The sequence below is a fragment of the Vigna angularis genome, chromosome 2 (genome assembly GCF_016808095.1).
Source record: "Vigna angularis cultivar LongXiaoDou No.4 chromosome 2, ASM1680809v1, whole genome shotgun sequence".
Classification (NCBI taxonomy): domain Eukaryota; kingdom Viridiplantae; phylum Streptophyta; class Magnoliopsida; order Fabales; family Fabaceae; genus Vigna; species Vigna angularis.
Window position 1 is genome coordinate 2467527 of NC_068971.1, and position 70507 is coordinate 2538033.

Here is a 70507-nt window from a genome sequence, read left to right on the forward strand (position 1 = left end):
CTTAGAATTTAATAATAATAATAACAACATCAACTCTAGCCATTACATGGATGCAAAGGTCTGATTATTAAGAAAGCTAAATCCAGTAACAAGAATCCACATGGTCTGCTATGATTCATTCATATATGTTAAATATAGTTGTGAATCCAGTTGAGTTTAATTCTGACATTAAGTAGAAATGATAATTTAGACTTCTCCTACAGTATCGTTACCACATTAGAGTTTAACAGCCAAATTCGGAATGGATTGGTGTGATTCCTTTACGCTTAATACACCAGAATATCGAACCGTGAACGAAGAAAGACATGAGATAAAAGCAAACATATTGGTTATTTATTGTGAGACCTTAATTCTCGACTGGAGAGGACACCAAAACCTATGTCCTTCCATCCCTCGGATAGTTAGAGAGGAGGACCAGTTTTGGATTTTTTTCATGTTGACAAAGAAATAACAAGGAAAATGAATGACTAGTGCCTGATCGAATTAATTGGATCATGTATGAACAAGGTATTGTTTTAAGGTTTTTAGTTGAAAATGGTGTCAATATGATGTTATTATCTTGGTGACCCTCTTCAAAAAATCCATCAAATATGTGATTAGTTCTTCCATATCTTGAAGCTCTTGTTTGTGGAGAGAAATCAACCTCTTAAAATAGATTTGTTCTTGAAAAGACCTTTGAGTCAAAAGGAAAATCAAATAGAGAAATACGTCTGAAGCATGTTGCATAATCTTTCACTAAGTTTTCTCCAAACATTGAATGACACACCTTACTTAATGGCATCATAGAACAGAATTATTAGTGTGTGATATGCTGCGATATGCACCCTCTTCTTGAGGCTCTTTTCTTTTTCTATTTGTTTGAGACTAGCACTCTCTTTTATGCATCTGATTTTGTTTTTATCTGTCCTCCCTTCCAACATTATTTTGGATGATTCTGCAATCAGCTTGCCAAATTGTTCAAAAATCCAGTGCCTCATTGACCAGAATTTCTTGTCCTGATATAACACTCTAAAGAGCAGAAAGGTGTCAGAATGGCATTGGCTGAGAGAATAAAGCCCTTTGCCTAATGTCTAATAGTGGATAAACTTACATAAATCAACATAGTTTTTTATTCATTATGATTTTAGCACCAAAATTGATCATTGGTGGAGTCCATTATTAATATGCAAATTGGTTATTGGTGGGCTATACCAAAGACCTTCTTTTCTTGCATAAAATAAAGATTCCTGACAAATAGGTTGGACATTTATGTTGATGCTACTAGATTGTGTTGGCTTAAGCCTGCTTTGTGGAGTTTCACACATTGAGACTGATCCATGTAGAGACCAGAGTTAACAGGTGTTGTCAATGTTATGTTGGGTGTGCTATAAAATGGTCAAGTGGTAGTGGGGGCTAATGTACCTGTAAGGTAAGACAAAAGGGGTCATCAGAAACACCAACTGAACTGCAACTAAAGTAACCAAAAAAGGAGTCCAGATTCTTTACTAGAATGTTTTTTTTTTAAACTTGTTTTATGCTAAACATTAAAAATACACTGATGTTATTATATTAAATTTCCTTTTAATAAAAGATCAAAATTTATCAGTGTATTTTGAAAAACACAGACAGTGTAGAAAAACTATGTAAGAAATCCAAATTGCAAAGGAAAGTAAACAAAAGGGGCACTATTGAGAGACCATCCTTGGCCATCATTTTCAAAGCTAAAATGATTGAAGTAATAATGATTCTTAGTCCCCACTTTAACTTTAAAAATTAAAATGATTTGGAAGGAAAAGGGGCAATGGTACTTGGTAGAAATGTTGAACCAAAGCCACTCTAAAGGGTCACACAAAGTAAGGTTTCTCTAGAGGGAATGAGTGCTCTCTTTGATTGCTGTATGAACACTGTAGAATCAAAGAATTAATGAAATTATGAAAGTGACAACCCCACAAGTGCTCTCTTTATATTTTTATATATTTTTTTAAAAATAAGAAAAAGTAAAAAACAAATAATATCAAATGAATTTAAAAAATTTTAATATATAAAAAAAATAATACTTTAAGATACATAGATTTTTACATTCATTTGATTTTTTTTTCCTTAAAAAAATATAAAAATTTAATTTTTAATAACTATTTTATCTCGTATATTGAACATAAAAACGTGTCATTTTTTCCATCCTCCTTTATAGTGTGCTCCAATTTTCTTTGTGAGAAAAGCTTTTAAAAATCTGAAAAGTGGATAGATGGGTGAAGTAAATCCAGCAGAAGATCTCACTACTCACAACTTTCACTTTTGCTGTATATGAATTGTAGAACGGTATATACAACTATCATGGTTCTAGGATTCTCTGCTGAAAAAAGTGACAGCCATTTTAATCTCAACCTCACGAACTATTTTCCAAGTTTATGCAACAAGTCAAGACCTTCACATTCATTTCCACCAATCACAGACACCATAAAGAAAATTAACTTTCCAGGTAAAACTACAGAGATATTCTTACCAGACAATACATTCTTTTTGCATCCTGCCACTTGTAAAATGAAAAACTACATTTACTAAATAGAAGAAGTATAACGATACTTTGATAATATTTTTTTGACAATATTTTAATATCATTTATGTGTTATTTTGTGATTGGTCCATGTTGATGTTTATGATTATTATTATTGATTGTGTGACATGTAGATAATGTTAAAATGTTGTCAAAAAAATGTTGTTTAAGTATCATTATCCATATAAGAATAATTAGTGAAAACATTGTTAGAGAACTCTTTATATCATTTCCTTTTGGGTGCATAGGAAACAAAGAAACAATATTAAGAACAATCCCAAAAGCAAGAACTCTAGAACCATGGAATCAGAAAAAACAGGAAAATTTATTTATTGAGATGAATGCTAGTTTCATGTCTCCAGTTTTTTGTTAATCAAAATGTAGGAGAATTCTTGCAAGATGTATCTATTTTGATAATTTTTAATCAGTAATAAAAAAATATGTTAGTATTGCTAGTAACTTTTTATGAATAATGATATATTAATACATATTTTTTTTATAATATTTTCACATAACACATATTATTTTTTCATGAAATTTAAATTTAGATTACACCAGTATAATAACAAAAAAAATAATGAATTAATAAAGAAATAATAGGTATATGTATGTTATGTCAAAAATGTTTTCAAGATGTAAAATTTAATTTCTCCTTTTATATGTCAAAGTTCTCATAAAACATATTCCAATGTCTTACTTTTTTTAATTAGATTTAAAGATAACATTATTTATTGAAATTTATATAAAATATCAAATAACTACAAGTTGACTAAGTCATATCGGAAAAAACAAAGTTGTCACAAAAATAACATAAAAAAATACTCCAATTGGGTGAGAGTCTCTAAGGAAACATTTAGTAAAGAAAAAGAAAATAGAAAGGGAAAGAAAGTAGGTAAGTGAGAAAAGAAGAAAAATAAATTTAAAATAAAAGTTGTTTGATTGAAAATAAATAAAAAGAGAAATAGTGTAAAAATTGACTTTTTGAATTAAAAACAAACAATAATAGAGGAATTGCCTAATCAATCAATTTTTTTCTTGGACCCACTAATTATTTTAGAAAAATCTCTACAAGTCTACTATATTAAACTAGTAACATTCTTTTATTTCTTTTATTTTCTCCCAGGCTTGACTTTTTCTTTTTAGAGAAAAAAAAAAGTTTTTCTAGTAAATAAACTAGAAGTTTTTGTAAAATTTAAAAACCTTCTAAACAACTAACTAAACTAGTCCAAAAAATAAAGGATATATAATTTATTATGTATACATATACATAAATATTTAAACTATATCTTTCCAAGAAAAAAACTATATAGCATTTATATACTAAGCCAAAATACTGGCAGAATAAGTAATAATCTTCCTCTATCTACTTGTGTCAAATTTAATCATAGCAATTCAATAATACAATTGATAAAAGCATCATACAATATTTACTATTTAAATATTATAGTTGAATACATTAATACAGATAGATTACATATGTGTTTACTTTTATTATTTGAAATACTTTTTTGTGTTACTCTGTGTATTTTAACTTTATTATAAATATTTTATGTCGAGGTAAAAATTCGTTGTTCTTACTTTATTTTCAAATTGAATGCAAATGATTTAATATATAAAATTAATAATTAATACACAATGTAAGAGATCGATGACAGTTGAACGTAATATATATTAAGTAAAATAATTTGTCTATAAATAAATTATGACAGAAGGTTAAAATTAATTAAAATATCCTCAAAATATATTTTATATTAAAATTTATTTAAAATATCATAGACACATGTTTGGTTGAGTCATCTTCAATAATAAACTATTTTAACTAATATTTTTCTAGACATCTATAATTTAATAAGGCTAATTTAACATTTTTCATCACGAACTTTAATTACTAACCAAATTTCTTTTCAACTAATTTTGACAAAAAAAAATCTAAGGCATATAAAAAAATGTGACATATAATTATATTTATTATGGTATGATATTTGTAACAAATTATATATATATATATATATATTGTAACAAATCATTGGTTTGTTTTGAAGTGTGAAAATCCCGCGAACTGATGGATTGTACTATTACACTAGTGAGTAGATGTTACAGCATACTGTGTTTTGTGGCCTTGCAATGCTCAAAGCTTCTCCATCAAACTCACTCATCTAAACCCTGCCACCATATGCATTTTGTACTCTTTCCTCAACCCAAATGAACCCCATCAAGAAATTAACATTTTCCCATATTTTCCAGAAATGTTCCAATCTTAAAGCTCTAAATCCTGGCAAGCAAGCCCATGCCCAGATGATTGTAACTGGTTTTGTGTCCAACATCTATGTTGCCAACTGCTTAATTCAATTCTATTGTAAAGGTTCCAACATGGGATATGCATTCAATGTGTTTGACAGAATGCTTGAAAGGGACGTAATCTCTTGGAATACTATGATATTTGGATATGCTGGAGTAAGGAACATGGGGTTTGCACAGTCTTTGTTTGACACAATGCCTGAAAGAGATGTGGTTTCGTGGAATTCTTTGCTCTCTTGTTATTTACATAATAGTGCTAATCGAAAGTCAATTGAAATATTTGTCCAGATGAGATCACTGAAAATCACACATGACTATACTTCATTTGCTGTTGTTTTAAAAGCTTGTTTAGGTATTGAAGACTATGGTTTAGGGCTTCAGGTGCACTGCCTTGCAATTCATATGGGTTTTGTGAAAGATGTGGTGACAGGTAGTGCTCTAGTAGATATGTACTCAAAATTTAAGAAACTGGATGATGCTTTTAAGGTTTTCCGTGAAATGCCAGTGAGAAATTTGGTGTGCTGGAATGCTGTAATTGCGGGCCATGTTCAGAACGAGCGGTTTATTAAGGGACTAAAACTGTTTAAGGATTTGCTGAAAGTAGGTATGGGGGTGAGTCAATCAACCTATGCCAGTGTATTCAGATCATGTGCGGGATTATCTGCATTGAAATTGGGTACACAGATGCATGGTCACGCTCTAAAGACTGATTTTGGATATGACTGTATAGTTGAAACTGCCACATTGGACATGTACGCAAAATGTGGCAGAATGTCTGATGCCTGGAAGGTATTTAACATGTTGCCTAATCGGCAATCTTATAATGCCATTATTGTTGGATATGCTCGGAAAGAACAAGGTTTTAAGGCTTTAGAGATTTTTCAGTTTTTACAGAGGACTTACCTTGGCTTTGACGACATTAGTTTGTCTGGTGCTTTGACTGCTTGTTCAGTGATCAAAGGCCATTTGGAGGGAATCCAGCTACATGGATTAGCGGTCAAATGTGGTTTAGAGTTTAATATTTGTGTTGCGAATACAATTTTAGACATGTATGGCAAGTGTGGAGCTCTGATGGAAGCTTGTTTAATATTTGACGAGATGGAGAGAAGGGATGTTGTGTCTTGGAATGCAATCATTGCAGCTCATGAGCAAAATAAAGAAATAGGGAAAACACTTTCCCTCTTTGTTTCAATGCAGTGATCAGCAATGGAACCTGATGATTTTACTTACGGTAGTGTTGTAAAAGCATGTGCTGGTCAGCAAGCTTTAAACAATGGTATGGAGATCCATGGAAGAATTATTAAGTCTGGTATGGGGTTAGATTGTTTTGTTGGCAGTGCTCTTGTTGATATGTATAGCAAGTGTGGAATGCTAACGGAGGCAGAAAAGATCCACGACAGACTGGAAGAGCAGACAACTGTTTCCTGGAATTCGATCATCTCAGGATTCTCATCACAAAAGCAAAGTGAAAATGCTCAGATATATGTTTCTCAGATGCTGGAAAAGGGTGTAATACCCGACAACTTTACATATGCTACAGTTCTTGATATCTGTGCTAATATGGCCACCGTAGAACTTGGAAAACAGATTCATGCTCAAATTTTAAAGTTACAGTTGCATTCAGATGTGTATATTGCCAGCACACTTGTAGATATGTATTCAAAGTGTGGAAATATGCGGGATTCCAGGCTAATGTTTGAGAAAGCACCAAAGCGGGATTTTGTCACTTGGAGTGCCATGATCTGTGCATATGCATACCATGGTCTTGGAGAAGAAGCCATTAAATTATTCGAGGAGATGCAGCTTTTGAATGTGAAACCAAATCATACAGTTTTTATTTCAGTCCTCAGAACTTGTGCACATATGGGTTATGTGGACAGAGGGTTACACTACTTTCAGGAAATGCTAAGTCACTATGGTTTAGATCCCCATATGGAGCACTATTCGTGTATGGTAGATCTATTAGGGAGGTCAGGCCAAGTAAATGAAGCTTTAAAACTTATTGAAAGCATGCCTTTTGAGGCTGATGATGTAATATGGAGAACTTTGCTCAGTAATTGCAAGATGCAAGGGAATATAGAAGTTGCAGAAAAAGCAGCAAATTATTTATTGTAGTTAAACCCTCAAGATTCTTCAGCATATGTTCTTTTATCTAATGTATATGCTAACGCGGGCATGTGGAGTGAAGTTGCAAAAATAAGAAGTGTAATGAAGAACTGCAAGTTAAAGAAGGAGCCGGGCTGTAGCTGGATTGAAATAAGAGATGAGGTACACACATTTCTTGTTGGAGACAAAGCACATCCAAGATCTCAAGTGATATATGAGCAAATTCATTTGCTTGTGGACGAGATGAAGTGGGCTGGTTATGTTCCAGATATTGATTTCTTACTTGATGAGGAGGTGGAAGAACAGGATCCTTATGAGGGGCCCAAAGCTACCATTTGTAGTATGAGATAATGATGTAGGAAACATTTCAAATGATGCTTACAGTGGCTTACGGGGGCCTCTTAAAGAGCATCAAGAGTTTGGTGGGTTTATCCGGCAATCTGACCACCTCAAACATATATTCGTCATTCATTCATAGTTCTGAGCTTGTGGTACTCTATATCTAAAGAAATAACATGTAGTTAGAGTCCTCAGATGTTCTTCACTTGATTAATAAACCAGATATACATTCTCATACCATTGGATCATTATGAACAGATTCATGCAACCATCGAATGAGTACGAGACTAGTGGGAAGATGTAACACGGTACTCTCTTAAGTGGAGGAAACTTTTTGTATTGATACTCTGGCTATATAAATTTGTATAATCAAAGTGAAACTTCGCTCGGGTGGGTAAAACTTTTGCCATTTACGTCGAGAATTATTGACATGCAGCAAGTCCAAAACTAGAGCGTGGATCATAAGCGCATAAACAAAAAACAAATTAAAAGATCGTTCTTTTAACTATAAGTACCTATCCAGATGAAGCACCAGAGTTGGTGATAGCAAATCACAATTTATCGTCGCCAGACCACAAATTAGAACCACTTATTTTACTTTTAACATTTTTTACGCGTTGAGACAATAAAGTGATTACCTTTTCTAACAATAATTCAAATACTGATGAGTCACATTATAGATACTAATATCTTCTTCTGCTAGACTCAACTTAATTAACAACTCTTAACATATCCCACTAGCCGAAAATGATAAGATCGCACCAGAAGTTGTTTAAGAAAAATGGTCCATCATATGCTTATTACCAAGTATAATCTCAAAACTAGTTATAAGAGACCAGATCATATCTACCACAATCATTTTCTCCCTTAGTACAAAACTCGATTCCTACACAACAACTTGCACTAAAACCTACAGTGTCAATGGCCTTGTAAGCTGTAACCTATACTGACCTTTGCGAGATATTTAAGGTTAGGGTTCCATAACTCCACACCTCATTATTCCCCTCCTATATCCCAAAAGCAAGGGGAAAAAATGTGACTATTCATTCAAAAATTGACATCAACATTCAGATAAGTCACGGCGGAAAACAGTAAGACAAGTACTGATAGCATGAATAAGTGCTTAAAATTAAGAACTCCTGCATCTATTCTCCTCACAGAATCATCATCTGGCATAGAATCTGCAATTTTTTCTTCATTATCATCATTTGTGGATGAGTTTTTCCATGTCCTGTCCTCCTGAATAAGGAAAATAGGAGCAACGATTACAACTTTGACCTGTTGACATTATTCTTCTATATGCTTTAATTTATTTTAAATGTTTATATCCTCTTTCATCCAAGTCCTCATATCTGTGAACTTGTTGTAAACTTCAGAAAGTGGCTTGACAACAATGATAAAATGCTAAATTTACTTTTTTAATGTATATAACATGATATCAAATAAGATAAGATAATATAGTTCCTTACAAAATAAATTAAATACGGTAAGTAGAAAAAATGGAAAGTAGAAGTGAACTAATCAGCAGGTCTAATAACATTTCAGTGTCAAGTCTTTCTCTTTGGATCAGAATGCAACCAAGAACCAGGTGCAAACTAGGTGCCGATAAAAGAAAAGAAGATAATATCATAATGTCTATTATATTTATTTTCTATCCGAACTGTATTGCAGAGTAATAGAAGTCTAAACAATAGAAAGAAATAACATCTTTTATCTTAGAAAAAGAAGATTCCCTATAAAAAAAGTCACTAGTAATGGTACCAACTACAATTTGACATATCCATCCTCCTACTGGCACATCTTAAAATCAAATGTAAGTCAACATTAAAAGGATGTGTTTAATATATATAGGAGCCTGGATGCAAGCCTATTAGTACTTTCTAACAAGTACAGTCACAGGCAGAAATGCTCCCGTGATCTTCCAACCCCATCCACAAATAGAGCAACAAGTTCACACACACACCCATTATCAGTGTATATTTCTTAGCAATAGCGAGATAAATCACTGTAGCGTGTTTTAAAAATTTCACATCCCTTTTACATTGGATGAAAAAAAAAATTGCCAATCACCCCGCCAACAACAACCAAAGAAGGGTTATAAACTGCTAGCTCCTACATACCAAAAAATAAACAAAAATAATACTTTGACACCCAACTCACTTTAATAATATAATAATATTATATATATATATTAGAATTTTAAATTGAAAAATAAAATAAATATGATTAAAATTAATTTAATTTTTTGTCAAGTTGGTGCTTTTTGTTTGGTGGGTGTCAAACTATCATCACCCAAAAATAAAAAAATAAAAACAGTCCAACACACACCAGATTAATATTGCTAAATGTAGAAGTGATAGTATGACTCAAAAACCACCAAATCCACCTACTGGCGACTTCAAGTTATAAAAATAATCACTACTTCAGCAAAAATCGTTTTTTTTCCTATCAAAATTATGCTTTTGAAAATAGTTTTTTTGACATTTGTTGCCCTGAGAAAGCAGGTAAATTTGTCCTATTGTAGTTTTTTCAAGTAGCCAACTGTTATCCAGAAAATCCTTTTAGGAAATGCTTTGTTGATATAAGCTAATTTTATAAGTTGACTTGCTCAGGAGATTCTTGAACATCAACCATATGCAAAAGGTAAAAACACAAGTTAATAAAGTCAGAAATACCAACCTGTTGATCGGTTGTCAAAGCCACACTAACTTCTTGAGGGTACTTATTTGTCTGCTTTAGCTTCACAACCAATATTTTGTTCTCACTTGCTAAGGAAGACAGCTGCAGACAAAGTACAATGATTTCAACTAACCATAAACGGGCGTAGTAAAGGTCAAAAGAAATCCAGTATACATTTTGCTAACATTGAGTTCTCAATACCAAAAGAATTTCCATTTCGAATACCTCACATTTCAACGCATGATTCAACATTTTCAATCAGATTTGTTTTGAAGTCCTTCTACCTTGTTTTTTTTCTTTTTATCTACCCCTTCAATCAAGGTGACTTAAATGATTTTGAAAGAAAATACATCCCAATAGTCAAATAAAGTACTTTTCAATTACGTTTCTCTATGTATAAATTAAAAAAAAATGGTAACAGGTCTATTCATGAATAAGGTTTAAGTGGAAAACTAAAGGAAGGGAGAAACGGTCATGCTTGCTCAGTTGTTCAATTGTTATTCACAAACTGCCCCAAAAACGAAAGCATCACATAATGCAAACCCAGTTATTATACAATGTAAATCAATTGAATCCAGTTGAAATACTAACTGTTTCTGTTGATTAATGGCAAAAAACACTTAAACTAAATATCAATCAGTCTACAGACCAAGAAGCCTATAAACAATATCTTCCATCTAAGATCCGGATGGTTTTATTATTTTGTAGCCTTTCAAAAACCTGATCTTTACCTGCTTATTTAGACGCTCTCTCTCAACAGCCAGCTGCATGACCAAACTTTTGAAAACCTTCGTCTGCTTTCCAATATCCTTTGCAGATGCCACTTTTGTTTCTTCCACTTGGTGTAGTGATCCTTCCAAGCAGTGCAATCTGCTCCTCAAGAATCTTAGTTCCTCGTTTAAATCAGTATTGGATTCAGATAATATGATGAATTTCTCCTCTGCATTGTCAGCCCGGCTCTCCGCTTTAGAGACCTTTGACTTAAGATCCTTTATCACTTGCTCCATATCTTTAATTGTAGAATTCAACATATTTTGTTTCTCTAGACTAGCTTCGGCAGATGCTACAGCATGCTGCAGCAGTAAATCAGATTTGCCACCACTATCTTTCAAAAGAGCTATCTGCCTGTTGAGTTCACTATTAGTCTCAGACAATAACTTACAATTTGCTTCCGCGGTATTAGCCTGACTTTCTGCATTAGATATATTTTCTTTCAATTCAAGGATAATACCTTCCGTCTCTCTCACTTCAGAACACAAAACAGTATACTGTTTCTGATATGCATCAGCAGATGCCTTCACATTGATTAGCTGGCTTTCAGATTCTTTTAGCTGCTTCTCAAGTGAACACACCTTGTCCCTTAAAGTGGCAACCTCAGAATTGGCAAGAACTAGTTTACCATCCAATTGCTCAATCTTGTCTGACGGAACATCCCTCTCTGTCAATTGTTCTAGAGGAGTTTCAAGCTTAGCTCTGAGCACAGATTCACGCTGACTTAAGCCATTCAAATTGAACTGAGAAATCTGGAGTCTACCCAACAGCTCTTTCGAAATTCCTATCAGTATCTCACGTGTATTATCTGCCTCAAGCCATTTTTCCCAAACATCAGTTGCTTCTTCCTCCACGAGACTTAGCTTTTGTTCTAAAGAAGCCATCCTTTGTTTTAGATTTTCTTCAATTTTCCTTGAGTCAAAGAAATTCTTCTCAAGATCCATTTCGTTTGCTAAAGATTTCTCTAGCATCCTCAGAACAAGTCTCTGTTGCTCAGTTGTGTGCATGGTTATTACCGAGCTTACATTTAAAGATTCATCATCCTCTAGGGTGATTTCAACATCTTCAATATTGTCTGTTGTCATTAAAAAATGGGGTAAAAGAACATTTATCAGAAATGGAGAATTATTTATTCAAAGATATTCTTATTGATCACAGTTCTTATTGATCAAGATTCATCATGAGTCAGCCATTTTAAGCCAGTAACTCCAAGATTTTCTTCGCAAATTTTTCTTCTAATGAAAGAGGAAATCCATTAATACAGGAGGAGTTCCCATCCACTACACAAACAATTTCATGTGAAAATGGAAGTGGACCCCCCTCCCCCGCCAGAATATGATGGGACAGACATAAAAGATTTCTTAGAAATATCCTTTTCTAACAACTTAAAGAAAACGACAAAATCATGAAATAAATGACGCCAGGCAATCAATGTGCCACCAAAAAATAAAACCTACATAAATGAATCAATCAATGAGATTCTTCGCATACCATTTCCTCCCCACTTATAAGAAGACAAAGTTCTCTCAAAACTAGCAGATAGTTTCTTAATCTCTGAAAACTGCTCCTCGGCCTGCTTCAAACATTGTTCAGAATCAAGCAAATTGTCTTGCCAGGGCTTGCAAGAGGCTGCCCTATCTCCAGCATCAGCAATCTCAGCATGAAGGGCGTCCAAGAACCTATCCAATTCCACAACCTCAGAACCCAACACCCCACATAACAGGCCAAACTCAAGAAACTTCCCAACACAACCCACATCCACATCATTGTCTTCTCTGTCCAAAACAAAGCCCTCCAATTCAACCCCGAGAGCTTCCAAGTGCATCACAAAATTGTTTAAGTTTGCGACTTTCTCAGAAAAACACGCCCGATTCAGTTCCAGCCCATCGAGCATTGTTACCATGTCATCACCCAGATCCCCAGCTGCTTCTCCACTGGAAGAAACCCCTCCAAGATCAATATCAACTGTGTCTTTAGCACTTTGAGTGTCCATTGTTCTAATTAACACTCCAGCACTTGTTCCTCTGGAACCCGGTACAGAAACCAAGTATTAAAATTCAAAAGATCATAAAGCCAAGAAATTGAATATAATCCATCAAAACCACCGGAGGGATACAATTTACAAATTAAAAGGGATAAGAGAAATGAATGGAAGATGGTAGGTTTGAAGGAACTATTAAAATTTTCGCCATAATTGAAAAAGGGAATGAAACCATACCAGTTGAGAAGTGGGAATTTGAAGAAGAGTATCGGGTCGGTTTGGATAACTGAATTGTTGATTATAGAGACAGTTGCGCCATAACCACGCAACCATACCCTTACCCGAAACTAATAGCTTCGATTTTTAATTTTTATTTTTTTTCACACACTTAATCCTGTGCATAAACAAAAGTGCCAAGTCACCTTTTTCACCGACCAAACCAGAAAACCTATAAGCAAGATGTTCTTTTTTTTCTTTTGGTTGAAAGCTAATTTAGACAAACTTATGTCATACTCATCACTAGTATACTTATATGCAATTTAGTGGGCAAAAGCACACAAAAATGATGTAATTATCTCTTTAAAATTATAAAAGTATTGTAATTTTATTATATTGGAGTTGTATAAATCTAACATGATTTTAATTTATATTACAATATAAAATATATTGTTAATGACACAATTTTAATTAAAATTTTGAAAAAAATTGTAATAATCTGAAGTTACGCCAAACTAACCTGATTTTGAATTATATGACAAATTCATCTAATTAAAATTATTTTATTATATTTTTTGTTGTGATTTATTCACATGTGATGATAAAAAAATTATAATTTATAATTAAGATTAACATAAAAGTGTAAATATATATTTTATGATGTCAGATCTCATTAAAAACACACTCAAAACTACTATGAGCGGACGCCAGGTGTCAAACGAAGGAAATCTGGTAATCAGAAAGTGGGAGACAGGTGTGGGTAGCGAAGTGGCCGTTCGTCCTTGACGGTGGTAGCAAAGCTTAGTTTTTCAAAACTCACGCCACTCTCTGCATGCAACCTCTCTTCCAAACTCTGAAACTTCATTTTTCTCCTCCTTCTCTCTAAAAGCTTTTCCTTCTCTCTACAAAACACTCACTTTCCCTTCTCCTATCACCACTCAGGCACCGCTGGAGCACTCCCGGCATCAAGAGCTTCCAGTTGAACCAATCAATTTTTGGTTCTGAAACTGGTAAGTCACTTTCTCTTTAGAACGTTCGTTCTTCTTACACATGCGAACCCAGATTCTTGGTTGCATGAATAGGTCACTTTGTTTTGAGTATTTCTGTTTTTCCTGTTTGGTTTAGTTTGTAAGGGGTGATCGTCGAACTCTAAGATTTCAGTAGTGGAGATATATTTCTGCATTGTTGAACGTTCGGTCACGCTTATAGGTAAGAGAAGCTTATATAATTTAATTGTATGTTCATTTTTACGTTCGTTGCTAATTAATGCATGTTTGTTGAGTGGCTGAATGTATATGAAGTATGATTGTTTATATATTTTGACTATATGAAGTATGATTATTTACTATGATATGGATGTTTGAGTTTATGAAAATAGATGTTGAGAGATGAATTGATATAAAGAATTCTAGTATGAAATTTCCCTATGAAAGTGTATGTTCGTCACTGAACGGTCCTTGACCGTTCGGTTTTTCTAGTGAACTTGGTTGGAATTGGATTCTTTCATTTGGGAAGAATCCTAGTTGAGGACGAGCGTCTTCGTTTTGTAATATATATATATATATATATATATATATATATATATATATATATATATATATATATATATATATATATATATATATATATAAGAACGTTCGTTCAAACTCAATAGGTTTCGCCTTTTTCGGTGCTCGGTCTTCGACTGACATTTTGATTGTTCTTGATGTTTAACTCATTCAAAAGCTAAGTATATTTATTGATGTTCGATTTATTCACCTTATTCAATTATTTACCCTTATTTGAGGTTTTCACGGTGTCTGTCTTAAATTGGTTTCAGCCTAGAGTCTTGGTATTCGGCCTAGGCCTATTAGCGTTCGGTCTAACTCGGGAGTCAGTTCATTCAATTGGCTCACCCAGTAAATAAATGTTTGATTCCTAATCGTTCTTGAGAACTATTATGTTAATCACTCCCTTTCTTAAAACCAATGATTCCATCTCTCGGTTTTGATCCATTTGGAACTTGAGACCTTTGGTCTCACTCCAAGCATTCGGTCTGGTTCAAGGTTGATGTTTAACGTTTGGTATTTGGTATCCTTAGGGATCTTTGTACGAAGGGTTCAATTGAGATTATTAATAATGAAAGATGAATTGAATATGATATGGATGAAATGTTTTGGATAATCGACGAGCGTTCCGGGGAGGAATAGCTCATGAATGTATATTGGAAAATGGTAAAGTATGAATGTGGGCATGCTAAGCTGGCGGTTCATCCTGATATTCCGTGATTACTCGTTTCTCACGTAGAAAAGGGTAAGTCATGTGTGGGAATGGCAGGAGGTCCTAGTCCTTATGGTTAATTTGGACAGATAGGACTAACCTCGGTGGCAGCTGTTGAGGGTATCCCAGTTACTACATCACCCGGGTGCACGAACGTCGTAGCTACACAGAATTCATACAGTCCGGACAGTCAGTCTAGTATTAGGCTTTGCATGAACGACTGATGAATTATCTTGTTTGGTTGATTGTGTGAAATATATTTTTATACATGAATTGAATTACATAAGCTTACCCTATGTTTCCTGTCTTGTCTGTTTTGTATGTTCGGTTGTCTTTCCGTTGCAATGATCATCCATGTGGATGTGAGTAGAAGGAGACAAGCTGTTGGAAGAAGCGTTGAAAGAAGAAAATTTAGTTGAGATAGAAATTAAGACCGAACAGTAGAACCGTTTGGTCAGTATTATTGGTTTAGTCTTAAGATTATTGTTCGATCATCTTTTCTCTCTTATTTTGTAGGACCATTCGGTATAGCCTTTTTGTAAACCGTTCGGTCGGGTTTGCTTATGTTGTTCGGTTTTAGTTTTCTTGTTTCTCTATAAGGTCGTTCGGCCACAAGCGTACGTTCTTTATTTTGTAAGACTGATTTGTAATATTAATCGATGTGATTATTCTATTATATAGTTTTTACACTGTATTTTGGGATGTTACACATGTTTCATACAATAATTTATTGTTTAATAGTTGATTTATAATAATTTAATTAGTAATATAAATCTACTTAATTATAATGTTACTTAGTATCTCATATGTACGTAGAAAATAGTAATAAATAAGATAAATTCAAGATAAAAAGATCATATTAACAAATATAATAAATGTACTTAGTTTATAAAAAACACGAGTTCTATTTATATTATAATAAATATTATTTTTTCCTCATTTGAGAGATGTTTAATATATATACGGATCTCACAATATTATAATAAAGGGTGAGAATACAAATTAGGTTATTTCTCCATGCAACTTCATATTTTCTAAATGCACTCCCATAGCACAAAATAGATTACCCAAATACTCTTAATTTAAAAATCATTTAAAATGTAAATATCAAAGTTACCTTACCCTCTTTATTTGACCTAGTTGTACACCTCTTAAATAGATCTAGTTGACATACCTTCATAAGGTTATACATCTCCATGTATAACTTGTGCATCTCTATTTTCAGAAGCCACACTTCCATTGTCGGAAGGTTGCAATAACTTGCATCTCCATTAGTGGAAATCTTCATTGCAATTTTACACATACCAGACACAAAGAAATATGGAGGTGCAGGAAGAAATAGCCTAAAAAGTGAGAAGTTATAAGAAAATTTTGCCCTGGTTTTTCGGGTAAGAAATGGAAGGGGTGAACTTATTATGTTGTGGGTGTCAATAAAAGGAGAACAATTGTTCCTTCTATAAATCATTAGAATTTATCTGTGTTTTTTTTTTCATTTTTCATATAATTTTCCTTCTGGTTTCAAGAAAACCAGAATTTGTACTACCTTCTTGCTCCAGAGAATTGGTCCACATCCACAAATCTTAAGAAAACTTATAAAAGAAAAGGAACTTAACCAGAATATGAAGATCAAAATAAATTTCTCAAAGTCTTTTCCTCTTCATTTATCCTTAAATTTTTCTTAAAATAGAGTTAATTCCTGTTACGTACTCCCAAATCAGATAAAATAGAGTTAATTCCTGTTAGGTACTTCTAAATCAGATAAAATAAGAGATGAACATGAATTTATATACATATAAAATATATCAAAAACAAATATGAGAATTTATCTTAAAACGAACAATATCTTATCAGTTAAAATATTATAACAAATTAACGAAGATAAATAAGCTAAAAGAATAATGAAAATAAGCTAAGAAGAAGACAAGAAAAAAAAACTCTTAAAATTAACGAGTTAACGAACAAATAAAAAAATCACTTAAAATGCTATAACAAATTGAAGTAATTATTAATTTGTCTTTCTTTACCAGATAATTAGAATCTGACACTGTGAATTATAATTTATAATTTATAATTTATAATCTGTATCTTTCTAAGACGTCAATCCTAAAAATTAATTTTATAATAAAAATATCTTCATTTTAATGTTAAGTAATTATTGAGTTCTTTATCAGCGTGCACATAAATCTGACATTATAGGACATCCAATAAAAAAGAAAAGTGGTGAAATTAGCTTTAACTAAACAATCATACAAAATTATTTTATCATAAACTTGTGGTTGTAATTGCAAGGACTTCAAATTCAAACACACGCTCATTAATAAATTTACATTACAAAGCACTTCGCTATCTTATTTGTTTCTTTCTTCCCTTTAAACAAACCAAGATTCCATTCCTTCAAGTTAAAAGACAATATAAATATACTTGAGAATGTGATCAATTAAACTAACACAATAACAAAGTGATACTCGTATAAATCAATTATAAAATTATAATTATTATTTGTACGAATTATAATCATATCTTATTTTCAAATATACCCTTACACTTTACAAAAATCAATCCCAATAATGAAATAATGACATATAAGAAATGGCGCTTATATTATTTAATGATTTGCCGTAATACATTAGTTTCTATTAATATATTATTTTGAGAGTAATTTACGAAATAAAATAAAAATAAGGGTTAAATATGTTCTTAGTTTTTAATCTATTAAACAAATTTGTTTTTAGTTCATCTTTCAAAGTAAAATACATTTTAGTCTTCTTTTTTCAAAAAACCTTAAATTTTGTCTTTCAAAACTAACGGTGTTAAAAAGAAGCTGAGACTAACAGTGAAGTGTCACGTCATTTTTTTTCTAACACTGAGTTAGTCAGTCCCTTACCGTCTGGTCACCATCATCATTCAGTCGTCATAACCGTTCGGCTATTACCAATACCGTTTGGTCACTACTAATACTTTTCGGTCATTACCGTATGGTAAGGGACATATTGGCTCAGTGTTAGAAAAAAAAAATGATATGACACTCCACCGTTAGTCAGCTTAGCTTTTTTTAACCCGTTGGTTTTTGAGGACGACAAATTATGATTTTCTAAAGGAGAATGACTAAAAAGTACCTTGGTTTGAAAGAGAGACTAAAAGCAAAATCGCTTGATAATTTAGGAACTAAAAACATATTTAACCCTAATGTGATTAAGAAAAGAAAAAAAGAATAAGGATTAAGATGACAAAAATAATCAAATTTAAGAGTTTTAGTATGACTAAAAAAATATAGGAAGAGTCAACATTTTTAATCTCAAAGTTGGATTAGCCTGATAATCCAATTTCATTAAAAAATAATTGAACTTACATTACAACATTTCATATTAATACAATTTGACCAAAATATAATACAGTTCGACCAAAATCTAATATAACTCAATTAATATTTGAAATAACTCAAATAACAACTCATTTAAACCCTTTTCAGTCTCACAATACTAAGAAATACAAAAATTCCATCTATGATATTAAATTCTTGATAACAAAACAAAAAACAGACAAACAAATCTAACAATATGATAACAAACTAAATCAAATTAGATTATAAAATTCAATTCATTTTTAATTGATAGATGAATCCAACCTACCTATTTTTAACTAATCAATATTAAAATATTAAACGAACTTAAATAAGTCGAGTTAATCCATTTTAATAACGAGATAACTCATTTTAACATCATACTAATCGAGTTAACTCATTTTAACATCATACTAATCGAGTTAACCATTTTAATATCCATACTAATCAGTAGAATACAAATGTGGTAGGGGAGTTGAAAGGTTAGAAAGATTGAAACGTCTCAATGGAAATGGTCTGGTCGGTGTCGTGGGCCCATATGTTTTTGACGACGACAGATGTGGGCCCGTAGCCCAACGTGAAACGAAAAGTCATTTGAAGAGGTCTTTTAAGAAATGGCCATATTCACTGTTCTGTTCCCTTTCCTTCCAAAATGCACTATTTTCCGCGGCTCACACTTTTCACTTTCTTTAAATGTTTTCCTTCAAACATGAAACTGCTCTTCGTCAACAACAAACAAATGAAATAAAGGTTTAATATATTTCTTCTTATTCTTTTTCTTTCTCAACATTGATTTCATCTTTAATTTTATGGTACTATTTTCAACTTATTAATCTACTTTTAATAATTAATATAATTATTTATAGTAAATATAAAAACAATGACGATGAAGTATTATCACTTTACCTAAAAACTAGTTTCCATGAAACAGTTAGTTTTAATTGATATTGTATTATTTATCTGTAAATCTTTATGGGTCAAATTTGTAATAAATATTAAAAAAATATATTTTGATAAATATTTATAGATAATATGAAATGGATACAAGTGTTATACTAGTTGTTATTTTAATTATTCTAATAATTATTAGTGGATTTTATTTAAATATATTAATAAAAAAGTAGTTATAATGTTAATATATATATATATATATATATATATATATATATATATATATATATAATATGTTATGTTTTAAAAGATTTAATAATTTTGCAATTTCAAAAAATCTCCCTGTTGTTATTTAAATTTTTATCACTAAATTTTTTAACATTTTTAATTTCAGCTTATATATCTATAAAAAAATACCAATTTTCGTAATTGATTGCTTTTAGAATAGTATACAAGAATCAAACGAATCTACTTAGGAAACGTAGCATAACCAATTTCAATTATCATTCCATACAAGTTATTTAATTTTGCAATATTTTATTAAGTATTTTTCGTACATAAGATTATTTGCTGATCTGCGACTTAGACCTATGACCAGAAAATATCTATTTTTTTTTTCTCTTTTTTTATAGACAAGTTTCTCAACTTGCCTTTATCTTTTGAGCACAAGTTAGATCGAATTTTCTATTTTTGAAATGTTAAATCTTTTTTAATTTTTATTTCATTGGACTACTCAACTCAATCTAAAAAGTTGAATAAAAAAGTAATCATAGAGCCTTCCTTTTTATTTGCTTCGAAATATTAGCATCAAATCCAGCTTGCATAAAACGTGTAAATATCTAAAATCCAAACTTTCACCGTCTTTCATAATGTATGTCAAAACAAATAACGTTGTGAAAAAGGAAAAATAATGTTTTTATTTATAAAATTATAATAAATATAATATTTCAAACACAAACTAATGATTCTATTTTAAGTTAATATTAACTTTATATGTATATATCCAGTAAAATTTAAGATGTCATTCATTAATGTTTTGTTGATGATACTTTTGTTTTATACTTAACTTTTAACTAAATTAGGAATGCGAAATAGGAGTGAAAAGGATGAATTAAAAAGCTTAATTACTATTTTATTAATAAGCTTTATTAGAACATAGAGTATTATATTTTTTCTTAATGTCAGTTTTTTTTTATTCCTGAAACTAACATAAGTCCCAGCTGTGAAATTTGTCTGCATCAAACGTGTCAGCAACTTTAACCACAACATCATTTCATGATTCCAATTTGCATACATAATTCAGTCAATCGGTATGCATTACCAATATTATTATATGTTTTTTTAAAATCAATACTAATGTTAATTAGTGTACCATGAACTTATAGTAGTATTATTTTAATCATGACACGATTACGTGTATTTTTTTCTTTCTGATTTTGTCTATAAATTAAACCCCATTGGTCACCAACCACAAATTGGTTTTCCATTTCCTTTGGGGTCTTCTGGGTGCAGATTTCCAACCTTAAATTTCTTTATCGAATCTCTCTGGTCGTAGGTTGCTTTGTTTCTTTCAAGCACAAACCCAAAATCTCTCGGGAATTGCTGGATTTTCTGCTTCTCCCAGCAGCAGATTTTGGGTTCTGACCCGTTTCTTGATTTTCTCCACCTGGGTCTTGTTGAATTCTTCTTGGGTCGTGAATTCCGTGTTGCTGGAATTGAAAGTTATTTTCTTTTCTCTCCTTCTGGGTTCAACTACCTCGCAGGTTTTCAACAAGATTTCCTTGACTTCGGATATATTTTGTCAGATATTGGATTGAACTAACAAATTCTTGCTAAAAAAATTTGTATCTTTATTTCCATTTAATAACTGGGTATGGTATTTTGTTGTTGATCATGGGTTTTGTTTTTCTGACATTTTAGGTTGCTTTGAGATTTTCCAAGGTTTGAAACCTGAAAATGACGATTGGTAGTTTAGCACCCAAGACAGAGAAAAAGAGATCAAGTAAAAACAAGGCAGTGGTTAATGAAAATGCACCCTTGTTGCCAAAAAGTCAGGTTCAGGGGAGTGATGCTGGGTTTGATGATTTCAATGGAGCTTCATTTTCTGGGGCTGTTTTTAACCTATCTACCACAATTATTGGTGCTGGAATCATGGCGTTGCCTGCAACCTTGAAACAGTTGGGGATGGTGCCTGGCCTTATTGCTATCATCATCATGGCCTTGTTGACAGAGAAGTCAATTGAGCTTTTGATTAGGTTTACCCGAGCAGGGAAGTCTGTTTCTTATGCTGGTCTCATGGGGGATTCCTTTGGGAAGTATGGAAAAGCTCTGGTGCAGATATGTGTCATAATCAATAACATTGGCGTGCTGATTGTTTACATGATTATAATTGGTATGACCCATTCTTGAGTCTATGTTTATTGTCATTATTGGCTTAGACTTTAACCATCAAGCCTAGAAGCAAGATCTGTATGGTTGTCTAATTTAGTTTAGTATCGCTTATCGTGCAGGTGATGTGCTCTCTGGAACATCTTCAGGTGGAGATCATCACTTCGGTATCCTTGAAGGATGGTTTGGTGTGCGCTGGTGGACAGGACGGACATTTGTTGTTCTTATTACAACACTCGCCATATTTGCACCCCTTGCGAGTTTTAAACGAATTGGTAAGTGTTGTTCATTTATTTAAACCATGGTGCATTAGTTCTAGTTTTGACAAAGGTTGAACAATTGATAACAGGGGATTGCTAGAAGGTTGTTGTCATAGAACTACTCATCAGATTAGTTGTTAGAAGTATTACGGCCAATTTGAAATACCATTAAAGTTTACGATTAGTAGGACATCCCAATAATTGCTTATTAATAGTGGTAGCTTTCTGTTACAGTTTAGTCATGTTTTGAAAATATCTATTTTATGGTAGGAATTAAGAGAATTTTGGGAGCATTTATGTTGTTTGTTGCCTTATATTCTATTAGAATTATTGCATTTTGGACGGAACAGATTGAATTCCTTGAGCAGTAACTTTTTAATGTTCAATTCATGTGAAGAGTTTGGTCTTATGTTGATCTATTTGCTTCATCTTTTAAAATGAATACTGGAGGATTTACTGCCTACTCTGTGGTTGCAGATTCATTGAGATTCACATCTGCCCTTTCAGTTGCACTAGCAGTTGTTTTTCTAGTCATTGCTGTGGGAATTGCAGTTGTCAAGATAATAAGTGGAGGCGTTGCGATGCCCAGACTCTTCCCAGTCACTACAGATGTGGCATCATTCTTTAAACTATTCACTGTAGTTCCTGTGTTTGTGACTGCCTATATCTGCCACTACAATGGTATGCTAGTTTCCAAACCTTTGTGCTAAGTTTAATTTTTCCCTCGCTGTACTTGTTTAGTTCCTTTTGATGCTTTTATATGCTAGTTTTTTATTTGTTTGAAAGTCAGATGGCTGCATTAGTTCTGATATTTGTGCACCTTTTCTTCTGCAGTTCACAGCATAGACAATGAGCTTGAGGACTCATCACAGATGCGAGGGGTTGTGCAAACTGCCCTCGTTCTATGCTCTTCTGTGTATGTAATGATAAGTTTCTTTGGTTTCCTCCTATTTGGAGAAGGAACTCTTGATGATGTGTTGGCCAATTTCGATACCAATCTTGGAATCCCTTTTGGTTCTGTGCTCAACGATGCTGTTCGATTAAGCTACGCAGCACACCTGATGCTTGTATTCCCAGTTGTTTTCTATCCATTGCGGCTCAATATAGATGGTCTCCTCTTTCCTTCATCAAGGCCTCTGGTTCTTGATAACATCAGATTTGCATCTCTGACTATTTCCCTTATTGGTGTCATCTTTCTGGGAGCAAATTTCATACCCAGCATTTGGGATGCTTTCCAATTTACCGGAGCAACTGCCGCAGTCTGTATAGGATTCATTTTTCCAGCTGCCATCACTCTTAAGTAAGTTGGTTACTTTTTAATACTTCCAGGATTTTGATTATTGTTGAATCCCTGACATAGCAAACTCAAAATGCACTTAAGCCTTGTTTTTATGAGAAGGTAAAGTGACTTATACTTCTCTCGTAAGTTAAAATCAACTTTTGGAGAAGTCATATGAGAGGACTTCAAAAAAGGTTAAATGTGTAAGTTGATTTTAACTAATGGGAAAAACTCAATTCATTTTACCTTCCTATTTTCTGGTCTGAAAAATACTTACAGAGAAATTTATTCAAACAAGGCCTTAGTTGTGGAATGTACAGTACCATACAAGGAAATAATGTGGATTTGTTAAAACATGACAAAATAATTGGGAAAAAATGATGGAAATTTGGGAGGATTATGTATTTATGCTTTTGGTGATGCCTATTTAATGTATTTCCAACCATCATTTTAACCGTGCAGGGACCGCTACAACATTGCAACTAGATCAGACAAGATTTTATCTATTGTTATGATAGTTTTGGCTGTCTTCTCTAACGTGGTGGCTATATATAGTGATGCCTATGCCTTGATCAAGCAGAACCAAACTTCACGCGAATGATGGCCATCATTCTGGATGAGAGGAACTGAATTGACAGGGTTATTTGTCAATTAGAAAATCTGGGTTTTCTGAGAGGATCCGATGGGTTGATTTGAATAAACAGAGAAGCTACCCCGTGTACAAAAGTGCTTCAGAAATGTTGCAGTCTGCAACATGCGTCCAACCTCCTCTGTAATTTGCCATTTGTTGTAGTAGTTGAAAGATTTTTCGAACAATACTCTCTATCCCTTTCCCTGATTTGTTCTTCCTCAAATGTAATAATAGAAAACCTTCTTTGGCATTTGTATGTATTATATTGGGTGAAAAGGAATGAATTAGTTAAAGAAATGGTATACATTTCAAGAATTGGACGAGAGAAAACTACAGCTTCCATTATATTCCTGTCCCTCTTCTCTTTTTCTATTGTTCAAGAAATTTAGTTGTAGATTTGAGAATTACTTAGTATACTCATTGTCCCTGAAAGCAGTTTTTTCAAATTAAATATTGTGATAACTTGCTTGATGGAGACTATCTCTGGGAAATGTTGCTAGAAACTCATTTGCTCAACATTTGTATTTTTATTTGAATATGTTTATAAATATTTCAAATTCTATTTGCAAAAAGCCAGAAGAGAAGACCAGAGTGGAAAAACATTTCAAGATTCCTCAGTATATTTTTATATTATATGGTAATAATGTTATCAAAGACTAATTGGATGGTTCTGCCTTAATTAAAGGTTAAGGTTGTACTTGACAATTGTAGAGGTTGTAAGAAAATTGGATAGACTGGGGGGAATTCATACATAAAAGGGTATATTTGTGCTAACTTTTAACCAAAAAGGACTCCAGCAAGGAATTTATCTATATACTTCTCATTCAATTAAGTATAAACCACTGATATGACTTAATTTGACAATGCTAAAAATTTTCCTGCTGTTTCTGTAAAAGGTAGAAGACATTAAAATATTGAGCAAGGAAAATATAATTTCCTTAAGCGATTCATTTAGTCTCAGTGACACGGTTTCTGCGATTGCATTTATAGAAAGAGCAGAATACTTGCAAGGACATCAAGAGTAAGAGAAAGATGGCAGCAAGGAATATTAGAAATTGCCATGAAGCAAATACATAAAGCTTCATGAATTTCAAAACTTTGATACATATTCTACCATTATAATGCTGGTTAACATCTTCAATGACTTTATCCAGGAATGGCACCCTTGTCAATTTAATGGACTTGGTCATCCCATTCCACAGGGTAGCCACCTCTTCATCACTCTTCAAATGGTTCAAAATAACCCCTTTTTCTCTAAGAATCTTCGCATCTTCCTCATAGTCTATAATCCCATTCATCAATTCTGTGTAACGGGTGAAAACCAGTGACCCTGATGCAGTTGATGCTTCATAAGCAACTAAGTTTCTCAATATCACTTCACTGTTTAAGTCTAAACCAATTGTTGGAAGGTACAGTGTTACTGTTTCAACATCAAATCCAATGGTTGATATGTCTCCATTGGTGGCCATGAAACAAACCCCAGCCTTTGAGAGTTCCGTGACAGAAGGAATAGCAATTTCCTCCATCAAGGGTGGTTTGTTGGTGCCATTATCTGAGCTTAAATTCCCATTTTCTGCAGTTCTTGCTTCTTTTTCTTCGGAGAAAAATAAGTATTCAACAGGTTGCTTTATAAGTCCTACTCCAGGAAGGTTAGAAATTATAGTCCAAGGCAACCAAGTGATAACTTTCATGGTTCTACAGTTTGGGAATTTCTTAATTAAGTTTACTAAAGTTGTGGCCAATTTGGAAAGAAAGCTCGAAATCTTACATAGAAATTTCTTGGCATAGTTCAAGAATGATTCTTCGTTGTCTTCATTATCTTTGTGTTGATGATCCTCTAACTGGACAACATCTGATTGTTCATCCAATTTAGGCACAGCCATAGAATACAAAAAATCTAGCAAATGTGCACACTCGGAGACATTGATCTCTGAACAATCCTTCTGTATCACCTTAAAAGGAGAAAGCTGTTTAAACAATCCTATCAACATGGAAACCAACATGTCATCTGCTAATTCTGTCGATGAGAATTTGAACTCCAACATCTTTCTCAACACAAATAGTGGAATTTGGTTTTCAAGCATTACTATGTCCTTCAAGATTGCATTATGAGCAATTCTCCTCCCAGCATAATCCATCAAATGAGACATTCTCGATGAAACTCCTGGAATCATCATTGTTTCATCTTGAATGGTATACACTTGAAGAAACTCAAGCAAAAAGGAGGCATCAATAGCCACCATCCACATCAATGTTTCGCCATTAAAATTTAAGTACCTGTGGTAGCATGCTCTTATCCTCTCTTCCAACTTCATCAATTGGTGAACTATGTGCTCTAACTTGAGGTTTTGTAGTTGTTCTTGGAATCTTTTTGCTGAAGAAATTTTATATCTCTCCATCTCATACAGTTCTTGACGCCAACAATGATAGGGCCCTATGGAAACTTGCTGAGGGATATAAGAATCAGGATCAGTAGCCATAAGGGTCTTAGGCACATTGAAGATGGACACAGGAAATTGATCATCATCTTCAAGCACTTCATTGAGAGTATCACGTATTTGAATCACCCAGCGAACCTCATCAAAGTTGGATTTGAACTCATTTGGTGTGGTGCATCTAACACGAGACATGTTTTGGAGAAATTAAGAATGAGTTGTTTTGGTTCTATATTTGGTGAAAATTGGAATTTAAACTGCGAAGAATTATGCTTTGAATATCACTAATTAATGTCCATTATGTGACAGATTTCGGTTCAATAGTAAAAATACCGTTCATATGCTTAAATGTAAATGAATTTCGTAAGTTATTGCTTGTCAGCAAAATTAAGTATTCGTTTTGTTTCAGTTTTTTCTTTTTCATGAAAAATCACTTTTGCTTTACATAAAAAGAATATTTTATTAATTGTAATAAAAAATAACTTTTACCTTTTATATGTTCTCTAAAATATATTACTCTATTGTTTATATATCCTTAAAATTACTTTTTTAAAGTTCTAAGTTTCTAAGTAACATTTAGAGTTATGCAGTTGAAGAAACTTCTAAACATTTTCTTACATAAACAAGAAACTTACAATTTCTTTTTTATGTTTCATTGTTACTTATAATGAAACCACTGTGATTGAAATTTAATTATGAATAACATTTTGAAAATGTCGAGAACATCCTTCTAAACGCATTTTTTTTTTGTAATAGTTAAAATTTATTTAAACTTACAAACTTAAGAGAGAAAATAATTAAATAAAATTCGAGTTTCATATTTTTTTTATAACTTTTAATATTTTATCAATTGTGGGTAAAAATGTGGAAGAACATATCTCTTAAAATTTTATTGGTTAGTAATAATAATAATAATAAAAACATCTCAGTATTATCTTCATCCAACGTCACATTATCAAGGCTAGTTGCGTGAGTTCTTGCCGTTCATCTAATCTCTCACACATCAACGGCTCACATGAAAAGGGTTCATCTTAAACCAAGCCTCTATCCAAAGCTTCTTCTTGATTCTGCGAGAGACATAGCTGCTGGTGCTTTTTTCTTTCTCAATTTCTGGAAGTTTCCATTTTTTTTCTAGATTCTTAGCGTTTCATGCAGTGGGTCATGCTTTGTTGTTTTATTCTCGGTGGTTCCTCCATAGCGGTATATGGATATGCCCCTTTTGTTGAGTTTCCCGTTTCAGTTTCACACTTATCTTCTCAAGCTTTCTTATTCTCCCTTTCTCAGTGCTCCTATTCGTACCAAAGCTTATGTGAAAACGCGTGATAGATACCTTGGCATTGTTTTCTTGTCACAACCCAAATACTCAAATGGGTCAGCAGGGTTTCATGAATCCCCTCCAAAGCCTAGGGACTTGGTTCATGCTGTTGTTGACTCTGGTTTGTGGGAGCAAGAAGAAGAACGTGTTGCTGATATTGTTTATGAGAGGAGAGAAATAGTTGATGCCAATTCTTTTTTGTCCAAGAAGGAATTGCCACCTTGGGGAGAAGTAGAGCTGGAAGATGGTGATGATGATATTGAAGGAAGAGGACAATTTGATACAACTATAGTGTCCAAGGATGAATTGTGTCCTTGGGGAGAAGTGGAACTGGAAGAACAAGAAGAAGAAGAAGATGATGATGATGATGATGATATTATTGAAGTTAGAGAAGAGTTTGGTACATCTATAGTGTCCAAGGAGGGACTACATCCCGAATTGGATGATAATAATGGTAATGATAAAAGAATAGAAGGTATTAATTCATATTTTGTGTCGAATAAGGAATTGATTCCGTGGGGAGTAGTCAAAGATGATGAAGAGGATGACGGAAATAACAATGGTAATGACAATGCTGAGAGAAGAGCACATTTTGTGGCCAATAAGAAATTGCCTACCACGACAGAAGCAGATGATGGTGATCATGATTTTGACTACAATAATGATGATGCTGTTGAAAGAATAACAAATGGGGATACATATTTTATGGCCAAGAAGGAATTGCCTCCGTGGGGAGGAGCACAAGATGATAATGCTGTTAGCAACAATGCCGAAAGAAGAGCAAATGGAGATGTATATATTGGGGCGAAGAAGGAATTGGCTCCCTGGGGAGAAGCAGACGATGGTGGACACCTTTATTCTAGACATGTGGAAACTACTTTATCAGCTTCAGAGCGGACGGGACTAATAATGGAGCAAGGGGCAATTTTTCTTGAGGAGATGGATGAGAATGTGTTGTCTAATAGGATTGTGGTGCTGAGCAGAACTAACAAGATTAGAAGTGCAATGGAGTATTTCAGGTCTATGGAATTATCGGGTCTTTCTCCTAATATCCATGCTTGTAATTCTCTTGTTTCTAGCCTTTTCAGAAATGGGTGGTATGATGATTGCTTGAAAGTGTTCAATTTTACAAGAGCAAAAGGGATAACTACAGGACATACTTATAGCTTGATTCTTATGGCACATGCAAAAGCTCATGGTTGCGATTCAGCTCTTAGATTCTTCAGAGAACTGGAAAGTGAATGTGATGTGGAGAAGGATTTTGATGCAATTGTTTACAACACCATGGTATCTATCTGCAGAAATGTTGACAATTGGTATGAAATAGAGAAGTTGTGGAAGAGTATGAAGGAAAATGGGTGTGCTGGAACCTGTGTGACGTATCGCCTATTGATCAATAGTTTTGTACGATGTGACCAAAGTGACCTTGCTTTTTATGCTTACCGTGAAATGGTTCAAAAGGGCTTTGAACCAGACAACAATATATTAAATGCTATCATCGGTGTATGTGCTAAGGAGGGAAAATGGGATGCTGCATTAAGTGTCTTTAAGACAATGTTGAAGGGTGAACTTAAGCCAAACTTAGTTGCATGCAATGCATTAATTAACTCACTTGGCAGAGCAGGGGAACTCAAGCAAGCATTTCAGATCTACAACACAATGAAATCATTGGACCTTAAACCAGATGCATATACATTCAATGCCCTACTAAGTTCACTAAACAAGGCTAATAGGCATCACAAAGCTCTTGAGCTTTTTGAGATGATTGAAAGAGATCAAACATCTCAATTCAATATTCATTTATACAATACTGTTTTAGTGTCTTGCTCAAAGCTTAGGTTGTGGGAGAGAGCTATAGAAATTTTGTGGCAAATGGAAGCCTCTGGACTGTCCAATTTGACAATGTCATATAATCTTGTCATCAGGACCTGTGAGCTTGCAAGGAAGTCAGCAATTGCACTGCAGGTTTACAAGCACATGGTTCACCAGAAGTGCAGTCCAAACTTGTTTACTTATTTGTCTGTAGTTAGATGCTGTGTTCGAGGAAATCTCTGGGAAAACTTGGAAGAAATCCTAAATGTGAGTAAAAGGCATTTTAAAATTTCTAAGCAATATTTGTCTGGAATTAGTTTGTTACAAGAATTATGCATGATAGAGTTATATTTCTCAGTTGAAAACATTTTTGAAAGAGATAGCCCGTTAACCAATGCCAATTTATGAATTGTAAATGATGTCAATTACGGAACGAGTTATCATTTAGTACCAAGTGCTATTGCAAACATTCTTGAGACAGTAATAATTTATGATTTTTCTGTGTTACATTTTTGAACTGCAAACTATATCAATTATGAAAAAGGCGAGTACTAGCTAAGCGCTGTTGGAAGCATTCTCAAAAATCATTTCGAGAAGATAGTAATCTTTCAAAACCTAGCCTTGAGAAAGGAAACAGACGGTTAAATTTAGTACTTCTTGGTCTTCATATGAAAAATAGGAGCCACCTCACAGCTACATGTGCAAATCATTCTGAGTATTATGTATTTGTACATGGATATTTAGGATCCAAATTTTCTTTTTTGAGACAACTAATTATAAATTCAATTAGAGTATTAATTAATTAACCTTATTTTCTGGTCTGACATATATCTGACCTGTTATCTGTTCTTTATGCAGCAGAACATGCCAAATGCCACTCTTTATAACGCTGCCATTCAAGGGCTGTGCTTACGCTGTAATGTTAACTTGGCAAATAAGGTCTACACAAAAATGCTAGAAAGTGGTCTTCAACCTGATGTCAAAACACAAGTACTTATGCTTCGTATGATAAGGAAAAGGAAGTAGCTTGTAATCTATTAAAATGTTACCCTAACTAATACAACAGTTTCGAAATGATGAGCAATAGGAGTAGAAATCACAGTCAACTGAATCAGGCACCCGATCCAATAATGAATAATTTTTGTTTGGCTTTCGCAAGAGAATAACAAACCAAAATGCTACTGTAACTCTCTGACTACTGTATAGCTCTCATCTTCCCTCTTTTCTTTCGTTCTTCCTTTCATGCATAGGGTTGTAAAGATGCTTCTTGTTTGATATGTATGTAAATGATGAAAATGCCCAAGTATTCTACATTTTTCCTTTTATTCAAGAGATCAACCCTTGCACCGAACTGAAACTTTGTACTGTGTAGTTTAAGGTTACCCTTAGAAATTGACAAGTGATTGCTGTGTTTATTATCTTGCTGATGAATTCCTTCTATAATTTCCATTTATCTGCTAGATAGTTTTCATGATCGACCTGAACTCTATATCATTACTGTATAGGTTGGGGGTCTTAATGTAACTTACACTTTGCGTGGTCTAGCCTAAGGTGAAATGTTAGAATACTTTATATTCTCTTCTAGCTATTAATTTATTTAATAAGAACATCAAATGATTTATCTCGGTACCTGAATGAATTTATGTAATTTCATATAATTAACATGGATCACAATTCAACAATGGCAGTTTTTATTTCACTATTTTTCATGTAAGAAATTCAATCAAGTAGCAGTTATAAAATTTACCGTGTTTAATTATTCCGGTACTTCATCTGTCTCATGTACTTTTATAAGTACTTCCTTGTCTCGGTTCCATTCTTCCAGAATAGAAGTTTTACTTAGATTTGAAGTTACTTTTCATTTCTCTTACTCTCACGGTGCAATACAAATTACAATTCATGATTTCAAAATGAACTTTGCAATTCATAATTTGAATCTTGATTTAAAAACTTGATCATTACAAAGCTCCAAGAGATGGTATGTTAAATGTTTGGTTTCTCTCAACTGGTTGAGAATAAACAATGTAATCATGGAGAAGTAGCACATTCAGGGTGCTGGGTTGTCTCAACCAGGCAGCTACTTCAGTTCCGTCTGATACAAACCTCCCCAAATTACACTCAGCTATCTGAAAGGGTGCACCAATGCCATTCAGGAGTGCCTCAACAGCCTTTCTTAAAGCACCGTTACCCACTACTTTGCTATGCTTGCCCCATCCAGTTAATATGCTGCAAAAAGATTATGATTACAACTTCAATCCTCACCAATCTAATTAAAGGATAACAATAATCTTAAGAGGGAAAACTTCAAAACCTCAATATAGGAGGTGGCTTCTGTCCTCCAAAAACAGTGGTTCGCAATTCGAGCAACCATGAATGCACCATTGCACAGGCTGCTCCACAAGACGTCAGATGTAGGTCTAAGCATTCAGTAGACCAGCCCCCTTTCCACACATTTCGGTTTCTCCCTTCAATCACAACCATTTGAGCCCCAAGTTTCTGATGCAAAAATCAATTTATTATAAAAACAGAAAAAAAAATGGAAAAGTTAGATCAATGTAAACGAAAGGGTGCATCTACTGTAAACTCCTAATATTAATCATTCCACTGATAAGACATCAATACAACACATGTCGGAGAAAATTACAAAGGTAACAGATGCATAAGTAGCAATATTCTAAGTACTCAATTTTACCTGACCAAAATGCCACAACATATCAGTCAGAGCATTATAAAATGCAGATGCTGTTGAAGAATCCATGTGCTCAAGTTCATCAAAAAGTCTTTGAGCCTGATCCCATATGCCTTGCCCATGACCCATAAGTAGGCCATGAGCTACGCCATAGACCTGGCTATCAAACACACGGAGCCCGTCTAATAGCTTTGAAGCATCTTGAAATGTCTCACAACAACTGCATCCAACGCATCAAATTACGCAATTAATAATTGGTTGTATTTATTTGAGAATATCAAAATACAAACTATAACAAATAAAGGAAAGCAGAAACAGTAACAGTGTCAAATAGTAAAAGAACATCGAGTACATCATCCATAACAAGGTAATGTCTGAAATCCTTGGGGTTAAGAAGTAGCACTCAGTATAACTAGGAAGATAAAAATGATAGGACAAAGTGTATTAAGAGAAAAACTGAGAGGAAAATATAGAGAAGTTGTAAACTACAGAAGCTCGTGTAAAACCTAGCAGTGACAGCTGTAAATAACTGACAGAAATCAAGCAATAATGACAGACGTAAAAATCTAAATAACAGAATACAGCTGACAAAAGGTGTTATTCACTCACAACGTGAAATAAATCACAGCCAAATACCTGGCTTTCAAGTTATTAATTAGAGAAATAGAACAAAAGGTTTAGTATAGAAAATTTGCCAATACTTTTAAATAATAATTTAAGAAAGGACACAATACAGCAACAAACCCCTCTTATATAGCAAATTAAGCTTTAAAAAAACCCTAAGCCTAAGAGTACATCTAATCATAGACATACATTAGTAACTTTAACTTGAGAAAAAGAGACTGAAAGAAAAAAGTAGAATATAAAACAACACTGCCACAGAACTAACGGGTGTGAACAATATTGAATTATGAATGCTACATTACTAAGGGGATAAAGAATGGCTTATACCTTTCCATTTTCATTTGTCTATTCTATTCTAGGGTAACATGTAAGTGAATACATAGAATAAAATGGGTGAAAGACAAACAGAAATATCAGATAGTTATCTGCTACCTGCAGGCATTCAAGATGGCTGAAAATGTGACAACATTAGGTTTGATTTCCATTTCATGCATTTGTCGAAAGATCTGCACTATGTACAAATTGTCTTGTGTGCTCCTCTTATCCTTCTTCGTAAGACCTGCTTTTTCTGCAGCAAGTTGCTCCAACATCTTCATGATTTCATCATTGTTCCCATTGTCAGTCTTCTGTTCTGGAAAGGTACTCACAGTAGAAGATGAATGTTTAATTTGAAGGTCATTGGACTGAAAAGAAGTATCAACCCCACATTCCAGAGCTGGTGTCAGTCCTACTCTGAAGGCATCAATAATGGAGTTGTAAGTCACAACATTTGGCCTACTTCCTTTCTCTATCATCACATCAAGCAGCCTCAAAGAAGATTTGATCAAACCATTTTTGCATAAAGCATCAATGAGAGCACTGTAAAATACAACATCTGTCTCCATGCCTTCTTGCTTGAACTCTCTATAAACATCCATTGCCTCAGCATACATTCTACCTTTAGTGTATATTTTAATTAATGTCGAGTAAGTTAGACCATTAGGATAAATGCGTCTTGCTTTCATCTCATCAAATAGTTTTCTGACCTCAACGTACCTGTTGTATCTGCCATATCCCTCTATCAATGCATTATAAGTTACTACATCATTTTTTATTCCACAACACTCCATCTCTTTAAATTTACACACTGCCTCCTCAAACCAACCAAGATTTGCATATAGTCCAACCAGTGCATTGTAAGACACCCTATCCAACCGAATCAACAGGTGCTTCATTTCATCATACACATTTAGGGCATCTTCAAAGCGCTCAGCCTTAGAATAGCCAGCCATCAAAGTACTATAAGTCACGACATTGGGCCAAATGTTCTTAGCAGGCATCTCAACATCAATAGCATGCCTGACTAGATCCATCCGTCCACCTTTACACAGAGCATCCACATAAGTATTATAAGTATACACATCACGCCCAATCCCTTTCCTTTCCATTTCAGCCAACAAATCCTTACATAATTGCCACCTACCCTTGGGGACACAAGTTTTGAGAAGTGAGTTGTAAGTAAGCCTATCTGGCAAACAACCAGCATCTATCATCTCCTCCAAAAACTTAACAACTATTTCAAAGGCAATTTCCCCTTTGGCCCCTGCATCGATAATAGCATTGTATGTGACCAAATTGGGCTCCAAACCAAAGTATCCCATGCTCCTAAACAAACTCACAGCCTCCTGAAAGCGATCATTCCTGCCAAGAGCACTAATCATGGCAGAAAAAGAATAAACAGTGTTTCCGTACCCTCTACTCCTAGACTCTTCAAATAGATTCAGAGCAAGCTCAATCTTCTTTAACCTACCAAGAGTCCTAATCATGTTGCTGGTCAACTTCCCCATGAAAGTACTATCAGTTGCCCTACTCATGGCAAAATCATAGGTCCTAGTAGCTAGCAAAAGGTCACCAGTATTGGCAAACTCCTTAAGCAAATAAACATAATCCTCAGCAACATAAAGCCTATAATTAAGCAACACACTATCTATGGCAGCAACATCATTACCAGCATTGGTGAGGCTATGCAGGACCTCCTCAGCCCCCTTGGAGTGCTGCTGGTTGTTGGGGACGGCCCTGGGGCCGCCGGAGTTCATCTTCCCTGGGTTCCTATTGGACCGCCGACCAGAAAACTCGGGCGCAAGCTGGGTTTTCTGGCCACCGAGCCACGGACTCAGGGAAGATGAAAATGCAGCTGAGGCAGTGGCAGCTGCAGAGGGAACACCTGCACCTGCACTTGATGGAGGTGAATAATACCTGGTGGAAGAAGAAGAAGAAGAAGCCCACCGGTTGCGGTTGTTGTTGCGGCGGTGCTGGCTCCTGTTCTGGTTATGGTGGTGGCGTTGGTTGTTGTTGGAGGGTCTCGGAGGAACGGAGGAAAAGTGGGATGGGGTAGTTGGGGTTGATGCCATTGCACTGTTGAAGCAAAAGGGTATTCCAGATAAGGAAAAAGATGAGAACTTTGGGGCTCTAATTGAGTGATAGCTTATAAAGCTTGGTGGGTAAGAGAAGACAGTGATGATTCAGCTCAGAGCTTTCCATTCAATTTTTTTTCTCTGCAGACAGACATTATCCTATGTTCATCCCTTACCCTTTTGCGTTTAACCACTTCACCTGCTGCTCTTTCAGCTACTCTTCTTATTATTATTATTATAATGATATAATTAAATAATTAAAAAGAGGATTCTGTATCATTTTTAGCCTCAAGCCACTTTACCTTTTTTTTTTTTTATTTTATGATGACTAATTACATTTTTAGAGTGTTTAACACCTACTTTGGAACTATTAATGGCTTGTGTTTTTTATAATGTAAGAAAACATTTGAAAATTTAATTTTAGAATAAAGTATTATTTTTCAATTAATTTATGAATCTTTTGTTTAAGTCCATCTTCTTCTTATTCCATATATAGTATCCATTATCTACTTTAGAAAAAAAAAATCTTATTAATAAATTTTTGTACAGAAATATTTTATATTGGTTGTATAAAATAATTTTATATATTAAATAAATAATTATTTTTTAATTTTTAGACCTATTTTATTTTTTATTAATTATGTTACGTAAATTGTCCTATTTTAGTTTTCACTAGTTTGTTTAAATTAATTTAACAAAGTGAATATCAAACAATCATAAGTTTATGATTAGAAGGATTTGGTTTGAGATTAACTTTAATTGGTTCTCATTAACTGGTAAAAAAATTGCTCAAATCCTAATTATTGAGTTTACAAGTTAGATTAAAAATAGAAGTTTTATAAAAGAAATCATAATTTAAAAAAAAATACTATTTTGTTTTAAATATTTTTAGCAATATAATTTAAATTATTAAATTTAATTTTCTTATTTAGATAGACTCGTTCACCTTCAAATACAAAAATTTATTTTGTTATTAAAATTTTATTTAAAAACAAAAAAAAGGTAAAATTGAGATGAAAAAAAAAGATAATAATACTTTGACAACATTTAAACATTATTTATGTTTCATTTTGTGATTGGTTCAAAATTACTCCACAATCAATAATAATAAGGGTTAAATATGTTTTTCTCCCTTAACTTTCAGTGAAAATTGGAATTAGTCCCTCTTCAAAACTTTGGCATAATTTAGTCCCCAAACTTTATAAATGTGTGAATTTAGTCATTTTAACTAAATTTTGTTAGATTTATTTGATGTTTCAAGTGTGTTTCATGATAGCATTTGAGTTTTTTAGACCGTTTGACACATTTTTGCTTCAATGTTAACTGATAAATGTGTTTGAAACATCAAATAAAGTTAACAAAGGACTAAATTTATACATTTCTTTAGTACTAAATTGGTCCCAAGTTTCAAAGAGAGACTAATTCCAATTTTCAATGAAAGTTAAGGACCAAAAATATATTTAACCCTAATAATAATCATAAACACCAACATAAACCAATCACATAATGATACGTATATGATGTTAAAATGATGTCAAATATCATTATCCGAGAAAAAACTAGTTAGAACAATTATTCCTTTTCAATTCCCTTTAAAATATTAAAAAATCTATTTAAAATATTTCTTATTATCTTTTTAATTATGGCTTAATAGCTTCTTTTGTCCCCAGTTTTGCTCGATTATGTCAATTTGGTTCATAGTTTTAAAAAAGTATCAACTTGGTCCTCATCATTTAGTAAATTTTGCGTCAACTTCGTCCCTTCCGTTAAATAGAAACAAACCGAGTTAAAGATTGATGATCTGCCAAAAACTTTTTATTGTCTTTCCTCTGCTTTTCTGAACACATCAGTTTTTCTTATCAGTGTTTGCAACATTTGGTCATTAGTGATGCAACTGACACCTAACTCAATTTAATACATACATCTCTTATTTCTATTTATTTAATTAATGCTTCAACATCATAACTACTCACTTCCCCATTCGAAAATGATTTAATATACTAAATTCAGTTTAATTCAAGTTTTCTCTCCAATAAAAAAATATATTAATTATACGTAAGAAGGATGATAAAAAACAATGAATTATATTTCACAGAAATCAAAATTATTGTACTTTTCCCAGTAAAATTTAATATACACTGAGTATTAAAGTCAGAAAAATTAGAGTTATAAATAAAAATTAGAGTTATACTTCACTGAATTATATTTACACTCTTATTTTTTTTAATTATATTACATTATAATTAAAATAAATTGAAAGTCTTGCTAATTAAAAGAAATTTTTTGAAAAATTGATTAAAAATAAATCTAAATATATATTTTTAATTCCTTTAAAATAAGTGAGTTTATAATTTTTTTTAAAGGTATTTATTTCTTAATTACTCTAAAATTAAAAATTAAAAATTTAATTTTTTAATAATTTTATTGTTTTTGTTTAAATTTTATGATCAATATAATTAAGCATGCATTTAGTAAGTGAGTTTATTAAAAAATAATCATTATTAACATATTAATAATTAGTTAATTTTGAAACAATCACTAATTATTTTAAATTTATAAAATAAAATATATTTTAAAAATTAATTATATATTAATACTAATTTTACCTTTAATAAATATTTTTTTTTTGGCTTTAATAATATATGTTACAATTCAATTACATCAATAGAATTCAAACAAAATTAATAAAAATAAAATTTTCTACTAAAACTTTAATTATAATTATTTATTACATTAAAAATTAAATATATTAATGTTGATGGTACTAAATCGATTATTTATCTAAAAAAAATTATAATTTCCATAATCAAATTTAAGTAATTTAAAGAAATTAAAATAAAATTATATTTAAATTTTAAAAACATAATTAAAAATACACTAATGTATATGTAGTCTTCTCCGTACAACCACTTTTTCTTCCAATCTTAAGCTTCTTTTGAGGAAAAAAGACACTACCATGGATTAGGAACTACCCCAGCAACCCTTTTTTCCAATTTATTCTTCAAAATTAAATTTAAATTTTGTCAGGATTGAATTTCCAACATTACCAACATGTGCATGAACTACAAAATTAATTTGAAAGAGATAGCACTAGATGTTACCATTTGCTTTTCCAAGTTGGATTATTTTAAAAAGGAGACATGTGAACTTCAAATCACCAAATAACATTTATGGTTTTCACAAATACCGTTGTTTGCACAGAGTAGCAGATGGGAGAGAAAAAAATTTAACAATATTTCTGTGTACTTAAGGGAAGGGACTCAAATTGAGACAAATTTTACTAAGTGTGAATACAATTGACACTTTTTTAAAAGAAGAAACTTAATTGACACATCTCACAAAAAAATGGGACAAAATAAGCTTTTAAACTAGTTAGAACAATTATTCCTTTTCAATTTCCTTTAAAATATTAAAAAATCTATTTAAAATATTTCTTATTATCTTTTTAATTATTTATTTTTGAATATTCATGGCCTTCATCTTCTACTTCTCTGCTGCTGCATTTTCATCATCTTAACTTCAACACCTCTCTCCGGGTTGCGAAGAATCGCAATGACGAACTCCATGGCCCCCCCTCCCCCCATAAACCCTAATTTACCAGATACCGCCCCTTCAATGCCTCCTCCTCCCGACTCAACAGAACCCCAACCTCCGCCGCCGCCGCCTCGCGATTCGCTCAAGCCTCCCTCTCAGGGTGCTGAGGTTCCTTACAAGATTCCCCCGTGGAGCGCTGCCCCCTGTCACCAGTTCTACCTGGAGGTTCTCAAGGACGGTTCCATCATCGACAAATTCGACGTGTGCGAGAAAGGAGCTTACATGTTCGGCCGATTGGATCTCTGCGACTTCGTGCTCGAGCACCCCACTATTTCTAGGTTTCATGCTGGTACGCACACTTTCGTATATTTCTCTCTTCTGAATTGCGTGACACTAACTATCTCAGACCCGATACGGCTGATTTTGTTTGGTTGAATGAAGTTTCATACTGCAAAATTGCTTTGCTTATGATAAACTTTGTTGTGGATGTTCTCTGTTATTGTGATTCTACTCATATGACGTGTTGAGGTTTAGCTGCTGGACGTCTCCGTAGACATTGGGGTGGTTTTTGACCTATGTTGTTACTTTGATGAAGGATATATCAATTTGAATTACTCTGGTGTCAGACATTTATCACCATTCCACTCCCCACCCCCAACCCCCACAAAGTTGGGGCATGTACATCATGTGCTTCCAACCTTCCTACGAATATGATCATTATTTTCATGGACAAAGTGGAAGTCTATTTCTATATGCTTAGTACGTAGTTGAATTGTTTAGTTCAAGAAGATTAGAGTTGATTATTTCCTACCACACGTCATGATATAAACCCATCTCAGCGTGCACTATCATAATAGCCAATATGACTGAATTACCTGCATCCATTTTGAAAACATCTAAAAGTCACATTGAAGTTATGGACAACTTTGTGAATTTCATAATCAATATTTGTCAATCAATCAGACTATGACATTCTTGCTCAAATTACAGGGTTTTAGATATTAAAGGAGGCAACTGAAAGAATAGAGATTTTGAGTAATATTCTTGGGTATTGTAACATTGTACAAAACACTAAGTACTAGCACTTATTCATATCAATTCAATATCACAATCCTAATTAAATAGGGTGACAAATCACGAGATAAGAGGACTTATGAAAACGAAGGAAACAGGGAAACTATTCTAAGGAGATATTGTCTAAGATACCGTAAATTGTTTTTTAATATCAAATAGTTTTCACATATTTTAGCAATTTATAATGCTCGTCCTTGATTCTTACCAAGGTTTTCATCTATCTTTTGTTAGTTATTCAGTTTAAGAGAAGTGGTGATGCATATCTCTATGACCTTGGGAGTACTCATGGAACTTTTTTGAACAAAAATCAGGTATCATATCGCATTTCTTCTCCCTCTTAAATTTTGGTGATACTTTCTTTGAGATATCAAATATTTGTTGTGGTCCCTTTTCCTGACTTATTTCATGTTTGGAATATATACTGTGGAAGAGATGCTGGAATTGTCAATTTTGCTATATAAGCTCTTATTCTTAAATATTTTTTTATTTAAATTCCCCTTTTCTACTATTTAATGCTTTCATGTTAACATGTATCTCTGCCATCACTACTAAGTAGACTGTAGGAGAGTCAGCTAAGCTTATTTGCTGATATGGTTCAGTCAGAGCTATTCTTGCCAAAACCTTATCCAAAAGTGATTAACTTAACCCATGTTTTAAAAAGCATTTAATTACTTCATTTGTTACTTGGGCTGCATCTAAAATGTTCCCCCCTCCACAGAAATGATCTTGGCAACGGTCTCGTGTAGTACTAGCTAGTGAGAAGGTTATTAAGTTTGTAATCCTTTGTAATGCAAAAACAATCTATTTATCCAGGGAATAACAATGCTACATTGCAGTGAAACTCATTAGCAATTTCCAAAGATTATCATTTTGATATTACGCTGATCCAAATGATGTATATACATAAAATATTTTGTATGCCCCACATTATATTTGCAACCCTATAATTGATGAAATTCACAATAATCAGTTGAATGTTCACCTTAGTTGTGATTTAATTTATCATTTTCACCCTAGTTCATGCATGATATTTGGGTCGGGCTGTTCAAAAGATTATCATTTACTATTGTATTTTATTGAAATATTTGGGCCCAGCTGTTAGGAAAAATGTCTGCAGATTTTGAAATTTTATAGCATCACGGTCATAAATCCTTTTACTTTTCCTGTTTTTTTAGGTGGAAAAGAACACATATGTTGACTTGAATGTTGGTGATGTCATTCGATTTGGCAGGTAGTTATTTCTTTGGTTTGTTTTCTATTATGCTTATAAACAAGTCTTTTCCTCTAGCCCATACTGTTCTAGTTCTCACTCAAGCTATTATTACTTCTTTTTTATTATTTCAGACAAGAAATAAGTTTATTTGTTTAATCTATATCATTTACTAGGTATATGTTACTGTTACAATCCATGCAGCAGTTATTAAGCCATTCAGAGTAGTTAGTTGCAGATTTTTTGAAAAACTCTAGCTTCTTAAAGGGATATGTAATTAGTCCAGTTGAATTGTTTGACATGTAACAAGTCCGTTTGAATTAGTATATGATATTTTACCTTCAAGATCTTTTTAAAGGTCTTGAAAAATTCAGATTTGTGTAGAGGTTAAGGACGTCATTATGCATTGTTATTATTGATCACTTTTTTGGTGTTTTCTTATGATTTTTCATTTTTAGTAGTCTTTTGGTGGAGGACATGCTATCCTTCTGTCTCTTTACTTCTTTCCGAATGCAATCTTCTTCTATTTGTCGTACCTTGCCTCTGTAAATTCTGTTACAGGTTCGTTAGGTATTCTTTAACATTTGGCATTCGGTATAAAACAAATTTTTCATGTCTATGGATTATGAATCCTAGGAATGACTAAAACATGTTTGTTGTCATAACATTCTTGGGGATATTTAGATAAATTTTTTAATTAAAAATTAATGTGATATTTTTAATTAATTAAAGTTTAGGTTTTTTTCTTTACTTATTAGCGTATGTGTAGGGTTGGTCAAATTGCTCCTTGAATAACTTATGGAATGCAAATTTAATCAATTCAACAGTACTTATTAACTAGACCACATATACACAATTTCATACACTTCAAACATTATTTAAAAGTTTATCATCAGTTAATTTTAATGGATAATATGATATTTAAAAATATGTAAATATTCATTGTTAGAGAACTTATGTATATAAATTTAAATTATGTGAAATTTGATAGACGTGATCACTAAGATAATATAACTAGCTTCAATAGTTGGATTGATTGAATTTGCATTCTACAAAAAGTTATCATGAATTTAATTTGACTAAGTTTTACACCTTGAGTAAACGGATCAAAGTAGTGGTCATCCCACTACTGCTATAGCATTTTTGGTGAGTTGGCCGCTCTGCTATTAATTAGTATGGTGTACATATGAAGATGATAGGATTGGATGAATTTTCATCTACAAGAATTTTTATTTTCCTACTTTATGTTTGTATATAGACATTCATCTTCTATTACATTCACAGGTCATCTCGCATGTTCATTTTTCAAGGACCACCTGACTTGATGCCTCCTGTAAGATCCTGAATTCTTTATTTTATTGTTACATTTATAACCATTTGTTGTTTTCTGTTGGACAATGTGTCCCACTACCTCTCTTCAAAGGGAAAAAAGGAAGTGTCCCAGCTTCCAGTATTTTATGTGCTTGGGCTTAATTGATTTTACAGAAATTTCCTTTCTTGTGTTTTCCTTTTGCAAATAATTGTCATATTTATATTTGGGTTGATAAATGCATTCTCTAAGTGCGCTATTTGTACTGTTTTTATATTTAGTAAATTCTGTCCTTATTAAGTTGATAAATGTTGTTTTCAGTTATCACTTGAGTAATTATGGAACTGGAATACATTGTGGGCCAACTATCCCAAAGTCAAGTTGTTAGTTAAAGACACATGACTAGTTTTATTTATACATCTAACACACCCCTTCATGCAAGAGCATGGTTCATGCACTATTCACTTGCCTTCAGTTGAAATTCAACTTTTCATTAGACGAGGGTTGTGAGAAACAAACTCTAGAATATAGAACACAGAATCTTGCAGCAAAAGTTCTAAAGATATTACAAAGAATGACCAGAGATATTTTTAGTAGCTTAAAGCTTCATGGGATGCTTCTATGTGTCTTCAAAGACTTCTCTTTTTGTATTTATAGGCTCCCTTGAAAGTATAGCCATTGGAGATATATTGTGAGTTTCCAATGCCTGGTTTAATATCTAATTAGAGAGAAAGACATTATGATGCATTAAATGACATATAATGCATTTCACCAATTTGATCTCTTGATTAGATAAAGCAATTAGTTTATCTTACTGAAATTGGTAGTGAAACCTGCTTGGATGACTAATATGACTTGTTACAGCGTCTTTCCTGGACACCTTGTGCTCTATGTTCAAGGTGGATGTTTCGATGGTTGGCTTTGACCAAGAGATTGCCTTTGCATTAAGTGCAGATGCCATCGTACCTTCTCAAAACAACAGAGTATACTTGAATAATATTAGTTAAAAAAGATGAAACATTGACTATATCATAAAGGCTATTGGACTATGCCGTGCAAGGTCCTTGTTTGGACTGAAGTCAATATACCTACTGATTAAAAGTCATCTAATTAGACAAACCATTCATTTGGTGTCTTAAACATGTTTTATTTTTTAACTTAAAAAATTTAAGGGGCTATAACCATCTTTGGTCGAACATTTCTTCTCTTCACCCTTTACTTTTTTTTTGACAAAATTATAATTTTTTATCTGATTATTACTGCAGCTCACGCTTTTATTTTTCATGTTGGCTTATTTTGTAGGAAACTAATGCAAAACTTATGAAAGAAGTGAAGATGCGGGAAGCAATGCTAGATAGGGAAGCTTCAGTGCGAAGAGCAAGACAGGAAGCATCCCTTGCTGAGGGTATATCTTGGGGCATGGGTGAGGATGCTATTGAAGAAGAAGAGGTTTGTAGGAGCTTGTAATTATATGATTATATATTCTTTTTTGTTTGTTTGAACTATATAATTAATTATGAACATTTTACATGTTCTGACCTCAGAATCTACCTTTTTCTGTTAAAATTCGAGTGAGCTATTTAGTATTTATGTCTTCTGATTCATTAGTTTGATGGATTCAAATTTCAGGACGATGCTGAAGAAGTAACGTGGCAGTCATACAAAGGACAACTTACAGAGAAACAGGAAAAAACCCGTGAGAAAATAATCAAAAGGATGGAAAAGGCGAGTCTTTCCTTTTAGTTTGGTTTCACATGCTTTCTTTTATTTAGAATTATAATCCATACTTTATCACTTTGAAAATTTCATTCAACTGAATATAACACTAATTTTTTATAACAGTCAATAGTCAACCCTATCATCATATCTAATCCTCCAATTGAATGCTAACCATATGATTTAAAATATAAATTCCCTGTAAAGATCCCAGTGGTGAGAGAGTTAGTTAGATTTTTTATTTGCAAGAAAAGTTCACCAGTCGGTCAATCTACTTTTTTGGCATTGCATACTTCATGCACAGATGCCAAGCTCAAGCTTTCATTTAGTATGAAAGTGATTATGAATAGTTTCCCAGTGTTGCCATGAACTTCTGCAACCAATTTCATGAGTACAGAAGAAGAAAGTGAGGCAAGCAATCGATCCTGCAACTCCCAAGTATGCAGGATTCTCGATTCCTGCCTTGTGATCAGATTTAGAGAGAAACCACCAAAAAGATCCGGTTGCTGGATTTGAATCCATAGCCCTGATTGAGGCTCTAGAAGCTCATAATACCATCTAGAGTTTCAAAGAGAGGTTTTCTAATTCTGAAAATATGATAGAACTGAATCAAGTCAATGTCTAGGGATTCCAATATTTTTTATATGCATACTATTAGACTAGTCTAGGCAGCTAACTATACTAACGGGTCTAACTAAGCTGCAACTATTACAATATAATGTAACCAAAAGACACAATGATGCACACAGTCGCATACTTTAACACCTATTAACCATGATAGTCATTTGTGTTCTCTTCCTTTGTTCAGATTGCTAATATGAAGAAAGAAATAAATTCTATACGAGTTAAAGACATTTCTCAGGGTGGATTAACTCAAGGTCAACAGGTTCAAATTGCTAGGAATGAACAGAGAATAACGCAGGTATCAGAGAAGAATAAATTTGACTAGAACCTTATATATTGTTCTTAATATTCTGTGATTGTCAGCGGTTTTAGAATTATAAATTTTTTTCCCATCATGCTATCTTTTTAATTGGGTAAATATTTGTCACGTGAGCTTATTAGCTGAAATTTTTTAATGGAATAGATATTGGAAGAAGTCGAGAACTTGGAAGAGACATTGAATGATAGTATTAGAGAGAGCCTTGGTGCACGTACAGGAAAAATGTCTCATGGCAAGAAGAAAGGCGCAATTGAAGAAGAAGAAGAATATGTTAGGTATAAATATCATTGATGGAAGTCATTTTTGTGAAAGTAAAATTTTTGGAGATGAGTTTCATTCCCGAATATTAACTGCTACTAAATGCTTTAATTGCTTGTTTATATATTTGGAATCTTTTGTTTTTTTGGAGTGAAGCAAGTGCAATATGTTTAGTGTGCTTGCTTGACTTTGTCATGCTGCAATATTTATGGTGATGTACCAAAACTAAAGTGCACGTTGGTATTTACTTGTATTGTTCAGTGATGATGATGAATTTTATGACCGTACCAAGAAAAAGCCTTCACATCAGAAACTTGGTGACAACCAATCTGTTGAGACTGCAGATACTCTTCTTGATAAGAGAGATGCCATCACCAATGAAATGAATGAAAAGAGAGAGTTGCTTATGATTGAAAAGAACAATATGTTGTCAAAGTCAAAGAGTGCTACCCAAGATGAAGTTGATGACTCACTTGATGCGTACATGTCAGGGCTGTCATCTCAACTAGGTGAGTTCCTTTAACTAATTATACTAACCTTTCAATGTCTTCGGTACCTAGTTTCATTTTTCCTCACTTTATGTATCATTATGTGCAACGTCATGTCTTAAATTGCACCTAGAGAGAATTGGCTGTGTTTACCCATTCTGATCTTCTTTTCTGTCAGTGCATGATAAAAGTGTGCAACTTGAAAAGGAATTGTCAACTCTTCAGTCTGAGCTTGATAGAGTATGCTACCTGTTGAAGATTGCTGACCCAACAGGAGAAGCTTCCAAGAAGCGGGAGTTGATGGCTCAAGAACCCAAACCAAAAAAATCTGAAAATATCTCTATCGTCAAGAAGAAGCCACCTGTAGAAGCACAGACAAGCACTGAGCCTTGTGCAAAGGCAGATAACAGGAAAGTTAAGAAACCACCTGTGGAAACCCAGATTAGGGAGACCTCTGTCAAATCAGATGACTGTATAGAAGGAGAAAAAGCTATAGCTGCAACATCGGGTTTAGACAAGTCAGAACCTAGCCGTGACAAGTTGGAGGCTGAGAATGTTGTATTTGCTGTACCAAAGCCCCAATGGCTTGGAGCTGTAGAGGATAGAGTTGCAGATGATACCCAACAGTCGATGCCCTCACTGAACGTGGGTGACACTGACGAGTCCAATCAGTTTGTGGACTACAAGGACAGGGGCAAAATTTTGGGCAGTGGTGATAGTTCAAAGGCTTCAGCGGAATTTAAAATTGAGTCTGCTGCTGGTCTAATTTTAAGGAAACGGAAGCAAGTTGAGACAACCGCGGCAAATAGTAATGACACCTCTCAACAACTGACATCTTCCACGTCAGGGGAAAAAATGGCTGAGGATGCTGTGGCACTACTATTGAAGCACAATAGGGGGCTGTATACTGATGAGGAGGAGGAAAGAAGTGAAGCCCAAGAAAGGAGGGGCCCTAAACGAGTGCTTGGGCCTGAGAAACCGTCCTTCTTGAATAATGAGATGGATTATGACTCGTGGATTCCACCTGAAGGTAAAAACATTTTGGTTCAGATCTGACCATGTGCTTGAATTGCCATTTTATTGGACGATCATACATTGCTTTGCTTTGTGCAGGACAATCAGGTGATGGACGTACTTCCTTGAATGATAGATTTGGCTACTAAGGTCGGTTGATGTGAACATTTACCTATGTATATTGGCGAGGGAGCAGACATACTTACTCAGCATTGATGCACTTAAAAGCAGGGTTTTGGTTAAATATGACTTTCAGTGACTTCAAATCCCTTTTAAAGAAGTGAAAGGATGATGAAGTTTGTTGGTGAAAAGACTGATGTAGCAGACACATGGCGGCTCGAAAAGCTTTTTAAATGTAGTGACAGACAGATGAACTTCACTGATACCGTTGTCAAATGCTTGCCGCATGTTCTTAGTAGAGGTTTGAATGAGGCAGGCTACGCCATTCCTGTTCTGATTATAAATAACAAAGCAGTTTAGACCCAAAACTCATGCTACTGTCCTTTGGAATGTAATGCCTGCTTTGATGCCATTATAAAATGTCGGTGCTTTTCAGAGGAGGGCTTTGTTATAACTTTTTAGCTGTGATAAGTGTCTACCGATATTACTCCGATCAAAGGCTGCCTGCACTCTTAAATTTCAACAAAATTCTTAGTTTTCTTTTTATAGTTCTCGTTAAACATGGTTAAGTACGGCTGATAATTAGCTGTATTGATACAGCCAAATACCCGTGAAGTTGACAATAAAATTATCTGCGTAGCTATCAGACATTATACGGGACAAAATAGTTAAAGATGACTATTGAACCTCAAATGAGGGGGGGAAAAAATACTTTGATATGGAAGAGATATTTGTTAGAATTATAGTAACTATGCTACGCTAATTATCGGTACGATTCCTCTTTTCGGCGAATGGAATGAACATTTTGTAGATGAACCATGCATCATTATTGAACACATTTGATTATGAAAGTTAAGATTGTCAGTAACTAGATCAGCCTGCATTAGACGCTTGACCAGAACAAATTCAGCTATGTATGTCATTTGCGACCTGGTTTGTGTTCTGCTACATACTGACAATAAAAAAATATAACAAACTAATTGTGGTTATAGGAGTTACGCAAAGTTTTTAACGTCATAATAAAGACCATAACAAACAAATTAAAAACATAAAAAAAACAATTAAGAATAACACACTGATGCCGACATGAGTTAAGAAAATTTTGATCTAAAATAATAACTATTAAAGTTGGCGAGAAAGGAGAATTGAACGAGGCATGACAAACGCCACTTGTGAGAGGAATGGGGAGAAATTAGGAGCCAAAGATTGACATCAACAAAAACATGCGGTATGGAAATCGTAAAATCAGCCTATGAGCATACTTCTTTTGAAGTCGTGATTTATATATTATAATTAGGTAAGAATTTTTTGGCCTTATACCTTTATGTCTTTAATTTCATACTGAAATTTAGTATTTAGTAACTATTTTTATTTCACAACTAAAACAAGAACTGAATTTACTTATCTTTCAAAATTTTGATTAGTTTTTCAATTATAAATACCAAATTCAAGTTCGATAAAGAGTACACAACAAAAAAAGTTTAGTTCTTTCCTTGTCATTGGAAGCAATGCCTCGGCACTCATTTTAAGAATGAATCATCGTTAAAGTATTATCTTCTATCACAAATGGTCCCTAAAAAATTATATAAGTAATCTCTTGATTAAATTCATATTAAATAGTCTTCAAATATCATAAAAATCCTATGAATTAGCCAAATATATAAACAGTGCTAAATTAACGTATATATGGAAATTACTTGTATAATTATATTATTTTATGGACTATTTAAAAGAACATTACTTTACGACTAATTTGGTAATATCCAACCCTTTGTTGGAGGATGATTTCATTACCAGAATAAGTCAAATGAATAGTGCATCAACCTTTGTCAGCATTAACCATCTTGAACTGATGACCGGTGACAAATATGGCATGGATTAATCACTAAGCTTTTACAGGTTGATACACGTATACTATAAATCATGTACGTACACTAGTCCAAGCGAAATTATTTTCTTCATATTTACAAAAAAAAATTAATAAAAAACTTGTGACAATGAGAATGAACAGTGTAGAATTCCCTGCTGATTTCAAGATGCGCTGCCGCACGGTGACTGTGAGCACAATTGTCACAGACTCGCCACCCATTGATAATGATACTCCAGACCCTTAAAATTAATAAATGAAATTCGTTGGACGGAAATGGAAATTTCAAACCTTTGGCTATTCTTGGGAGCCTTCAGAAAGCTGCAGCAGCATCAAAGATTTCTGACTCGTATAATGTGTTAGCAAGAGGTGGATTTCCTATCATACCATAAAGGTACTCCTCAAGGCTCTGGATGCCTTTGAAGATACATACACCGCCATTGAAATAGCCTCTCCATAATGGATATTTCAGAAGAGCTGTCCTTGCCATGCTCACACAGAAATAACATGAGATGTCAGTGAGCCCTAAAAGACACAGTCCAAGTCTTAGAGAAGGCTGCAGATGGTTGATCAGTTGAAGAAATATGGTGACTCTAAAACTTCCCTTAAGTCAAAGTCTCCTCGTTCAGGCAAGGGTGGAAAAGTTAGTGATGGGAAAGAACTCTGAAAGCTTTCCAGTAACTGTTCACAAAATAATTGAGAAATCCAAATGTATAACTTATCAAAACAACACAAGATTAAGAAAAAATATATGATTATAATTAAATAACAATGTAAGATGCCGCACTAATTCCTTTCTTTTGCAATCCAAAAAAAAATTTCAGAGTCCACACATCTTTTCGAAATCACAGTGCCATGGTTTTCCCATCTTTATGAGAAAAGAGAATACTATTGAAATCTCAGAAAACAAAGCACACTCCGCAAAGAAACATCTGTTATTCATTTACAGACATCTAGGATCGTCAATCAGGCTGGGGCCAATTCACTTTAAGAATATTTACACTAATGCAATAAGTTTCACCACAAATATGATTTTAATTCATAGGAACAAAAGCATTGGATATAAATAATGAGCATTTAAACCATACATTTTCCAGTACTGGGGTCTCGTAGAGTTCTACAAACTTCTCTCGCAGTAATCTATTCATTTTATCCACATCACATGCATGCGTCCAATATGAATCATGAACCCCTACAAGCATGCAGTACAAATTATTCATCATCGGCATAATAATTTAATAACTAAATACGAATGGAACACCACAAGCTTGGTTCCCTTGTTCGTTCAAATTCCTGGTAAAGGGGTTCAGCATCTCTCTATCTGGGGTATAGCACATCAACCCCAGGCACCAATTTAGTGGTGGAGCTGGCCCTACACCCCAGCAAGGGTCCTGTACTGAAAAGAGGGGAACAATAGAAAGGGCCAATCAAGGAAATACCAGCAAAATTCAAGCCTTCCTTTTTGCAGGCAACCGCAGTCATCATCATATGAGAACCATCAAGCGAGTGAACAAAGTTTGGTGGAAATGCTGTCCTCTGCCTCCTAACCATGACCTAGAATATTTGAATTGAAAACAGACAATTTAAATCTGAAAAATGTAAATTAAAATGCCAAATCCCAAAGTTTATATGAAGATGAAAATTTTTAAAATGACCATGGGCATCTCATTAAGGACCAATGTGCATGATGTGAAGTCTTCCAACGCACTGGAATCACAAATTCCTAGCATAAATTATTCCTTGTAAGTAATTTTACCCGCAATCATTTTTTATGTTTTTCTACAAAATATTCCCATGTCTTCCTTTTTCTGCTCAGTTAACAAAGTTGTTAAAACTTTCATATAGAATTTTTACGTACACAAATTGATGAACGTAATTTCAATGTGCAATATAAGAAAATTTGATATTAATTAAAAAGGTTATATCAAATAAAAAATCACGCAATGTTCATGGTATTATGCTATTTGAAATTCTGAAAATTGCAGTGTACAAAATACATAACAAATACTGTTATTTCAGTTTATTTTGAGAAAAAATTGTTTTTTACCAGCTCCTTGACCTATTAAAAAAAAGCAATTCAGGAACATTGACCAAGAAGCTCAAAGTTGGATTTCCAAGATTTGATCATAGCAACCAATCAATGGGCATCTTCACACACACACACTCTCGTGTAGCCAGATATTTATATTTAAGATTAACATGGGAATTACGTTTTTGGGGAAGGGGATCCCAATGTTATTCAAAATAATGATGTAAACTTCACATACCTTGTCTGTTTCTCGTTGCAATGACAACATCTGAAGTGAAGTTTTGATCTGCAAGCACAATAATAATAGATTATTAACCTACACAGACCCTTGAAATCCTAAGAACTTGGAAGAAGTATCAAGAATGCAATTCCAACAAAACTCTATTCACTCACAATATGTGATCCTAGTTTTCGGTAAGGTTGAACAACAGGAAGTCCAAGAGGAGTGCTCCAGCGTACTGGTTGATTTTCAGATGCAATTATCTGTTCAAATTGTCTTAGACATTAATACCATAAACTAAGTATACAACTCAAAATATATTTTGTTCTCTCTCCATTTCCACCTATAAGAATATGCACAGTGTGCACAAATCAGAGTAATACAACATACTTTTGCACAGTCACCAAGCCAGTTCATGATACCTCGCGCACCTTGAAACATTTCCTCTAAGGCGGTTAAAGTGACCTAAGAAGTGAGAAGGGAATAAAGATGAAACAAACAACAAATATACACCTAATAGGTATTTAAAACACAATTAACCCTCAAACCTTTGCAGCATAACAAGAAGCACCAAAGAGCTCTGTATCATCTGGAATGGCATTCCTTTCCTTCAATCTCCTCTTTATCTGTTCCCGTGCACCAATGTAAGTGACACCATACACTGATGTCATCACTGTCTGCTTAACCAATTTTCTATCAACCTATACAAAATTCAAGATAAGCACAAAATCAGTGGAGATGAAGAGTGAAAAGGGAAAAACGCACCATTACCTAGAATCTAGAATCAGTTACACAATAAATACATTATTGATTCCAGGAAGACTAATTTTCACTTTCCAACAACCATAACTAACCAACCTCCTTGCACAAATACGAACCTCATCAGATAAAAAAAATAGAAAATAACCTCATTAACTAAAGTCCTCGCATGAAGAGCATCAGGAAAAATTGCAGGATCTTTCTGAGCATCCTTATGCATAATGTTTGATACTCTGCATAGAAATAATTTGTCTACAATTGAGTTGTTTATTTTGAGAACATTCATCCCACAAAGAAAGATACGTGTCTACAAAAAAGAGGGCTGCACGACCAAAAGAAAAGAAAAACATTCTATACAGAATAACTACAACTAAATAAAATAGCAGACCCATGACATAATTGGATGGGAACACATAAGTGCACAATAATATATCGTCCATAGAGAAGACAAAACAAAATGGTCAAACACTGCATTCATTTATCTTCTAACAATTCTAAAAACTGCCAACAATCCAAGAAAGTTGGCATGTTGTCCTTAACAGCCTAGATCTGTCCAACCAAAAGCAAGAGATTTTGAATTTTCCATGCTTACCAAGAAATTTTCAAAGATATATATGTCATCATCAAACTTATAACCCTGAAGAGGCATTTAGTACAAGGGGAGTTCTTTCCTATCCAGTAATCATGATTCCCAAGAATCACGAAATGATTAAAATGTTATTGATTAATCCTAGTATTTGGCAGAGAATTTAGGAGTTTCCTAGGAATAAAAAAGAAATGTGGTATTTTTACGCAAATCAATAATTATTACTACATTAAATTATCAAACAGAAGTAACATGATATTTTTACTAAAACTTTGTTTCTTATGGAAAAAAATTGAGGAACATAGCTAAAATCATTCCCAGGAATTGTTTCCTAAAAATGTCATATTTTAAACATTAAACCAGTTGAATATAGTAAAAACTACGTGTGGGATTAATCTCCCTTATGTTGAATATACACATAGGGTCCTCTATTTATAATAGAAAAAATGTGAACTAAGTTCAAAATACAAATAAAAAATAATAACAAACTAACTAAAGATAAAAATAAAGAAAAGATAAAAATAATATATCTAACCGAACCAAACATGCAAAGCAAACTTTCTCAGCTTCAAATTCCAGGGAAACTAAAAATTTCCCTTGTACTAAGCATCCATGATGTTCCCCAACCAAAAGCACTATCCACAATCATGGAAAAAAAATCCTTAGAAAAGTATTTAGCAGGTTCATGTTCATTGAGGTGTCTCCCCACCTAAACTTCAACTTGAGAGGAAAACATTAGGATTCTGAGAAGAAAGACAGACGTACATAGAAATAGTAGGTCCAATCTTGCTCAAAAAACAGTATTACGTTTAACATCTATTCATATTCAGGACATTATACATTTGTCTCGTCATGTATAAATACTGTTTTTTTCTCACAAAAAAATGAAACATAAAATCAAGCAGTTCAATACGCAACAATACACAAACTCACCTAGCTGCTATTCCTGAGTAAACATCTGCTGGCTTCTCTCCTGCAACTAGATTGACAGCAACAGCTCCTAACTGAATAAAAGTTAATAATAAATTACTTGACAGGTATTTCCTCTGGAAATACAATTGTTATACTCAAAATTGGAAAAAACATAACAGATGGCAGGCATGCTATTGGCCAAGCCACAGGGACCAGAAGCATATTAATAGGTCTTACTGAACATGTGATAATCACATCTCCGCTCATAAAGCAGTACAGGACGTGAGCATATGTTTAATTCAGTGCCACTATTGACAAGACTAATTTGGACAAAAGCCCAAACAGACAACAAACTTGGCAGTAAAAACTAACAAAATAGTACAAATGTACAGAGATGTGATCTTAATCTACTCAGCCAAAATCATTTTCAACAATTATCTAAATCTTAAGATTTTGAGCTACATTCAGAACAGATATTCAGTCCGTTTTCTCTAACTTGAATTCTGATATCTAGGACCAAAGAAATTGGGGAAAAAAAGCAATGTGACAAAGGCCTTTACCTTGTCTCTCCCCAAGGCAGCATAATGTTGTAAACCATTGCAGGAGCCATCCTAAGAGAGAAAATCACGGTAGTACAAATAGTTATCAGTTAATAAACATGATTCATTTTATACAGAGATAACAAAAATGATAAACATTACAACGACAAGTACGAACATTACATGGTTAGTAGGGGTTTACAAAGTTTGTCAATGATTAGTTCTAGCTGGTAAAGTTGAACTTGTAGGGAGTTCAAATCTGAGGACCTTGTTAAGACGTGTACATCTATTTTTCAGTAATGATAACCAAAATTATTACTCTCTTCTTAGCAAATACATTCATGCACTCATGGGTAGTAATCCCTCACATCATCCATATAATCTTACTCTCTATATAGAGATAGGTGAACAGGTGCAAATTATATGCACATATAATAGGATATTTAAAAGCAAAAGTAGCCAGATTAACCTGAAAAATGGAACATGCCTAATTTTAGAGGCTTGGCTTCTGTATACATTTCTTAGCTTTTCTCATTCTTAGCTCAAATGAATAAGCAAAGAAAAACTGCTAATTTTGGTTTAAATTTGGCTTTTACCATTCTTAGCTTAAACAAACAAGCAGTGAACCCTAATATATCAATGTTCATCTTTGGCAACTGACAAGAAATATGGTCCTTACACATAAGAGGAGATTATTGGTTGTTAACCTATTTTTACAAATTTAGAATTCGATCTCTTTTCATCCCTTTATTTTGATAAATGGCATGGCGCCTGTATGGAATGTATCAAGATCTCTAGACACTTCTTACTCCATGACAATTTGAAGACCCTTTGTCTGCTTATATTGATTGGCTTCACGCTGCCTCACAATTTAAATAAAGTCCTTTGACCATCAGCATATATAAAGAAACTTGAGAACCGCAATGCAATTTTATGACCCTAGAATTGTAACGTTTGCCATGAGAGTATGTTGATACCCGTGGTCAAATTTTGGGATCACCTGTAAACCCTAATATGACTTTGGCATCATCTTATTGGAGTCTGAAGACATCACCCCTAGACTTGTCAACTCTAATAAACAATTCGCTGAGATATTTACCAAGTCACTAAGAAGAACAAAGATCAATTATATTTGCACCAAGTTGAGCCATATGACTTGTATGCTCCAACTTGAGAAAGGTGTTACAATTACAAAATTAAGGTGTGGATCCTTTATAATTAGGAATATCTAGATTACATATGTATTATTATGAATGTTTTTATTTATTCTCCTATCATATCTTTATTATTACAAGATATTAAATCTCATCTATTTATTGTATTGATTTCGATTTCTCAATATAAATAAATCACCCTCATATTGTGTTAGAAACACCCATTTTTAGCTCAAGGAATTTGAAATTAAGACCTTGGGAAAATTGAAGTTGCACATTCAAAAAAGGGAATATTTATATCTCAACAAATATAACTCATTTGTCAGAACCATTAAATTCCCCATCTTAATGGGAAACGTGTGTCTGCAAGAGGGGAACGAGACTCAGGAAGTGGAAGACAGGTGGCTGCAGGAGAGTGGACGATCGGTTTTCTGAGGGAATATATAAGCTAAAATTTCAAAAGTTGGTTCCACTTTCTGCATGCAATCTTCTCCTCCAAACCTTCTGAACTCGTTTCTCCTCCTTCTCTCTAACTTATCTCTAAAATTATCATCTTTTCCTCCATTAAATCTCACTTCCATCTGATCATCCATCAGAGTGTATGTAAGGTTGCTGGTGGCAAGGATCCTCCTTTCAACCGATCGTTTAGTGGTTTGAACTGGTAGGTCTTCCTGATTCTAATAAAGTCTAGTTTAGGGCACATGCAAACCAAGTTTCTGTTGCATGTGTTTATCTTCTTCTTCTTCTAAGGTTCTGATCATGTTTCTGGTCTTTTGGGTGGTTTGTTTTCCTCAAACAGTGAATCTGGGAGGTTGAGTGTTTGGTCGTGATACAAATTCTGTCTTGTGAGCGATCGGTCTGTTAAGAGGTAAGGGAAGCTATTAAATTTAATTATGCATGTGATGATTTTGTGTATGTGTGGAATGAATTGATTGATGATTTGTATATGAGTGTATGAAATGTATGTTTCTGGGTTTTTGGTGGTTCTGCATAAGTCTATAAGGAGTCTGCAAAATTATGTAGAATAGTTGGGTGTTCGGTCTCAACCGTTCGGTTATGGTTAGTGAATAAGTTATCAATAGAGTTAGCATTTTAGCCTTACCAGGGTATAATCGTTCGTTTTATAGGAAGTGATTAATATATCAAGTGTTGATGGTAATATAAAGTTTTAATCAGTCTTATTGGATTAGGTATTTTGGTTTGTGATAGCTCATATATTATTATTAGTAGACTTCGTACTAGTACTAGGCTTAAAATACGTTCATTTATGATCGGATATAAGTTTATGTATATTTCAGCTAAAATGTCTTAACGTTCGGTTTCCTTAAAAGTATTAGGTTTGATGAATAGTTTGTAGGAGTAATCATAGTGTTCGGTATAAGCTCTAAGCATTCGGTTTTGTCAAATAATGAAGTAACGTTCGGTCTTACACCAAGTGTCAGTAGTTATAAGTGCTCAATATAAGCTTTAAGCATTCGGTTTTGTCAGACAGTGAAATACCGTTCGTTCTAGTGTCGAGAATAGTTAAATATGGTTCAGTCTTATGTTAAGTATTTGATTTAATTAGAGTGTTTTATTCTTAAAAATGTGTTTGGTTCATGTCAAAGTCCTAACGATTACATAAACGTTCGGTTATATTGTCTGTTGTTTTGATCCTTTCCGTTCAGTTGTAATTAAGGGTGGTATTATTTGAGCGTTCGGTATTTTTATATGAAATGTTAATTGATCTTGCCATGCTGATGTTATGGCTTGGTGCTGGTTGCTTATTATAGCGAAGATCCATTATGAATGAGAAATATTATTGGCATTCAAGTAAAAGTTTATGTTTCAAGTAATGTGGAAGAGAATTTCGGGGATGAATGTCTCAGTGTAAGGATAATGTTGTGGTAAAGTATGAATACGGATAGTGAAATTCATGGAGTTCATCCTGATATTCTGATGATTACCAGTTCTCAAGTAGAGATGGGTAAGTCATTGTGTGAGAATGGCAGGAGGTCCTAGCCCATAGGTTCTTGGGTGAGTTATAACGGACTAACCTCGGGTGGCAGCTGATGGTTTTCCAGTTACTACACTACCCGAATGCACGAACGGCCTCAAGCTACGTATTCATACAATCCGGATGGTCAAGTCAAGTGTCGGTTGTACATGAATTATGATATTTAAGTTATGTGTGATATCTATGTTGGCTCTTGTATGTTATAGCGTTCGGTCTGTAAGGGTTTGTAGTTATTACATGTATGAATACATGCTCAATTGAATTATAGTAGCTTACCCTTATTTTTTGTTTTTATCCATGTTACCGTTCGGTTTTCTATTGCAATGATCATCCTTGTTGGATGTGAGCAGAAGGGGAAAAGCTTACGTTGGAACAGGAGCTGGACGGTGAGACTCCTGCTGAATAGGAGATGACCGTTCGGTCATATAGTATAGATAGTTTTGGTGAACCGTACGTTCACTATTTTTGTTCTGTAAATATAACCGTTCGGTTATATGTTGAACGTTCGGTAGTAGTATAGGAAGCTCTTGTAAAGTTAAACAAAAAATTTTATGGTTATTTTTGTAATAACTGTAAGTTTAACTTTCTTATTGTAGTAACTGTTCTATCATATTATTAAATGTTGACACCTGTATATAGTTGTGTGTTATATTTTTGGGATGTTACATCATTGATTTGTTGAAAGAAACTGGTAAGACAACATGCAAGACTACAAGTACGCCAATTGATCCTAGCATGAAATTGGGAAATGTAGAAGAAGATACTATAGTTGACAAGGAAATGTATCAAAGGCTAGTTGGTAGACTAATTTAACCTGAGATAAAAATATGTTCTTGAGGGCTTAAAAGACACCTCTCATATTCTGTTATTTATATAGATAAAGAGTTGATACAATAGAGAGATAAAAGGTCAAGTCACTGTCCTAGACTGCTAGGTACAATGATTAGAGATAACCCAACACACTACCCCCTATTTTAGTCCTACTGACTACACTAACAAGTAGACTTAGTAATTATTCTAACAATTTATCTCACATTAGACCTGATGTTGCATTCGCTGTGAGTCTAGTTAGCTAGTTCATGCACCAACCGAAGGAATGTAAGTCTGGAACCCCAGGTAGGGGAATTTTGTTTGAACGAAATGGGAATGTAAGTCTGAAAGCATATACAGATGCAGACTATGCAGGGTCAATTGTGAATAGGAGGTCAACTACGAGATATTGCACTTTCCTTGGAGGGAATCTTGTGACTTGGAAGAGTAAAAAACAAAGTGTGGTAGCCAAATCCAATGTTGTAACAAAATTCAGGGCAATGGCACGAGGGATATGTGAACTACTTTGGCTGGAGATCATCTTGGAAGACTTGGGAATAAAATTGAATGAACCGATACTTTGTTGTGATAACAAATCTGCTATTAGCATAGCTCATAATCTAGTGCACCATGATAGAACCAAACATATTGAGGTTGACAGACATTTTATCAAAGAAAAATTAGACAGTGGTCTGATCTGCACTCTATATGTCTCCTCACAAGACAACCTCGCACATATTCTAACAAAGGGACTAAACAATAACAACTTTGAGAGTATTGTTTCCAAGCTAGGAATGGAAAATACTTATTCACCAATTTGAGGGAGAGTGTTAGAATATGTTTTAGCTGTATTATTTCTGTCAGGATCTTTGTTTTTATTAGTTATATTTTTTCCGTATTTAACAAATTATAATTATTGTGAATAATGAGATATCCCTGAATCATAGGGATCTGGTTGTCTAGGAGCTATTATTATGCTTCCTAAAATAGATTTCTAACCTTGTATATATGGATTGTAGTCTCAGCATAATAAAAATATATTAGATTCTACCCTAAATTATGAGATTATGGTATATTTTAATATGCTAAACTCCATTCAACCATGCAAATACCTGATGTACTGGAATATGTGAGATGAATGTTTCTGGTGACGGGCTTTTCAAAGCTTCAGTTAGAGTTATGCACACAGCTAAGCACTGCAATGGATCTTCTGCTTTCAACCACCACCGCCTCCCTTCAAGAGGTTTGTCTGCAGAATCAAATATGTCTTCAAAATGATTTTCACTAAATGCTACGCGTCCCTCATGGGATAGTTTATCAACACCGCCAGCATAGAGATTTGCTAAGTGTATCTTCAGCCACCGTAGGCCAGACTTTCCAAGAGGGCGTCCATCTGCGAATTCCAATATTCCCCGGCATAAATCTGAACCGAGGTGATTTAAGTGTGGGTGCATGGGATATGCACGCCCTCGGAAATCAACATTGTGTGGGTAGTAAAAGCCCTCTTCATCCTTCATTTTCCGTGCTACCTGTACCCATATTGGTTGGGTCACCAGACAGAATATGGATTACAGACTAATGTGCATATTGTTAAAGAGGCTTACAGCAAGTTTAAGTTCTATGTCACAACGCAGTGAATATCTCTCTCTGTTCTCTTTCTGCACAGATTTGACGGTCCACTTCCATTTCTTTATATTTGCTTCATCATCAGTATCTGGTTTATCAGGTAAAGGAACCTGGCAATAGAAATTTAAACACCATTTCAATCCATAGTCAAGTCTCTTAAAGCATAATTTCAAAATATAAAATTCATAATCCGTAGACCTTGTGATATTTAGGCATAGTAATAGTCAAACAAGTTAATAAGCTACAGCATAATCAGTTGACAATTATTAAAACAGAGAATATAACAAGCAGACAGCAACTACTTAATTGTACTTACATCATAGCGGTCCACCAAATCAGCAAGACGGCCTCCACTAGCCCATATCCTGTCTACGACACTCTGTACCTTTTTATTTATCCTCCATTTTGTATGCCCAAGAGTATCCAGAGCCTGATCACATGAGTTTATGTTTGTTTAAGAAAAAATCCTTCCCTAACTCTTACTTAGATAAAAGAATAGTGAAACGCACACTGATCTCAAACACTTCCCTCAGTAACCCTAAAATTTGTATGTAATGCAGTGTACCCAACAAGCATGATATCTATTATAACAAATTCAGACCTCAAATATAGGTTCTAATTGCTTCCTGGGGGCCCTCTTAATAGCCTCACGTTGTTGCCTGGCTCCATGAGTACGCATAACGTAAGAAGGTAAGAACAAGTGCCCACCTTTGTCATAACTGTGAAAGCACAACAAAGAGAAAATGGAGAAGTCAGCACTTTACTCAGACATTCAGCTAAAAGAAAAAAAAATGGTAGTGATTTACTTATTGTAAACATTGATTCATGTGTTTGACCGTGTATAAGGAAAATGTTGATTCACATTTGGAAACTGATTGTAAATGGCAATTTATTGGGTTAATAGTATAATTGAGTACAACAAAGTACACTACAGACTCGCAATAAGCATAAAGTACCCTCAAAAACAGGAATTACTTGTAGAAAACCACAACAAAAGAAATGAAAAAACATGAATAAAACAGGGTAGCCCAACCCCATGGCCAATAAGAAAAAATAAACCCCTTAAACAAATGACAATCACAGCCCAAGCATTACCACATAGAAGCTAAGAGCTAATCCACTAACAACCGAATGCACCAAAGGATAGTATATTAAAGAGTATCATAGGCTGACCATCATCTTCATATCTTTTTTACCTTGTTTGGAGTTAGGACCACCTTCTAGCCCCAATTCATAGCATTAGTTTAAAGAAAAAGCTTTGAAATCATACCCAACTATAAGATTGAAATACAGAAAGGGAGCAAGACACCAAATAAATGCAATAGTTGTCATACCCTGTCCAGTTGACTGGTGGAACCAACATAGGCATATAAGGAATGACCATATTTTTTGCCTGTAGAAAAATGGAAAATTTCAAAAGAAATACACACACACACACACAAAATAAGATATTAAGATGCAATCATCAATTGAGAACTGATTGAATTAGACTGTACCTACGCTTTAGCTTTGATACCCAATAAGATAAGCTAATAAACCTCTGAAAATTGATGTCATTCAATCAGAGAGATACGGAGAGAGTCATGTGAGAGATTAAAGGAGCAATTTGTTCATTGACAACCATCTCCCCAATATAGTATGAAATTCTCCCACTGAAAAAACTCTATTCATCTACACCCAAAGACTTGACAATAAAATATGGATTCTACATAACCACTGTCCACACCATAGGCTATGGCGGGGAGAGAAGTATATTTAAAATGATGAAATAAGCTTTGATGTGCCACAAGCATGACTACAACACCAATTAACTCCAGCGTAAGCAGGTAAATTTACTATCACCCACATTGGGCAACAAAATCGATTTAGCAAACTGATAGGCCCATTTAGCAAAACACAAGAGATAATGAAAAGAACAACAGAGCACAATACTGGAGAGATGTCCTTCGATGCGATAAGCAAGGAACTGGGCTTGAAGATAAAGATATAGTTTAGAAGCTTCGAGTATTGTGCTCCAACCTAATATTAAACCACGTTGACAACAAAATCTGCACCTTTCTACAAAAGTTTTCTAGAATCAAGGGTTTAGGTAGTATCCTGATAAAATCACTACACTAAGTCTAAAGTCTAGGAAAAAATTAAATTGGTAAGATTTTGGTCTTACAAGTAGGCTTAGAAGTACGACTGTAAATGCTTAAAGTTCTTAATATATAGACTTATTGTGAATTCAAAGTCTAGGAAAAAAGACTAGATTGGCAAGATTTTGATCTAGCTAGATTCTCGTGTATCTCCTTTATTCTCTCTCCTCTCTTAACTTTATCATCATCATCCTATGATTGTCAAGATCCAGCACTGTCACGGTTATGTCAATTTTTTCCTAACCCAGATTCAATTCAGGATCTAAATTATCAGTAAAGAAGTCCATGAGCTAAATTCCCTTGACAAATAACAATGCCTAAAACGTTACTGGGAGATTTCCCGAATCTTGAACAATTCCATTTAAATTTCTACTGAAGAACAAAAGGTGATGGAATATACTTACAGTCCTGTCAAGGCCTTTAAGAATTAGAGGGTCACATTGAATAATACCATATCTTCTACTTGATTTACTGTTAAAATTAAAAGAAAAAAGAAAAAAATCCAGATCAACAATGTAAAATACTGCTGGAAAATTTAACTTGACTATGAGAGAGAGCATAAAGCTCACATTGACTCTTTTGTCACTGTTATAAATGAATGAATAAATGCAGGTCGGATATCAGGTGCATCATCCAGTAATTGATCTGATGGTGGTTGTATATATGCTGTTTGCAACAAGAGCTCAATTAAACGGCTTCCAACCTGTGATGTGGGGAGGGTATTGTTTAGTTAAGCAAACAAATAGTAGAAGGAAAATATAGTGTAGGAGAGACTACACAAACCTTTGTCTTTATGACTGTTCCCCACGGTTTTGTATCGTCCTTGTCCTTCACCAGCCCCCTCACTGCGACTAGCTTTTGCTTTTTCATCAAATTAATGACTTTTTTCCGCAGCTTTTGTTCTTCTTTGATGTCACCAACAGACTCGACTGCTTTGTTTTTCTTGCTTCTGTTGCCCTTTTTCTTCTCAGTTTTCTCCAAGAACTTGTATATTCTAACCTGAACCATCAAATAATAAACAGTACATAAGGTTGCACCCATAACAAAAGATTCAATTAAGATACCTATAGATATACAATGTCATTCCCAGGAAGTTTATTAATCAGAACAAACTGTAGAAAATACATAACAAGACAAAAAGAATGAACATTTTGCCATTACAGAGTCCCAATCCTCGAGCCTAATACTTGTATCAGAATGTGTATCTGATATGTGGAGATATAGATTAGCTTTAGTAAGGACTGTATTCCTCAGCTCCAAAAAAGCCTTACATCACACATATCCAGTCCCATTTTATGATTGCCACACCTGGCTCCATGCCCACCTCCAACGTAAGTGTACATTTTTTCTATTAAAAAACAAACCAGTAAAGCCATATTTTTATTTCAACATTACAGGTAACTATGTAGACCTTCAACCCCTCGAGATATTCCACTCTTCCTTCTCCATCCTTTTAAACTTCCTCCACATTCCCACGAGTTGCCTAAGGGTGTTCCTAAGTGATATATAAAAGATCTGGGAACTTTCCAGTTCTTCAAAGCTAACACGATAGGAACACACTCGAATTTATAGAACATAATTCAAAACAGTAGGAAATGAACAATATAAAACAACCGCAAAAAACACGATCAATGCAACATCCCACCTCATTTTCAATGGCATCACCTATGCCGCACGCAGCCTGCACAACCCTGGCAGTGCCAACTGTGGCATGCTCAGTTCCGGTCATCAACAGCCCCATTAACTTATGCATTGCGATAACAGCCATCTTGTCCGCCGGTAACTGCACAAAGTGCGGTGCATAGGCTGTCCTATTCCTCCCTGAATTATACATTTCCTGTTCCTTGGCAATAGCATCCCTCAGAGGTTCAAACCAGCCAAGAAATAGCGACTTCATGTACGGCAAGTTGGGTGCCAGCTTCTGCTCACACATGTCCGCCAAAAGCTCTCTATACTCCCTTGCCGCCTCCTCCCATACCTCGGTCTCAATCTTCACCTGCCTTCTTCTCAGCTCCTGGTACCTAGACTGCCCCAAGCCCTTCACTTGATTCTGCCACCTATGATCAACCACCTCGTTCTGCTTCTCCTTCTTCATCCCCTGCAACAGTTTTCGAATTCCACCAATTGGGGCAGCCTCTTCATCCACCAATTCACTCTTCTCTTCTTTATCCATCTCCTCTAACAACAGTTGTTGAATTTCATCAGCCGGGGAAGCCTCTTTCTCCACCAATTCACTCATCTCTTCTTCATCCATCTCCTGCAAAAACAGCAGCTGCTGAATTTCCGCAGCAGCCTCTTCCTCCATAAACTGCACCTGCTCTTCTTTATCCATCTCCTGCAAAAGCAGCTGCTGAATTTCATCAACACCAGTTCCATCTTCCTCTACGTCAGTGGAAGAAACCGCCTCAGCAACGCCAGAGAACCCTTTAGCGCATAATCGAAACTGAAAACGATCGCACCTAACACAGTATCGCTGTGGCGAGTTAGACAGAATATTTGTTCTGGAAGAGAAAAGGGAAGCACGGGAGAAAGAGAGAAGTCTAGGAGAGTGGAAGTTGACGCTAACACCGCGGCAGGCTTGTCTCGCAGCGTGGCGCCACATGTTCGATGAAATGGCGGAGAAAGAGGGTTGGGAAAGAAGAGGGCAGGGAAGAGAATCGAGTCCCTTGGCGAGGGAAATGGAGGGAGGGAACATCAATTTGAATGGAATGGGAACGAGACGAAGGAGAAAGGAAAAAGAGGTGAATATGGTGAGAGTGGGAAAAAGGTTTCCAAATTCATAGAGCAGTGAGAGTGGGGAGTCATCGAATGAACCAACGAATGAATGAACCAAAGTGTTTCGCCGCCTGTGGACTGAACGAAGTTTTCGGAAGAGAAGGATGCAAAGCCACCACGGCACAAAAACCCTCCTTGCGACTCAATGGGGTTTTGCAATTAATCATTTCAGAAATATACTTGGTATTAATTATGTTCGTTTCTAAATTATTTTAGGTTTAATAGGTTCGGAGGTCCCTATATTTGCGGGTTCGTTTCAGTTGGGTCCTCCAATTTTTAAAGTGATCAATTGGGTCCCTAATTTGGTAAATGTGATTCAATTATAGGATCTCCGTTAAATGTAGTTAACGTACGTTAACTTTGTTATGAAGTGGAAGCTGAGCATCCAGGTGGCATCCTTCGTGGATTTTTATCATTTTTAGAAATTATTAACTAATGTTAAATATATTAATAAATAAAAATATAATTAGAAATTATTAAACATATCAAGTAATGTTTCGTTTTTTGGGTAGCTTCTGTCTGAGAAATTGGGGAAATCTGCGAAGTTAGGGTTCGTTGGAGGTGTGCTGGCATTTGGGGAGCACCGCTTTTGCGTGAGAAATTACTCAGCCATACCCTTTCGTTTTATGAAATTGTAGTGATGTATCGGTGGTTTCGAGTAAAAGCTTGTAACATTTGGTGGTGAATCACGTGGAGGAGTTTCGCGGAGGTCGTTGGAGGTGTAGCACGTGTCCAGGTTAGTAAATGTTTAGTTCTTTGTATAATTTTGACAATGATGCATGGTCAGTCGTGATCCCCCATGTTCGAAGTGGTGTGGTAGTGTGTTATTTATGTTGTTATAGAAATTGGTGTTGAAAGTGGTCCCCCATGTTTGAAGTGCCGTAGTAGACCGTAATTGTTGTTGTGCTTTATATTGGTGTTGCAACGTTGCAATGTGGTCCCCCATGTTTGTTCCTTGCGCTTTTTGTTTTGTTTAAGTTATGTTGTAGTTGGTCCTTGTGTTTCCTATTCCTGCTTCTAATTTTATATATTTTTTGTTGTTGTTGTCGTCTTATTATTTTATAGGATATATACTGTTATAGTTGTTGGAACAATCGGTACCGTTATAGAGTTGCGCAGCGGAATAAAATACTCGGAAAGCGTGTTACGGTCACAAATCAAGTTATGATGGTCCGTTTTAGAAAATCAATTTTCTTAGAGAAAATTTAACAAACACTTGATGTGCATAAAACAGTAATGAGTGTAAGGAATAGAAAAGTTGACACAATGGATTTTTATCCTGGTTCGATTCAAAAGAATCTACGTCCAGTTGTTAATCACTATAAAAAGTGATTAACAATTTTACTAAAAATCAGTTTCAACAAAATACAATTAAGAGTGAATAAAAACAGAAATATAAAACCTTCCTTCGACGAACGAACCGGAAGATGACCACCTTGCCAACTCGAAGAGAACCGCTCCGACTATCGACACACGAAACGCGAGCTTCTCCTATTCACGAGACCAGGCAAAGCACTTGAACTAGCTTTTTAGAACTTCCTCAGACAAACTGTATTCTCAAAAAGCTCAGAGTTGTCTTCTTAGAGTTTTGGAAGAACCTTATATAGCCAACTATTCTAATTTCGCAGATATGAATTATAACTGCCACAGATAATCGATTATTGTTAGTGATAATCGATTATTCGAGTCCGTTACAGGGTTTTCAAAGAGTGATAATCGATTATATGATGTGATAATCGATTATTCCTGTATGACTCTGTGATAATCGATTATTGCCATTCCATAATCGATTATTGCAGTTAAAAATGAAAGTTTACAAAGTTTACATGAATTTCCTACTACATTTAATCTCTACAAATTGCTTTTAACTAATTCTAATATCTTCTTCAACTAAAACTTCTTGCAGCATCATCAAAACACATTTCTTCAAGATTTACCAATACTCCTTATTGGTAACAATAGTGTATTACATGGAGGATCATTTTGAAGTTGTTTTCCACCATGGAGGTCACTTCATAAACGATGGGCCTCTTAAGTATGAGGGGGAAAGTACAACTCTTTCTTTTGACCCAGACGTGTGGAGTTACTTCACTTTAGTCAGTGTAGTAAAAGGACTTGGATATGATGGATTTAAGGAGTTGTGGTATTGTGTAGGGGGGTTCTGTGTTAGATGATAGGTTAGAGGCTTTGTCTGATGATAGGGGAGCCATGCACATGATGAACTTAGCTAGGCTAAATGGAGAAGTTCATTTATTTATTGTTCACACAGTGTGTGAACCTGAGATCATACACATGTTAGAAAATGTTCGACATAATATAGGTGAAGAAGAAGTTCAACCTATGATGCATGATAGTGATCATGGTGAGTGTGAACAAGTTCATGATGAGTGTCAGGAGGTAGGTGATGGTGAGTGTGAAGTTCCTGTTTCAGAAGAAAGAGGTGTGGGAGATGATGTTGTAGAAGGTGAAATTGAAGCTGAATGTGATGTGGGTGAGACCGAAAGAGATGATGTTGTGGAAGTTCAACTTGAAGTTGAATCTGATGTGGGTGAGCGTGAAAGAGATGATGTTGTAGGAGGTGAAATTGAAGTTGAATGTGATGTTGATGTTCGTAGTTGGAGTTGCAGTGGTGAGGATGCCAATGTTGATTGCAATGTGGATGTTACTAGTATGGATGACCTAGTTGACTGTGATATCCAAGAAGAGGTAGGGCAGGGAGTTGAGAATTGGTTTGGTGAAATTGAAGTTGATGTGGAAGATGATGGACCATCACAGAAATCACAGACTCGCATTTCCGATAGTGATGTTGAGGATGGTATTAATACTGAGAATGATAGAGGTCTGTCTGATGATAATTGGGAATCAGAAGAATTGGTTAGTGGAGGAGAAAGTGACGAAGAAGATGGTGAGGAAGAAAGTTATGGAAAGTTTGTAACATTTACTATGCCTAAAACAATGCTGGATTACAAATGGGATCTGGGCACTTATTTTGCTAACAAGCAAGATATTCTGGATGCCATAAAAACATATGCAGTAGAAAATGGGAGAAATCTAACATATCTTAAAAATGATAAGAAGAGAATTAGAGTGAAGTGTATGGGTGCTAAAGGAAAGTGCCCCTGGATGGCATATTGTGGTTATATGAATGCAATCCAAACGTGGCAATTAAGGACTGTTGTTGACAACCACACTTGTAGTAGAGAGCACAAAGTGAAATTACTTAATTCCAAATGGCTGAGTAAAAGGTTGGAGAATACCGTGAGAGAAAATCCCAAAGTGAAGGTAGGGGAAATTCGTGACAAGATAAGTAGAAAGTGGAATGTTGGTGTATCTAGATCCATGGCTTTTAGAGCAAAGTCCATTGCTTCCGAACATGTTGATGGGTGTTTCAAAGAACAATATAAAAGGATCTATGATTACGCGAATGAGCTGTTAGTTCGTAATCCTGGATCCACAGTGAAGGTGGAAGTGGAAGAGAATATCGATGGCCATATTTTCAAGAGGTTGTACGTTTGTCTTAAGGCCTGCAAGGACAGTTTTGTGTTTTGCAGGCCAATTATAGGACTGGATGGTGCTTTTTTAAAAGGTAAATATGGTGGTGAATTGCTAACTGCTATTGCAAGAGACGCAAATGACCAGATGCTACCTCTAGCAAAACTCCTCCACGTGATTCACCACCAAATGTTACAAGCTTTTACTCGAAACCACCGATACATCACTACAATTTCATAAAACGAAAGGGTATGGCTGAGTAATTTCTCACGCAAAAGCGGTGCTCCCCAAATGCCAGCACACCTCCAACGAACCCTAACTTCGCAGATTTCCCCAATTTCTCAGACAGAAGCTACCCAAAAAACGAAACATTACTTGATATGTTTAATAATTTCTAATTATATTTTTATTTATTAATATATTTAACATTAGTTAATAATTTCTAAAAATGATAAAAATCCACGAAGGATGCCACCTGGATGCTCAACTTCCACTTCATAACAAAGTTAACGTACGTTAACTACATTTAACGGAGATCCTATAATTGAATCACATTTACCAAATTAGGGACCCAATTGATCACTTTAAAAATTGGAGGACCCAACTGAAACGAACCCGCAAATATAGGGACCTCCGAACCTATTAAACCATTATTTTATGATAAAAGTTACTGACGATAAATTCTCCAAAATGTGAGAAACTGTGATAAAAGATAATGTATTTATAAAATAAAAATATATTGGTAATTTTTTTCTTTTTAGTTTAAAATTCAAAAAGCTATGTGATTTAAATAATAATAATAATATTAACATAGTGTTACTAATAAGTAGTTAAGTTGAATGATTAAAATAATAATATAAAAAACATTTCAAATTCTTTAATTTTTAAACTTGATGTGATTGTAGTTTATCTTTTTAAAAATTAAAATACATATTAAAAAAAAGTGGTATGTTTATATTTTTATAGTTATTTAATTCAATACATAGCAAAAGTAATGTGTGTTTTCACGAGCTTACGGAGCACGTAATTTTTAAATATAAATGTTTTATACAAAAGTAGTTGATAATGTTAAAATGTTGACTACGAAAACCTAGAAGTATTAAGAGTAACAAAATATTTTAAATAATAATACTAGTTTATTTTAATACTAAAAGTTTAAAAATATAAATAAAAATTTAGTTAACGAGTTTTATTATCTAAAACATAATATCTTTTTAAAATCTATTTTTTTCAAAGTTGTTTACCATAATTTCTCATTCCTTATTTATGTTTGGAGATTGAAGAGTGTTTAAATTATCAATGCGGTAAGGTTTTCAATTCTGTTAGATCAAATCTTACAAAAGAGTAAGTTAGTTTTTACTTTTATTTATGGTTTAGTATTTTCCTCATGCATGTGGAGTTTTAGACATTATATGTTCTCCGAGTTGTGTATTGTACTGTTTGTTGGTCAGTGGTTCTAGTAACGTATCTTAATAATAATTTTGTAAGTTATAAGTGCATATAGAGTTTGTGAGCTATGAGAGCAATCTAGGTTCTATAAAGTTGTTTGAGCTTTTAAAAGGTAGAATGAGCTAGTTACTTTGATTTTAATTGATAGGCAAGTTTTGATTGATAATTGCATGCTTGTATGTTAGTTTTGCGTAATTAAGTTGTCTGGTGAGTTTTGATCAATTGGATTGAGATTGTTTAGTAGAATCATCTTTAAGAAAAAAGTGTTTGAATTCTTGCTGAAATATAGGAAAACACAAGAAAGGGGAGTTTCAATAGTATTTTAAAGCTTTTCGCAAATAGTGATTAAGTTACTTAATAGTGGTTAGACGGTCTGTACAGTAAGTTAACACTTGGTTAAAGAATGCATTTGAATGGAAAATGTTGTTTGAATACAAATGTGATAAAGAACACTTTAGTTTTATACTGGTTCACTCAATTTAACTACGTCTAGTTCTCTCTCAATATTTAGTTAAGAGGTTCCACTAATACGAGTTTAACTACTCCTGATTTACAACATTAACCAACTGATTATACGAGTTTAATCACTCCTAGTATCAAGATTAAACAACCTGTCTAGAACGTTTAACTCCATTGAGTTAAATAGTACAAGTGTTTGAATTCATTTCTGAATTTAAACACAGGATATTATAAAACAGGATATTACTCTCGTAGAGAGGATATATAAATGATATAGTGAACTTCTGAAAACTTGAAAAATATCTTTTCACATGAGTTTCAAAGAAAACAATTTAGAGAAATATAGTAAGCATATAACATTCTTGATAGCAAAAGTTCTTTTTTTTTCTCTTCAACACTTCTCTTTATATAGACATCTTCGAAAAATATATATTACTCAAAGCTTTGACTTTCTTTTAGGTATGTAGCCTTTATGATAGAGTCAGAAACTATGTTACTTCTTTGCAGAGCAACTGTGTTGTGTACATGATGAGATAGACAAAAGACTTGTATGAAACATTCTTTGAATATCTTTATGTGTCTAAATGTTCTTTTGATTATGAGCAGGATTTTGAATAAAGTTAATAATCTGCACATAAAAATATAACACAATGAAACATACAAAAAGTACTTGAACATACATGCATTTAAACTATTAGACGACCTAAGCATTTAATATGTTAGACGACTTAAGTGTTTAAGTGTGATGTTTGGTATAATCGTTTGATGCAGGTATGTTTTAAGTAACTTGT

General features: G+C 34.0%; 7 protein-coding genes and 1 pseudogene across 9 annotated transcripts; 4 read left to right on the forward strand and 4 right to left on the reverse strand.

The window, feature by feature from the left end:
- Positions 1-4705: 4705 nt before the first annotated feature.
- Positions 4706-7802, forward strand: LOC108327133 (pentatricopeptide repeat-containing protein At3g02330, mitochondrial-like; annotated as a pseudogene).
- Positions 7803-8098: 296 nt separating this feature from the next.
- Positions 8099-13083, reverse strand: LOC108326972 (WPP domain-interacting tail-anchored protein 1). Its single transcript, XM_017560612.2, has 5 exons — positions 12945-13083; positions 12218-12750; positions 10687-11801; positions 9956-10057; positions 8099-8515 (listed from the first exon to the last, which is right to left on the reverse strand). The coding sequence occupies exons 2-5, from the start codon at positions 12717-12719 to the stop codon at positions 8324-8326; spliced, it is 1911 nt and encodes a 636-aa protein (XP_017416101.1). The 5' UTR covers positions 12720-12750; positions 12945-13083; the 3' UTR covers positions 8099-8323.
- A 7793-nt stretch (positions 13084-20876) lies between these two features.
- Positions 20877-24316, forward strand: LOC108328592 (amino acid transporter AVT6A). Its single transcript, XM_017562474.2, has 6 exons — positions 20877-21176; positions 21334-21805; positions 21924-22076; positions 22539-22742; positions 22896-23361; positions 23803-24316. The coding sequence occupies exons 2-6, from the start codon at positions 21370-21372 to the stop codon at positions 23939-23941; spliced, it is 1398 nt and encodes a 465-aa protein (XP_017417963.2). The 5' UTR covers positions 20877-21176; positions 21334-21369; the 3' UTR covers positions 23942-24316.
- A 10-nt stretch (positions 24317-24326) lies between these two features.
- LOC108328591 (putative UPF0481 protein At3g02645) lies at positions 24327-26716 on the reverse strand. Its single transcript, XM_017562473.2, has one exon. The coding sequence runs from the start codon at positions 26599-26601 to the stop codon at positions 24919-24921; it is 1683 nt and encodes a 560-aa protein (XP_017417962.1). The 5' UTR covers positions 26602-26716; the 3' UTR covers positions 24327-24918.
- Positions 26717-27366: 650 nt separating this feature from the next.
- LOC108328590 (pentatricopeptide repeat-containing protein At3g29290) lies at positions 27367-30948 on the forward strand. Of its 2 annotated transcripts, none has more exons than XM_017562472.2 (2): positions 27367-29800; positions 30395-30948. In XM_017562472.2, the coding sequence occupies exons 1-2, from the start codon at positions 27611-27613 to the stop codon at positions 30557-30559; spliced, it is 2355 nt and encodes a 784-aa protein (XP_017417961.2). In that variant the 5' UTR covers positions 27367-27610; the 3' UTR covers positions 30560-30948. The 2 variants fall into 2 exon arrangements, with proteins under 2 accessions (XP_017417961.2, XP_017417960.2); XM_017562471.2 differs by having other exon boundaries at positions 27370-29800; positions 30392-30948.
- A 464-nt stretch (positions 30949-31412) lies between these two features.
- On the reverse strand, positions 31413-35450 carry LOC108328589 (pentatricopeptide repeat-containing protein GUN1, chloroplastic). Its single transcript, XM_052873363.1, has 4 exons — positions 33279-35450; positions 32226-32442; positions 31845-32029; positions 31413-31759 (listed from the first exon to the last, which is right to left on the reverse strand). The coding sequence occupies exons 1-4, from the start codon at positions 35234-35236 to the stop codon at positions 31492-31494; spliced, it is 2628 nt and encodes an 875-aa protein (XP_052729323.1). The 5' UTR covers positions 35237-35450; the 3' UTR covers positions 31413-31491.
- A 3268-nt stretch (positions 35451-38718) lies between these two features.
- LOC108318690 (uncharacterized) lies at positions 38719-47340 on the forward strand. Its single transcript, XM_017556453.2, has 11 exons — positions 38719-39122; positions 40079-40158; positions 41023-41078; positions 42342-42390; positions 43669-43815; positions 43996-44091; positions 44891-45004; positions 45170-45300; positions 45545-45792; positions 45950-46801; positions 46885-47340. The coding sequence occupies exons 1-11, from the start codon at positions 38792-38794 to the stop codon at positions 46932-46934; spliced, it is 2154 nt and encodes a 717-aa protein (XP_017411942.1). The 5' UTR covers positions 38719-38791; the 3' UTR covers positions 46935-47340.
- A 1364-nt stretch (positions 47341-48704) lies between these two features.
- Positions 48705-64461, reverse strand: LOC108329583 (DNA-directed RNA polymerase 2B, chloroplastic/mitochondrial-like). Of its 2 annotated transcripts, none has more exons than XM_052873365.1 (19): positions 63187-64461; positions 62325-62540; positions 62111-62244; positions 61946-62012; positions 60738-60796; positions 60005-60122; positions 59720-59833; positions 59382-59513; positions 58890-59306; positions 53839-53889; positions 53300-53370; positions 51929-52013; positions 51570-51722; positions 51412-51486; positions 51195-51284; positions 51040-51087; positions 50212-50326; positions 49861-49964; positions 48705-49453 (listed from the first exon to the last, which is right to left on the reverse strand). In XM_052873365.1, the coding sequence occupies exons 1-19, from the start codon at positions 64234-64236 to the stop codon at positions 49343-49345; spliced, it is 3210 nt and encodes a 1069-aa protein (XP_052729325.1). In that variant the 5' UTR covers positions 64237-64461; the 3' UTR covers positions 48705-49342. The 2 variants fall into 2 exon arrangements, with proteins under 2 accessions (XP_052729325.1, XP_052729326.1); XM_052873366.1 differs by lacking the exon at positions 48705-49453 and adding an exon at positions 50428-50495.
- Positions 64462-70507: the final 6046 nt, after the last annotated feature.

What these genes read in the sequence shown, in the direction of transcription:
- LOC108326972 (XM_017560612.2), bottom strand. Translation starts at nt 12,719, where the DNA reads ATGGACACTCAAAGTGCTAAAGACACAGTTGATATTGATCTTGGAGGG. An exon ending in GAGAGCGTCTAAATAAGCAG is followed by an intron (nt 10,058 to 10,686) that starts GTAAAGATCAGG and finishes CTTTGTCTGCAG; the next exon opens with CTGTCTTCCTTAGCAAGTGA. An exon ending in CTTTGACAACCGATCAACAG is followed by an intron (nt 8,516 to 9,955) that starts GTTGGTATTTCT and finishes TTCCTTATTCAG; the next exon opens with GAGGACAGGACATGGAAAAA.
- LOC108328592 (XM_017562474.2), top strand. Translation starts at nt 21,370, where the DNA reads ATGACGATTGGTAGTTTAGCACCCAAGACAGAGAAAAAGAGATCAAGT. An exon ending in CTATATCTGCCACTACAATG is followed by an intron (nt 22,743 to 22,895) that starts GTATGCTAGTTT and finishes TTTCTTCTGCAG; the next exon opens with TTCACAGCATAGACAATGAG. An exon ending in CCAGCTGCCATCACTCTTAA is followed by an intron (nt 23,362 to 23,802) that starts GTAAGTTGGTTA and finishes TTAACCGTGCAG; the next exon opens with GGACCGCTACAACATTGCAA.
- LOC108328591 (XM_017562473.2), bottom strand. Translation starts at nt 26,601, where the DNA reads ATGTCTCGTGTTAGATGCACCACACCAAATGAGTTCAAATCCAACTTT.
- LOC108328590 (XM_017562471.2), top strand. Translation starts at nt 27,611, where the DNA reads ATGGATATGCCCCTTTTGTTGAGTTTCCCGTTTCAGTTTCACACTTAT. An exon ending in ACTTGGAAGAAATCCTAAAT is followed by an intron (nt 29,801 to 30,391) that starts GTGAGTAAAAGG and finishes TTCTTTATGCAG; the next exon opens with CAGAACATGCCAAATGCCAC.
- LOC108328589 (XM_052873363.1), bottom strand. Translation starts at nt 35,236, where the DNA reads ATGGCATCAACCCCAACTACCCCATCCCACTTTTCCTCCGTTCCTCCG. An exon ending in TGTTGTGGCATTTTGGTCAG is followed by an intron (nt 32,030 to 32,225) that starts GTAAAATTGAGT and finishes TTTTTGCATCAG; the next exon opens with AAACTTGGGGCTCAAATGGT. An exon ending in AAGCCACCTCCTATATTGAG is followed by an intron (nt 31,760 to 31,844) that starts GTTTTGAAGTTT and finishes ATCTTTTTGCAG; the next exon opens with CATATTAACTGGATGGGGCA.
- LOC108318690 (XM_017556453.2), top strand. Translation starts at nt 38,792, where the DNA reads ATGACGAACTCCATGGCCCCCCCTCCCCCCATAAACCCTAATTTACCA. An exon ending in CACCTGACTTGATGCCTCCT is followed by an intron (nt 42,391 to 43,668) that starts GTAAGATCCTGA and finishes CTTATTTTGTAG; the next exon opens with GAAACTAATGCAAAACTTAT. An exon ending in TAATCAAAAGGATGGAAAAG is followed by an intron (nt 44,092 to 44,890) that starts GCGAGTCTTTCC and finishes TCCTTTGTTCAG; the next exon opens with ATTGCTAATATGAAGAAAGA.
- LOC108329583 (XM_052873365.1), bottom strand. Translation starts at nt 64,236, where the DNA reads ATGTTCCCTCCCTCCATTTCCCTCGCCAAGGGACTCGATTCTCTTCCC. An exon ending in GAACAGTCATAAAGACAAAG is followed by an intron (nt 62,245 to 62,324) that starts GTTTGTGTAGTC and finishes CCCACATCACAG; the next exon opens with GTTGGAAGCCGTTTAATTGA. An exon ending in CCACCAGTCAACTGGACAGG is followed by an intron (nt 60,123 to 60,737) that starts GTATGACAACTA and finishes GTGCTTTCACAG; the next exon opens with TTATGACAAAGGTGGGCACT.